Source organism: Anolis carolinensis, chromosome 6 (genome assembly GCF_035594765.1).
Source record: "Anolis carolinensis isolate JA03-04 chromosome 6, rAnoCar3.1.pri, whole genome shotgun sequence".
Classification (NCBI taxonomy): Eukaryota; Metazoa; Chordata; class Lepidosauria; order Squamata; family Dactyloidae; genus Anolis; species Anolis carolinensis.
Window position 1 is genome coordinate 27,384,674 of NC_085846.1, and position 72,089 is coordinate 27,456,762.

The following is a 72,089-nucleotide window of genomic DNA, read 5'->3' on the forward strand; positions in this document are numbered from 1 at the left end:
ATTGTTGGTGGCCAGGAATGAGGAAGGACATAAAGAATCATGTTGTTCAATGTGATGATTGTGCCAGAAATAAATCGAGAGGAGGGAAGCCAATGGGATTGTTACAAACAGTAGTGGAACCTACCAGACCTTGGGAATGTGTAGCTATGGACTTTGTAGGGGAACTGCCGGTCAGCAAAGGACATCGTTATATTTGGACAGTATTAGATTTATTTTCTAAACAGGCCCACTTTATACCACTGACGAAATTACCATCGGCAGAGAAACTAGCTGAGTTATACATAAATCATATTTACAAACTTCATGGATGTCCCACTAGAGTGGTCAGTGACAGAGGAGTTCAATTCACAGCAAGATTTTGGGAAAATTTTTTGGAAATGCTGGGAGCAGAAAGGAGTCTAAGTTCTGCTTTTCACCCCATGACAAACGGAGCAGTGGAACGTACTCAGCAGACACTTGGGCAGTTCCTTCGAATGTATTCTAACATGAGACAAAATGACTGGTCTAAGTGGTTGGCTTTTGCAGAACTAGCTTTTAATTCGACTATACATTCAGCAACAAATAAAACTCCCTTTGAAATAGTTTACGGGTATGAAGTACAACCTCTGCCCCAGTTGCCAAAATGGACAGAGAATGAGGAAACAGGGGCAGGGAAATGGAAAAATCAAATGCTAGAATGCTGGGGTCAAGTGACTGCATCCTTAAAGGAAGCACACAAAAAGTATAAAACATTCGCAGACAGAAAAAGGGTGGAAGGCGATAAATTGGAGAAAGGAGATCTAGTATGGTTAAGTACCCAAAACATCAAATTGGGGCTACCTTCGAAAAAATTGGGCCCTAAATATATTGAACCATTCAGAATACAGGGTGTTATCAACGAGGTGACTTTCCAGTTGGCATTGCCAAAAAGTTTAGGGAAAATTCACCCTGTGTTCCATCGTAGCTTACTGAAAAAGTATAGGGGTACTTTGGACAAAATGGACACATAGAATTATTGTTTGGTTTGTTTCAGATTTGTGATGAAAGAAGTACCGAAGAGGAGGACGAAGAAAAGGAGGGCATCATGTCATGGAACCCAGTTACAGGGCTGAATTACCAAGCCCTGAACTGGGAGTCATAACATAAACAATCCTAGAAGCACCTGGCAGAAGAAGATAGAATATGCCTGGGAACTTGGGGTTGAAAATATAAACAATTATAATTGGTCTAGTGTGTGAAAACGGTAGTAATGTGATATTGGGGGTGGGGATTGATGATGATATTTACGTGTGGTGTTACGTAGCATCAGAGGTGATAAAAATGATTGTATGTAAACATTAGGTCATTCTTGACTTTTCCAAAGTCATGTGTTCTTCAATAAAGATTGGATTTGAGAGCAGCTATCTCTGATCTGCGTTCAGACTGATCCTTTGAAGTGAGCAGGACAGAAATATATAAAAGCAATAAAACAAGTGAAGAATATAGTTCAGAAACAGACCTTTCAAAAGAGGTCAAATATAGTCCAAAAATGTATTGTCCAATAAATGATATTAGAGTTCAAAGTTTTAATCCACTTGACCGAAACACACACTCTTGCCAAACAATAGTGTGGGGAAATGTCAGAGTCTTAGAAGTCCAATGAAGCTTGACAACAAGGCTGGAAATAACTTGATTCTTGACTAGGTCCGTGACTAGAAACAAGGCAAAACGTGAAGCGTGGAACAGGGTCCGTGGTTAAACTGCAAGGCAAGGCAAGGCTCGAAAACTTGATCCGGAAAGCAAGGAACTGGGGTTACGAAGTCCACACACGATCTCTCTCCTGAAGCTGATCAATTGACTCCGCAAAGAATCTCTCGCGCCAAACCCCTATATTGGGTCTCGTTTTCCCGCCAACAATCTCTTTCCCTAGAGAACGAGAAGCGAAACCCACTCTGTCCAGATGCATTACTCCTTAGAATTTCCCAAGGGAAGCAGACCTAATCATCCAGTTGTTTGGCAGCGATTCTTAAGCTTCTCCGATTAGCTTCTCTAACTCCTCTGTCTCTAGAATAAGATTCCTTCCTGGGAAACAGAGGGGAGTACTGCCCAAGGCCTGGTTTACTGAATTCTTGAGGGCAAACATCAACATCCGGCAGGTGAAGGGACTCCGGCTCTTGTTGAACCGGCGAAAACCCCATGTTTTCCTCTTCATCTGCCACGATAGTACCAGGAACAGGACTACAAGGCCCATGAGGCATCACATCAGGTTACAAATGCTTTGTTTAATAAAATAAAATGTTACAAAGTTAGCATAAATTTCCAGTTCTCTTGCATTCAAAGGATACTAAACATAGTATTGCTTTCTCTCAAACTTTATGCTGCTCAGATCAGTTTGAACTAGAGATGGGGAAGCCTGGGGGGGGGATAGTTTTTTCCCCATTTTTTCTGACTTTTTTTCTGGAAAAGCGGGGGGAAAGTATGTAAAAACAAAAAGTCTCAGAAATCTTTCTTTAAGGTCTTCTTGTTATATAGTTTGAATACCGTGTCATAGATATATTATTTATCATTGGAAAAGAACATATTCTACACCCTTTTCAATTTCTCCAGGAAAATTGGCTTTGGAAAAAAAATGGGGATAAAACATGTTTTTCCCACAATTTTTCCTTTTCTTTTCCCCCTCAGGCCCTCCGATCTCTAGATTAAACTATCTGTACTGTTATGTTATTCTGCTGTGAAGATACATGAACCATGTATTTTATTCCCCTCCTTCTTAAAATAGCTCTTGAAAAAGTTTTTTTAAAAACCCCACATATCAGACTTTGCCTTCCAAGAAGCCAGCTGCAGGCCAAATCTATTTTTAATTTTTTAAAATTCTATTTTTAATCTTTAAGCTATGAGAGTGTGAAGGAGCACAAACTCACAACCAAACAAAAGTTGTTCCTATTGTATACCGTCAATTTATTTCCGATTTATGATGATCAAGGAGATTTGCCTTTGCCTCTATACCAAGCATGGGCAAACCTGGGCCCTCCAGGAGTTTTGGACTGCAACTCCCACAATTCCTAACAGCCTACTGGCTGTTAGGAATTGTGGGAGTTGAAGTCTAAAACACCTGGAGGGCCCAAGTTTGCCCATGCCTGTTCTATACTGATGTTAAAATGCAAATCGTATATACAATAGCCAGAGGGTATGGGGAAACTGTAAAACCAGGGGGTGTATGGGCTCTTCTGGAATTTCATTCACACAACCAACTTTACAAAATGAATATCACAAAAAGAACAGGAAAAATGTCTTAATCAAATGGCGTAAACATTTTAAGGGAGAGTTGCTTGTGAGAAGTAATACTTATGAAAGCACTTCCATTTAATCATCTGATACTCTTGCCACATCCTAGATCCAGTTTGTGCATGTGGCATTCATTTGGAACCTGTTGCAACACCTGATCTATTTAATGCAGTAATTTAATACTCCATTTAAAAAAAATGAGGAGAGAGGGCACCAGCTGCCTGAACAGGTGTGTTGGGTAACACAGCGCCCACATAAACATGGGTGTGACATGCTCAACAAAGCTGCTAACCAGGTTACAGTGGCAAAGAAGATGATGCTCTAAAACAAGAGACATCTACAAACCCTGGGGTCATTTAAGAAAGTGCAAGTGACTTCATACTGCCTGCCACACACCCTGTTTTCTCAGTTACTCTCTCCCACCTATTATTTAATTTGTTGCACTAAATTAAAACCCAGATCCCCCAACAAAAGAACCCAGCTCCCTCTCTTGTTCTCTTTCAGTGTCTCCATTCACCAGTCCAATCTCACAAACTGCTTCAAGCAACTGTTACAACTCTAAACCACTCCTTTGCCCTTGGCCATTCATCAAAATATGTGGAGGGTCATCCAGTAATCAACACTAGTCAAATGTATCCAAACAATCCAGTGTCAAATAATTAGACACTTTAATTACTGAAGAAAAATGCCAACCATTCATCCTGCCTGGATATGATACCCTCCCATTGGACATTTCTCTCTCAAGTTCCAGGTGGAGTTGCTAAACTGTATAGAATCCACATTGAACTGGATTATATGACAATGTAGACAATGTATTGTGGATTATCTGCCTTGATATTCAGGTATATATGACTGTGCGGAAGGGCCCTGAGTGGTGAAAATCAGGGAAAGGCATTTTGCTCATGCCCAGACTTGTTGAAGTGATGGTTGCTTAAAGCAATAGTTCTCAACCTATGGGTCCCCTGATGTTTTGGCCTTCAACTCCCAGAAATCCTAACAGCTGGTAAACTGGCTGGGATTTCTGGGAGCTGTAGGCCAAAACACCTGGGGATCCACAGGTTGAAAACCACTGGCTTAAAGGGTTCAATGGAAATATTTGAGTATAGGTTGGGAGGCTCGAATCATCTGAATGCACTAAACCCTGTATAATCTTGGAAGCTAAGCAGAGTTCAGTCTGGTTAGTACTTGAATGAGAAACTACCAAGGAATATCAGGCATTGTAGGCTATATATATGTCACAGAAAAGTAATGGCAACTGACAACTTGCATATCTCACTTTTGGGATTGCTTGTAGAACTTTTGCTGATTCTGCAGTAATCACACTTAATCCAGTACACCTTTGAGCTGCTGCAGCCCTCTTCCCCGCCCCCAACATGGCCATGTTGGTGGATATTGGGTAATGGAGGATAAACAACCTATTACGTTCCCATGGCTGGTTTCCAGCAATGCCACTGTCCTCAGGGGATCTAGGCATTCCCAGAGAGGACCTGTCACTATATACCCAGCTATAGAACACAGCTGAACACTTCTCTGCCACCTCCTGCTGTCCACTGGTTAATAAATAGCCTTGTTAGTAGAGCCGCAATAGCTAAAAGCAGGGGAGGCAGTAGGATGGATGAGAAGGAGATGTCATAATTCCACCTTCCTGAGCTAATAAATTATGGGGCTAAAGTGTGCTCAATTGTTTACCAAAGAGCCCTTGACATTGCTGCACAAAATGATCTTATGATCATAGCGCAAGCTAGAGCCACTCCATACCTGGCTAAATTTAAATGCAATGTGGGCATGAAAACCTACCTCTTTTTTACACATCCACTATATATTAGAAAACTTTTTACCCGGGCTAGATTCGAGCAACTCGACATTAAGTCCCAGCTAGGTAGACATCAGAATATCCCCTATACGAAGAGAACCTGTGGGTGCCGTGAGGTAGATTCAGAAGTGGCGGACTCAGAACACTTTTTCTTAAAATGCCTCTATTACAACAGGATTCGATCTTTCTATTTAGAGCTTCTGCTGGAGAACCACACTCATTTAGAGAATAAGGAGAAATTGCACATCCTTCTACAGGGTTCAGAAAAAAACCTCTATTTTAAAACTGACCCTCTTTACGCAAAAAGCACTGGTCATCTGCGAGAAGATGGAAGCTGAGAGCTGTGACATTAATGCCATTAACAAAATCCAAATTTAAAATTTACTATGGACAAGCTACTAGTTTCACTTACCCTTGCCCGCTCAAACCTTACCTTAAGGGAATATTTAATTTTAATCTTTTTGTCCATTTTTTGCACAACTACCTAGGCCTGTAGGCCGGGATGCTTCGTATCTATACATGGTTTTACTGGGTAAGTGTGTACGTTTTGTATGTTTCACATGTTTTGATATGGTCAAAATTGACTACTCAATAAAGAGTTGTTGTTGTTAATTCCACCTTTGCTGAATTTTATGGTACATCTTGTCCATATCCTTGTTCACCCAGGGAATTTTGAACATATTTTAGTTGTTTTAAGAGGTTATATTTGTTATGTTATTACTGAATTATAATTCAGCTTTGTTTTTCACTGTCCTGAAAGGTGATGATGTGTGTATATGTATGTGTAAGTGCATGCATGTGTGCTATTGGCCATGAACATATATACCAGCAAAGAATGTGATCAAGAATACTATCCTGCCATGCCCCTGAGCCTCCAGTGGCTATTATTCATCATAGAGGACCTCAGACTATAAACTTGATCCTACTTCTGGAGTGAAACTTCATTTAGAAGAGGAAACTGGTCATGTCCAAGATCTAAGGATGATTCATCCACAGGGCTTCCATCCTACCAAGAGTCAGATTCACCTTATTGAGTCTTGTTGAACTTCTCTTGCACAGGCACATCTTGTTCACATGTAACAGAACAATCACATTTGAATGATTATCCTACCAAATGATAACTGTACGCATTATCCAATGATACTACTCCCAATAGCTTTATAGGGACATTGAAGGGGGCAGGAGAGTACATTGTGACAGTCCATAGCTTAACTGCCAGGAGGACCTGTTGTCACCCAGTAGTTCTGAACTTGGTCCTCTGGATAGGAGCAGAACCACCAAAATATTATCTCTCTAGTTGTCAATACTCAAAATTATGGAGGACACAGTGGTCCAACGTAGGCTCTCTACATTTTAATCTAAATTTTATAGGAACTGTCTAAAGTTCTGAACCTAACTTAGCAATAAGGTTCAGCTCCTTGGAAGTTCAGACTAAACTCAGAGTGGGTTTACTATCCAACAGATATAAAATTCATGTACCTATACTACCTCAGTCATTAATACCAAAAACATCATGAGGCTGAAAAAGACTAATAGAACTACACTCCATCTTGCTGTTCCCAAGTCAGGTAATCTGTTGTTGGCCATCAGTGATTGAGTCAGTGCCCCAACCTGATCTCAGTCCAGATTGATCTGGTGTCTAGATAATTTCTTTCCTCCAATCTGCAATTAAATCACAACCAAACTCTCATTGCCCCAAAGGAGATATTTATCACCCATCTGGAATTCTTCAAAGCTGCAAAGTTATAAGCACACCACTACTGCTGCCATGTTTGTTACAGAACTACCGGTGATCTTCAAAATACAGCAACAAGCTCATCTTACAGGGTTGTTCTCAATATGATTAGCAAATGACTTAGATCCTATGATAAACAAACAATGGAAGGAAAGTCTTCTTTCTCCCCCGTCCCCCTTGATCTCATTTGTTTTTGAGAGATGGGATATCTACTAATACATTACACAAAATGGGTGCCTACTAGTACATTACACAAAGGGGGTATCTGATTATAGATTTAGACTTGGATCTTCAGTTAGTTCAATCAAAGAAGTTTGTAGAATGAAAATTTCCCATTCCATCTTCCAATGCATTATTACTATGTGCCCTAGAGTTGTTTCCATCTTATGGCAGTGCTAAGGCCAACCTATCATGTACTTTTCTTAACAAAATTTGTTCAAAGGCAGTTTGCCATTGCCTTTCTCTAAGGTTGAGAAAATGTATTTTGTCCAAGGCCATCATTTGAACCCTGGTCTACCAGATTCCTTGTCTAACACTCAAATCACATCAGCTCTCACTCTTCACTCTATACCTCATGCTATATTGTTCAGAAGATCTGCCAGACCTGCCTTGCCTTTTTGACAGTGATACATATTATTACATATTTCCCATTCTACAAAAGATAAGGTACAGTCTGAAGGGCATTACACAAAAGAAAACAAGGTGGGAAGGAAGAGCAGAAAAGTAAACCTAGGCATTAGATCATCAGTTACAAAGTTCAACAAGTCAGGGAACTGTATGTGAACAGAAGGGAAGGGCTGCTGCTACCTCTAAAGGCAGTAACCGGAAAAGGGCAGGGAGAAGCTTTCTGTTATTTTTTTCTGAGTATTCATAAGGAGAGAAGTATAAACAATGGTATAGTGAATTGATAGGTAAAAGTAAAGGTTTCCCTTGACGTTAAGTCCAGTCGTGTCCGACTCTGGGGAATGGTGCTCATCTCCATTTCTCAGCCAAAGAGCCGGCGTTGTCCATAGACACCTCCCAGATCACGTGGCCGGCATGACTGCATGGAGCACCATTACCTTCCCGCCGGAGCAGTACCTATTGATCTACTCACATTTGCATATTTTCGGACTGCTAGGTTGGCAGGAGCTGGGGCTAACAGCAGGCGCTCATTCCACTCCCAGGATTTGAACCTGGGACCTTTTGGTCCACTAGTTCAGCAGCTTAGCGCTTTAACACACTGTGCCACCAGTGAATGGATAATAGGACCTTTTATAGGCAGATCTGAAGTCAGCATCCGCCATTACATTTGCACCAATATGCAAGGGTTTCCCGATTTGCATTCAGTTAAATACGATCCTCATAATAGCATGGGATGTAGAATACATTGTCCTAACAACTTGTTCTTAAATGAGTAATAAAGCCCCATTACCTTTATAAAAGACCTGCTTTTGGAAGTGGTGAAAATGCCTACACTGATGTGGACCAACTGCTATGGCTAAAACAGCCACCTGGGTCTGACTATGGAGACAGTATATCAATGATCACAAAAACTGGGTGTGAGTCTAATGCCTATATTGGACACCTTATATATATAAATTTGTGTGTGTGTGTGTGTGTGTATATAGCAAATATTTTAGGTTTGGTGTGATCATCTTTCTGAGACCTGGTTCAAATTGAATTTGAAGAAAATCCCTTTTAATCATACTTATGTAGATCATGGCTGAGCAACTGTGGGAGATTAGAGTCACATTAGCTTTCTGGAGACTGTTGGGGCAAGTATATGCGAAGTGAAGCACTGTGCCTCAACAAGACCTTGGAGAACCTTATCTCTACTTCACTTGCTCCCACAAAAAAAAAAAATTGCCCCAGCATTTTTTTTGCTTTTCTTTCTGTCTGTCACTTTATGTCCTCAAATGTCCTTTAACGCACTGCTTCTCAAACTGTGAGTCTCAATGCCTTGGCTCAATGCTGGGGTCCTGAAAAATTTGACAACAATAAAAGTTTTCTGAATGCCACCTAGTGGCTGTTTTAGACATTTACACGAATCTATTCTGTAATGTTTACAGTAGACTCTGCAGAAGATGCTTCAGCCATACTTCATAAAAAGTAAAATTAGCAAGCCTTGCAAATGATGATTTGTTAGCAGTAAATGTTTGATTTTTATACCTATTTTCTATACCCAGAGACACAGAAACATTTTTCAGTCCAAAAGGGGTTGCGAGTTGAAAGGTTTAAGAAGCCCTGGTCTAAGGGATAGAAGGACATGTTTTTGGTTCTTACAGAACCCTCTAAAGGGCATTTTGAGGCAACTTTGTATTTTTAAAATAATTTTCTAAAATTTCATTTTGACATTAGGTGGTTCAGGAGGGCTCTAAACATGTTGCAAATGCCTTCCACACATCCTAGAGATAATTTCAGAGCAAACACCAGCCCTGGGGGGTCACTATATTGGGGTGGGTTATATTTTACCCACCCCAATATAGGTGGAAAAGCAGTGATATTTAAGTCTGAATATTCAGAATGATGTTTGAAAGGCAGATGAGATGCCTTGTCGCTGTTGTGTGTGTTTTTAAGACTTCGGCACAGATCAAATTGCAGCAGTTGTTATAGCATGAAAAATTAATCCCCCTGTAGCTGTCAGGTCAAAAGCCCGTGTGGTATACTGTTCTGAGCATTAGACAATGACTCAAGACCACGGTTTGAATCCCTTCTCAACCAAGTCACCTTCTTAGCCTCAGGGGAAGGCAAAAACAAAAACCCCTGTGAATAAATCTTATCAAAAAAACACATAGTGATGCGGTTGCCTTTGGGTCTCTATAAATCAGAAATGACTTGAATATGCACAACAACAAAGCTGTTTGATCTTTTCAAATCAGATTAACACAAAACACACTTCTAATTAATTGCAGAATCATTTGAGGAGTTCAAGTTGACTTAGTAGCTCATCAAATACCATTCACCTCAATGTTTCTCTTCAAATAAGCCAAAAATAAACTCTAAAAATATCTTATATCCTACTACAACCCCTGACTGTGGCTTGGCATGAGAACGAAATGTACTGCAGGGAAGTATATAGGTTGATGATGAAAGAACTCCCTTGATGAGCCTCGCCTCCTAATTGATTCTGCAGACACCAGCATAGCACTGTTGCCACCCGCCGCAGCTTGGCCCCCCACCTACCCAAGGCAAGGCCTATATAATATATAAGGCTGAGATCTTATATCATTTCAGAAAAGCACAAATATTAACTGCTATTTTTGGACTACAGCAGGGATCCTCATACTTTTTTCACCGAGGCCGGTTCATAGCCCCTTAGACTATTGGGAGCTGGAATTTAGTTTGAAAAAAAATGAACAAATTCCTATGCACACTGCACATATCTTATTTGTAAGTACAAAAAAAAGAACAAACAATACAATAATAAAAATGAAGAACAATTTAAACCAACATAAACTTACCAGTATTTCAATAGGACGTGTGGGCCTGGTTTTGGCTGATGAGACAGTCAAGTTAATTAGGATTGTTGCTTTTGTGTTCTTTCAAATTAGGGTGACCCTACATCAAAAGTTTAGGGTGTAGCCCTGGTAAATTACCTTGGAGGACCACATCCAGCCCTTAGGCCTTAGTTTGCAGATCCCTAGACAACATGGTTCATATACTAATATATACTATTTGGACAGCATAATGTATGAGGATGGGAGGAATACATTAAAAATCAGTGAAGCGTATAGCTTTCACTTCAGTGCAATGCACAATGCACATGATACCAAGGCAGTACACACTGACATGCCACTCTAGGACTGTCATTCTATTACTGACTTGTGCATGTATACATCGCACTACACACAGTGGTCAAATTATTCAACACAACGCAACACACTATTCTGCTGAGTTGTGCATACAGCAACACTACATATTATGGCGGTACATTGTACAGTAGCATCCAATCACTGACATGCATTGTGTAATAGTAACTCTAAATGAGGGTTGTGTAGTGCTGGCAAAGCACATATCTGCATGTGGATATTTACACTAGTCTCAAGCCAATTATGGGCAATTGAATTACTGTACATCTGCCATACTGTGCTGCTGCCACCACCAGCTGGATGCATCCATTATGCACTGTTCAAAAGAAGTAATTCCACATGCATGGTGCAATTTATTCCTGTGTATATCACTAACAAGATTCTGGCCTATAATTCGATTAGCTGACATGGACTACAGGGAAAAGCTGGAGGAGTCTAGGAGTTATAGTAGCAATCCAAAGAAGCACTCTCTCCAAACTCTGCTTTAGGGGGTACAGAACAGGCTCTCAGGCTTCATCTACACTGCCATATAATGCATATTCAAAATGCATTATATGAATCTATACACTGACCATATAATGCAGTTTCAAACTGCATTATATAAGAACATAGATGGGGCCCGAGACACACAGACCTCTGTTTTCCAACAGAAGGGAATGGATAGAGGACTAAGAAGAACTGCCATTGTTACACCCCAGGATCTGTCACTTGAGGCATTTGAGTCACTTCTCTCTCATGGAATGGCTGGCCCTGATCTCAAGAACTGTAGATGTTCTCAAATGAATAGAAAGTGATTACCGGTAATTCTCATTTTGGGAACTGGGGAGAATGGAGAAAATTCTTTGGCACTTGTGAACAAAAGACCAATATCTGTCTACCTACTTACTTATGTACTTACTATACCGTGAGCCATTCAATCTCTTCATACAATGCCTGTCTTTGAATGCACCAATTGACCAAGAACAATTAAGGCTAACTCTTGAACGATCAATGAATCAGGTCACCTTCCCTGTTTGACAGGGCAGCCCACACTGTTTTTGCAAGATGGGAGGAAGCTGTGAAACAGGTTTGTCTGGCAGAAAAGGTAAGAGTTTGGGTGTAATTCACAGATTAGAGAGATTTTCAGGGAGGTTCTGCTTATAAGTATTTAAAATTTAGGTAAAGGTAAAAGTTTTCCCCTGACATTAAGTCTAGTTGTGTCAGACTCTGGGGGTTGGTGCTCATCTCCATTTCTAAACCAAAGAGCTGGCGTTGTCAGTAGATACCTCCGGCATGGCTGCATGGAGTGTTGTTACCTTCCCGTGGAGCAGTACCTATTGATCTACTGGGCTAACAGCAGCTATGGTGTTTAACCCGAAGCAATTCTTCATGCCAGTAATGCTGTATGCTGCTTCTCTTGCCCTCTCCAGATAAGCTTGTCCACAAACATACACACAGATTGAACAAGTTGTTTTTACCTAAAATGAAGATCTGTATTGAAAAGACAGCCTTGTTGATAAGGTATTTAAAAAAGAGCACATCGATATTAATTTTGGATGAAAACATTCAAAATCCCCTGGTTGTAAAGATTATGGTAACTGTAGCCCAAAAGAGTAATTTTCCCAACTTCTGTTCAGAAATGTGTTTCTTCAGAGCACTTTACTTTAAAATGGTCTGTTTGTCCCTGTTGACTGCAGAAAGCAACACGAAAGGTAACTTAATCTGAATTTCTCAATAGGGTTGCAAAATAGCTTTGCAAACCATGCGGTAATTTATTTACTAATCTTACTGATCTTATTGATACAATTGTAGTCAGGTAATCCAGGGTGAGAAGGCTTTCATGCTGTTTTAAGTTTGAATCCCGATGGCCAGCTGCCAAAGCCAACCACAAAACAATGCTTTAGAAACATAGGCAGAGAGTTGACATGCCTCTACTCCTAACATTAACCGTTAACTTTATGGACTACAGTTCGTCGACTCTCCCAGCCAGTATGGTCACTAGTTATGCTGGTTGGAGAATTCATTTTTAAAAGTAATGATACTGGCTGACCAAAACTCACCAAATATATGCATTCAAAGCACTACTGGATTCTTTGCATGGCAAAAATATTAATCAAGTGCTGTATTATATGCAGTATGCCCTAAAATGGAAGAATATTGATCTCTCAACAAAAGCAGAATGGACTTGGATTTTTTTAAAAAAAATTGAACCATTTTATTTACTAGCTTAGGTACCTGGGATTGTCCAAGTTATTTGAAAAAAGTCATTTTTTTACTTGTACAAAATGCACAAGGTTGTGGATTAACTACAACTGGAATCAAGCCAGGTTAACCCTGAGAAACTCCATCAGTATTTAAAGTTTGCTATGTTGGGCAAGTTTGCACTAGATGCATCATGGGGTTCAGTGTACTCTTTGGCTGCAGGATAAACTACAACTCCTACTATGGTGAGTCAGTCCCCTCAAACCCTTCCAGGTCCACCATTGCTGGAGGTCACAGTTTCCCTGGTTGTGGGTGAACTACAACTCCCAGAAAGGAAGGTTAGTTCCACACCAAACTCCTCCAGTAATCAAATTTTAGTATATCAGGTATGTGTGTCAAGTTTGGTCCAGATCCACCGGTGTTTGGGTTCACAGTGCTCTCTGGATGTAGATGAACTACAACTCCGCAACCCCCCCCCCCCCCCCCAAATCAAGGTGAATTTCCCCCAGAGACCTCCAGTATTTTTTCCTGGTCATTAGAGCTTTCTGTGCCAAGTTTGGTCCAATTCCATCTTTAGTGGAGTTCACAGTGCTCTTACATTTCAGGTGAACTATAAATCCCAGTACCTACAACTCCAAAATGTCCAGGCCAATTTCCCTCATAACCCACCAGTAGTCCAATTTGGGCATACATGCCAAATTTGGTCCAGATCCATCATTGTTTGGGTTCATAGTGTGCTCTAGATGTAGGTGAACTACAACTCCTATATATCCCTCCAAAGACCTCCACTATTTTTGTTGGTTGTGCCAAGTTTGGTCCAGGTCTATCATTGGAGCACTCTTGGATTGCAAGTGAACTATATATCCCAGTACCTACAACTCCTATAAATCATAGTGAATTCCCCACAAACCCCTCCAGTATGTTCAGTTGCTGATCAATTCCTCTGTTTGCTGTGTGCCATAGAAAAGAATAACAAAGGGTTATGGGAGAAGCAGTGGGCAGGGTCATGCAAATTCCACACCAATGGAGAGAGAAAGGAACACTGGGATGCCTGTGGTGGAGGAAAACCAGAAAATCTAGGACGAAATTGTCCTCGTATGAAATCCTTCACTTGGGTGGTGAGCAGTATGGTGTTTGGAGGGTTGTTGTATGTCTTTCGGGCTGTGTGGCCATGTTCCAGAAGCATTCTCTCCTGACGTTTCGCCCACATCTATGGCAGGCATCCTCAGAGGTTGTGAGGTATGGAGAAAACTAAGCAAAGAGGTAAATATATATCTGTGGAAAGTCTAGGGTGAGAGAGGTCAGTGTGAATGTGTGTAGTTAATCACTTTAATTAGCATTGAAAAGCTTATCTGCTGTCTTCTTCCTGCCTCTGGGGCATCCTTTGTTTAGAGTCGTTAACTGCCCTAGGTTGATTCATGTCTGGAAGTCCTCTGTTTTCAGAGTATTGCTTTTTATTTACTGTTCTGATTCTTGAGTTTTGTAATACTGGTAGCCAGATTTTGTTCATTTTCATGGTTTCTTCCTTTCTGTTGAAGTTGTCCACATGCTTGTGGATTTCAATGGCTTCTCTGTGTAGTCTGACATGATAGTTGTTAGAATGGTCCAGCATTTTTGTGTTCTCAAATAGTATTCTGTGTCCAGGCTGGTTCATCAAATGCTCTGCTATGGCTGATTTCTCTGGTTGAATTAGTCTGCAGTGCCTTTCATGTTCTTTGACTCTTGTTTGGGCGCTGCGTTTGGTGGTCCCTATGTAGACTTGTCCACAGCTGCATGGTATCCGGTAGACTCCTGCAGAAGAGAGAGGATCCCTCTTGTCCTTCGCTGACCGTAGCATTTGTTGGATTTTCTTCGTGGGTTTGTAGATAGTTTGTAGGTTGTGCTTCTTCATCAGCTTCCCTATGCGGTCAGTAGTTCCCTTGATGTATGGTAAGGACACCTTTCCTCTGGGTGGATCTTTGTCTTGACTCTCATGGCTTGTTCTTGGCCTTGCAGCTCTTCTGATGTCTGTGGTGGAGTATCCATTGGCCTGTAGAGCCCAGTTTAGGTGGTTGAGTTCACCTTGGAGGAGGTGAGGTTCGCAGATTCTTTGTGCACGGTCTGTCAGGGCTTTGATTGTGCTCCTTTTTTGACTTGGGTGATGATTGGAGTTTTTATGAAGGTATCTATCTGTGTGTGTAGGTTTTCTGTAAACTGTGTGGCCCAATTGTTGATTGGGTTTGCGGATGACCAGAACATCTAGAAATGGCAGTTTTCCTTCCTTTTCTTTTTCCATGGTGAATTGGATGTTTGGGTGGATGCTGTTAAGATGGTCCAGGAACTTGCTGAGTTCTTCCTCTCCATGGCTCCAAATTGTGAAGGTGTCATCTACGTATCTGAACCAAACAGTTGGCTTTTTTGGTGCTGTTTCTAGGGCCTGTTTTTCAAAGTATTCCATATAGAAATTTGCTACTACTGGGCTGAGAGGGCTCCCCATGGCCACTCCATCCTTCTGTTCATAGAATCCAGTGTCCCACTGAAAGTAGCTAGTGGTGAGGCAATGGTGAAACAGGGCTGTGATGTCTTCTGGGAAGTTTTGTTTGATTAGTGTGAGGGTGTCAGCTACTGGGACTTTGGTAAAAAGGGACACCACATCAAAGCTGATCAGGATGTCCTTGGTGCTTAGATTGAGGTTGCTGATCTTTTCTATAAAGTGTGTAGAGTCCTTGATATAATGTGCAGTGAGCCCAATGTGGGTTTGTAGCTGTGTAGCCAGAAATTTTGCCAGGTTGTAAGTCGGCGATCCAATGGCACTTACAATGGGTCTGAGTGGGATGGAGTCCTTGTGGATTTTGGGGAGTCCGTAAAGCCTGGGTGGGAGGGCTTCTGATTTGCACAGCTGTTGGCGTATGTCAAAGTTAATGGAGGAGTTCTTGATTAGAGTGTTCGTTTTTCTGGTGATTTTGTTAGTGGGGTCTTGTTTCAGTTTCTTGTAAATTGTGGGATCTAGAAGTTGTCTGATTTTTTCTTTGTATTGTTTTGTTTCCATGATTACTGTGGCATTCCCCTTGTCAGCTGGAAGAATGATGATTTCAGGATCTGAGTTGAGATCTTTGATGGCCTGTCTTTCTTTTCTCGTTATGTTGCTGGGGGGGAGTTTTGCATTTCTCAGGATCCTTGCTGTTTCAATTCTTACCTCCTCTGCTTCTTCCTCAGGGAGCTGGTAAATTGCTGATTCAACATTGGCAATGATGTTTTCTACTGGGATCCTGGTGGTGGTGACTGCAAAATTTCCTCCTTTTTCTAGAATGGATACTTGGTCTTCAGTGAGTTGTCTGTCTGTCAGGTTGATGATGGTCCGTGATTTATCCAGTTCTGGCTTTGGCTGTTGCTTACGGCATTTGTCAAATTTTTGTTTTTGTCTCTTGGTGTGGAGAACCATGTCTTTCTCCATTTTCTTGTAGGTAAGGCTGTCTATTTATTTATTTAGTATGGTGTTTATGGGGGACATTGGAAGGGCTCTTGGACATATTCATGGCGCTCACTATAACCTACAATGTCATTGGAGGGAGGGCCATTGTTGTCTCCTGGGTACTGGTAGTTATTGCTGTTTGTAGAGGCGGGAGCCTGTCTGTGTAAGTGGACACCCCTGCCACATACACACATACAGATTTTCACTTCTATTATGTGTACTAGCTTGGAGACCTGTGGTGCCCGTGTTATTTGAAAAGGGCATTTGTCGGCTGGGTTCAGGGCTTTCTGGATAAGGGTGAACTACAACTGCCATATGCCAAGGTCGATCATCCCCAAACCCTATCTGTATGCACAATTGTCCATATTGGGTCTGTGTGCCAAGTTTGGTGCAGATCCGACATTGGCTGGGTTCTGTGCTCTGTGGATAAGGGTGAACTACAACTTCCAAAATCAAGGTCAATTTTCACAAACCCCTACAGTATGTTCAGTTGGTCTTTGTGCCAACCTGGGTCCTGGTCCATCTTCGGTGGGGTTTGGAGTGCTCTTTGACTGCAGATGAACTATAACTCCCAGTACCTACAACTAATAAATGTCAAGGCTTCCATCATGTGGAGTCAATCCTCCAAAGTCTTCTGGTATGTTTAGCTGCTGTTCAGTTCTGCTCTGTTCATTATGCAAACAAGAGTTAAGAGAGTAGGAAAGGGTTAAGGGAGAGGCAGTGGGTGGGGTCATGGAAAATCCACACCAACAAGAGAGTAAGGAACACTGGGATGCCTGCCTGTGGTGGAGGAAACATGTCCAATCTAGGATGAAATGGTCCCTGAATGAAAGCATTCCTTGGGTGGTGGGCCGTAGTGTTTGGGGAAGACATTGGTAGGGTTTGGGCTACATGTTCATGGCGCTCACTATGACCTGCAGTGTCAGTGGCGGGAGGGCTTCGGTGGCTCCTAGGCACTGAGTTGTAGCTGTTTGTAGAGGTGGGAACCTATCTGTGTAAGTGGACACCTCTGCCACATACACACATACAAATTTTCACTTGTATTATGTGTATAGAAAGATAGAAAATAGAAGATAGATATAGAAGATAGAAGATGTGTATAGACAGATAGATATATACATGAAGATTCAAACCGCTGACCTTTCGGTCCGCAAGTTCAGCAGCTCAGCGCTTTAACACGCAGCGCCCATCGGATCTCTGTTTACTTTGTAGCTGTTGTTAAAAAGTAATAATGATAATATTTCAAAACTAACACAGAAGAAAAGCAATGTTAGGATTATACATTTTTGACACAATTACACTGACAACAGTGTGCCAGCAAGATCCTGGCTATAATGTATAAGCCTATGAAACAGTTATTGTAAGCAATTAGTACAACCCAGCTGTTTCCATTTATTTGATTCAAGATGAGTCTCAGAACTCTGAAATTTTCCAAACCTAATATTTGCAGTCTCGAAGCTATTAGAAATAACGAATGCAACGGGTTGCTGTGAGTTTTCCCGGCTGTATGGCCATGTTCCAGAAGCATTATCTCCTGACATTTCGCCCACATCTATGGCAGGCATCCTCAGAGGTTGTGATGTGTTGTATTCTTTAAAACACTGGATGCAGAGCTGTGTAAAGTTATGGGTTGTTGGGTTATGTTGGAGGGAGGCATAACAGTGTCTAGAATCAATTAGGAATTCTGGGACGTGTGGAACAAAAATGAACTTTCTAGGATTTATAGAAAATAGAGGGGACTGTTTAGGTATGCAAGGCCTGTGCAGGTCAGCCATTGTTTTCCCCATAACTCATCTCTTTGTCAAACAACGATCAGAATTCGGGGAAGAATCCGAGTTAATTAACAGCCCCCTCCTTTCATGCACTAATTAAAATCTTTCCACCAGCCTGCTTATCTTTTCAAGGCTCAAGATCCTCGACATTTTGAACACTTCTCGTGGGCGTTTAGTATTCCCATCCACAGAAGCAATTAGTAGCAAAACATCTGGACCCTCTTCAGATGAAGGAAGCATCATTAACATGTTCATTAGGCGTCCAGACAATGGAGAGGTGCTATTTGTTTCTCTGGAGCAGTTCCAAAGATTCAGTGAGCACAGATGAATTTGGAAGATGGGGTTTTAGCCCAAGATCCAACTGTGAAGACTGGAATGGCAATCTGGGGTTGTGTGTGCAAAGCTAGTCATGCCTGAAGGCATCTATATGGTGGGTTCACATCACCGAGCAAGCCCAAGTCCACACTTTAATTCCGTTGCTTCCTCTTGGTTCCAATTTACTGTGTGAGCATCAACAAGGGTGAAGATGTGTTTGCAGGTACGTGCCTTCAAGTCTACTATCAACATATGGAGACTGCATTATTTTCACAGGAGTTTTAAAGACAATAATACTCAGAAGCGGGTTAGCCAGTTCCTTCCTCTGAAATATAGGTCCCTTCCACACAGCTGTACGAAATCCCCATTGAACTGGATTATATGGCAGTGTGGACTCAGATAACCCAGTTCAAACGGATATTGTGGATTATCTGCCTTGATATTCTGGGCTATATGGCTGTGTGACAGGCCCTATATCCCAGAATCTGATCCCAGGTTTTCTGTTTATCCCAGATTATCTGGCAGTGCTGACTCATATAATCCAGTGTAAAGCAGCAAATCTGGGATCAGATCCTAGGATATAGGGCCTGTCAGGAAGGACCTTAAGGTCCCTTCCACACAGCTGTATAAAATCCACCTTGAATTGGATTATATGGCAGTGTGGACTCAGATAATCCAGTTCAAAGAAGATATTGTGGATTATCAGCCTCGACATTCTGGGTTATATGGCTGTGTGAAAGGGCTCCAAATCTGCATTCTGAAACAGGATTATATGGCAGAGTAGATCCAACCTCCATGAAATAAGAAACAAATCATATCTATATATCTAATCTAATCTATCTAAATCTAATCTAATCTAAATCTAAATCCATAATAAAAGCAAAAAAAAAAACCCCATATGTGTGTATGTGGCACAGATATCTGCTCACACAGACACCCTCCAGCCTCCACAAACAGGTTATAGTTCCCAGAGTTAAGAATCCAGCAAGTCACTCTTTTCCACTGACATTGCGGTGACAGCGAGCGCCATGAACATGCAGCCCAGACCCTGCCAATGTCCTTCCCAAACACTACAACCCACCACCCAAGGAATGCTTTCATTTGGGGATCATTTCATCCTAGATTTTGCTTTTTCTTCCACTACAGGCAGGCATCCCAGGGTTCTCCATTGCTGTGGAATTTGCATGGCCCCGCCCACTTCCCCTTTCCTTTCCAATCTCTCTGCATAACAAACACAGCAGAACTGAGCTGCAACTAAACTTACTGGAGGAGTTTAGGGATTGACTCCACATGGTGGAAGTTGTAGTTCACCCTGAATCAAGTCAGAGCACTGTCACTCCAACTGGGGAATATAGAGGAGTTGTAGTTCACCTACACCCAGAACGCTATGAACCCAAACAATGATGGCTCTCGGCCAAACTTGCCATGCAGACCCGATATGCCCAGATTTGACTACTGGTAGGTTTGGAGGGGAACTGGACTGGAAGTTGAGGAGTAGTAGGTAATGGGATTTATAGTTCACCTGCAATGAATGAGCATCACACTTGCTACACAGAGCCCCCATAACCAATACAACATATTGGACAAGTTTGGGAAAAAGGGAGTTATAGTTCACCTGCACCCAGATAAACACTGACCCCCACCAACAATGCACTAGGACCACACGTCACACAGAGAAGCCTCATGACCTATTGAACATACTGCAGGTATTTGTGGGAAGGGGCCTTGATTTTGGGAGTTGTACTTCACCTCCACCCAAAGACACTGAACCCAGCCAATGACGAATCTAGACCGAACTTGGCACACAGACTGAATATTGCCTGCTGTGGATACTGATAGATATTTCGGGGCAATTGCCCCGGAAATCTGGAAGTTGCAGTAGTTCACCCCCATCCAGACAGTACTGCAGCACACCTGGTACACACGCCCCAAATGGCCAACTTATAATACTGGCAGGGTTTGGGGAGGATTCAGCCACGATACTGGGAATTGTAGTTCACCCACTCCAAACAGAACACATAACATTAAAAGACAAATAATCTCATTCTCAAATGACCTGGGCATCGTCGGGTCCCCAAGCTAGTTTAAAATATAAATCAAAGGTTTTCATGAGACGTGCTACGTCCCCATACATTCTGCGATTACAATTTAAGTATGTGTCGGTCCTCTTATAAACGCTTGGTTTGACCTCCACCGAATTACTGTGCCCCTTCATCACAAAATGATGCACGTCTAAAAAACAGCACCATGGACCTTTAGGTGTCGAAGGCTTTGATGGCCGGAACCACTGGGTTGCTGTGAGTTTTCTGGGCTGTATGGCCATGTCCCAGAAGCATTCTCTCCTGACGTTTCACCCACATCTATGGTAGGCATCTGCAGAGGTTGTGAGGTTTTTTGGAAACTAGGACAGTGAGGTTTCTATATATCTGTGGAAGGTCCAGGGTGGGAGAAGAAACTCTTGATTGTTGGAGGCAAGTGTGAATGTTGCAATTAATCACCTTGATTAGCACTGAAAAGCCTTGCAGCTTCAAAGCCTGGCTGCTTCCTGCCTGGGGGAATCATTTGTTTGGGGATTTTAGCTGGCTTTGATTGTTGCATGTCTGGAACACCCCTTTTTTCTGAGTGTTGTTTTTTATTTACTGTCCTGATTTTACAGTTCTTTAATATTGGTAGCCAGATTTTGTTCATTCTTATGGTTTCTTCCTTTCTATTGAAATCCACATGCCTATGGATTTCAGTGGCTTCTCTGTGTAGTCTGACATGGTGGTTGTTAGAGCGGTCCAGCATTTCTGTTTTCTGAAATAATATGCTGTGTCCAGGTTAGTTCACCAAGTGCTCTGCTATGGCTGACTTCTCTGGTTGAGCTAGTCTGCAGTGCCTTTCATGTTCATTGATTCGTGATTGGGCAATACTGCATTTGGTGGTCCCTATGTATACTTGGAGCCCCCAGTGGCGCAGTAGATTAAACCGCTGAACTGCTGAACTTGCTGACCGAAAGGTGGGCAGTTCGAATCTGAGGAGCGGAGTAAGCTTCCACTGTTAACCCCAGCTTCTGCCAACCTAGCACTTCAAAAACATGCAAAATGTGAGTAGATCAATAGGTAGGTAAGGTAACAGCGCTTCATGCAGGCATGCTGACCACATGACCTAGGAGGTGTCTACAGACAGCACTGTCTCTTTGGCTTAGAAATGGAGATGAGCACCAACCCCCAGAGCCAGACACGACTGGACTTAATGTGAGGGGAAACCTTTACCTTTATCTATGTAGACTCGTCCACAGCGGCATGGTATATGGTAGAGTCCTTCAGAGGTGTGAGGATCCTTGTCCTTGGCTGAACATAGTATTTGTTGGATTTTCTTAGTGGGTCTGTAGATAGTTTGTAGGTTGTGTTTCTTCATCAGCTTGCCTATGCGATCAGTGATTCCCTTGATATATGGTAAGAACACTTTTCCTCTGTGGATCTTTGTCTTTACTCTTGGCCTTGCAGCTCTTCTGATGTCTGTGATGGAATCTCTTTTTTTCAGATCTTTGAATCCAGTACTCTGGTGAGCACCTGATCCTTTTTTCCCAAAGAGAGCTACCGGCCTTGTAAAAAACTACAACTTGTCTAACTACAGCTCCCATGATTCAAGCCTGGAGCCATGGCAGTGAAAGTGGGGTCAAAGTGCATTCATTCCACAGTGAAGATGCGCCTTTTGAATGACCCGATGGCGCACAACAACAAAGACATTAAGGATTATTGTTATTATTTTATGGGGGAAAGAAGGGCGCTGCCTTTCCCTGCGTGGAAAGCATTCTTTCCTAGGCGAGAGCCTGCCTGCCTGCCTGCCTGCCTCTCTCCATTGGAGCCCATGCTGTCGGAGGGGGAGCTTCGCAGCCCACCCAATGCCTTCCCTTTCGGGGCGGAGCAGCTCCAGCCCGGACGGCGCCGCCAGAGAGAGCCGCGATGCAAAAGGCAGAGGCCCGGCCACGTCAGCACGACCACCCCGGGGGCCCCGATCCCAGGCCCGGCGGCGGGGCAGCCATGGACATCCCCGCGGGGCACAGGCTGGTATGGCATCGCGCGTGGGGTGAGTGGGTGGGATGCCAGGCGGGCGGATCACACACACACACGCACAAGCCATCTCGCCATGGGATTCTCAAAAAGTTCCTAGGGTGCATCTACACTGCAGAGTTAACACAGTTTGACACCGCTTGAACTGGCTTGGGTCAAGACTGTGGAATCCTGGGGTTTTGTACTTTGGCGCGGTTTGGCAGAGCAGGCGGAAGGCTTTGCAAAAAGGACAATTATCAGGATTCCATAGCATTGAGCCATTAGAATTTTGCAGTGTATGTAGAGCAAACTTGGGCCTTCCAGGTGTTTTGGACTTCAACTCCCACAATTCCTAACAGCCAGTAGATGCTCCCCCAAACAGGATCTAGCCGAGATGCTCTTAGAACGGATGCACCACTTTGTCAGCCATGGCTCAACTAACTACAGTAACTTTATTGTAATTGTACATCAAACAATTATTTATTTACTTAATGTATTTATATACCACTCTTCTCACCCCAGGGGGGGGGGGACTCAAAGCAACTTACAACATAATAATGGCAAAAATGCAATGCCTAACATACATACAAAACCAAATCATAAAGTAATAATAATAATAAATAAAACTTTATTTATACCCCGCCACCATCTCTCTGCGGGGACTCAGGGCAGCTTACATGGGGCAGAGGCCTAAACAACATAGAACAAACCATAGGCAACATAATACAAATCACACTATAAAAAGATAAAACAGTAATACAATATATCAATTAAAACAAAAAAACAAAAACAAAACAAAAACATAAAAAATCTAACAAGAAACAAGAAATCAATAAAACGATTTAACGTAAGATAAAACAACATTTAAACATGAGGACATAGAATTAAAACCACTTATATAAACATTAAAACCACATGATCCAAAATCGAAATTAAATGTCATACCCAATACACATTGTATACGTATTATGTATCGGAGCCATGGGTTCAAATGACAGGAAAGGAGATTCCACCTGAACATTAAGAAGAATTTTCTGACTGTGAGAGCTGTTCACCAGTGGAACTCTCTGCCTCAGAATGTAGTGGAGACTCCTTCCTTAAAAGCTTTTAAACAGACTCTGGATGGCCATCTGTCAGGGGTGCTTTTTTGTGCTTTTCCTGCATGCAAGGGGGTTGGACTAGATGGCCTATATGGTCTCTTCCACCTCTATGATTCTGTGTAGAATTACAAAAACAAAACATCTACCCTTTTACATTCTAATTGCTATGGCACAATTCCAAAGGCCATATCAGTGTGAAACCATCAAGTTCAATATATAGTCACAGCTCTGGGATAAAAGCTACATATCATTCAGCCTATTTGTCCTTGTTTTGATCATCCTATACCATCTGCTAGAAGATGGTAATAATTTAAAAAAAAATGAATATCCAGGGTGAGTTGAATCCTTAAGAATATTCTGATGAATCCTTAAGAATATTCTAAGCTTTCTTACGGCAGCGGAAATTATAGCATTCTTCCAAAGAGGGGAGAGGATAGCCAATAATTCTCTGGGCAGTAGTAGTCACCCTCTGGAGTGCCTTCCTATCTGCTCCGGTGCAATTAGCTGTAACTCCAATGCTATGAGAGTTGTAGTTTTTATAAGGTTTTCTCTTTCAGACAGTGTTGGACCCTCACCTACCATAGCTGGCTTCCCTGATTCCATAGCAGGGAGAAATGGCAGTGAAATAGGCATTAAACTGCATTACTTCTACAATGCAGATTAGACCTTCACAACCTGTGGCCCTTCCAGTGTTTGGGCCTCCAACTCTGAGGTGTTCCAATGGCCAGGAATTCTGGGAGCTGAAGTCCAAAATACCTGGAGGGCTGCTGGTTGGGCAGTCTTAATGTGGGTGCACCCAAAGTGGTCTCAGCAAGGCCTAATTCTCATGCAGGTGTTAAATCTGTGTTTTGTTTGAAGGGTCAGTGTTCATAAAGCCATTTACACTCTTTACTGTTTTTATTGCAATCCAGTTGGCTTAGCCTTATGGTGACTCTATCAATTATTCTCTTCATGCTTTGCAAATTCAGGTGGCTTCTGTCCATTCAATCATAAGAGTTGGAAAAGACTCTCAGGGCCATCTAGTCTGTCATGCAAGGACACACAATCAAAGCGCTCCCAACCAGCCAATGCTTAAACGCTCCCAGGCAGCATATCCCACTACTGAACAGCTCTTAACACCAGGAGTTTTCCCCCTAATGTTTAGATAGGATATTTTTTTCTTCAGGTAAAATCCATTGCTTCCTGTCCTGGTCTCTAGAGGAGCAGAAAACAACCTTGCCCTGCCCTCGATGTGACATGCCATCAAATATTTAAACATGCCTATCGATCCATCTGTGTCAGGCAGAAGGATGTGGGGAATAAAATGCAGTTTTCTTCAGTTCTAAAAGTTCTAGCATTGCAGTAATTTAAAACTTCAGTGGAACATTTTGAAATACGTAGTAGAAATCCAGAGAAAAGGAGTGGGCAAAGTTACCAAGGCAATACAAACACAATAAATGTAAGAGTCCTAGAGATGAACAATTTTAAGTGTCTTATTCTCTGCAGTGCTAGGAATTTGAGGTCCTTTCACCTGCCATAGCAACACCCCTGCATGTACTCTTCCTTTTTTCCTGCTGCTTTCCACTTTACCGAGCATTACATTACATTATATTTGATTTGATTTCTGAAATGTACGCTCCTCATGTATTGTTGTTAAGAGAATTTTGGAATTTTGTTCTAAAGTTGTCTTGTGCATTGGTAAAATTTTTAGACCTACTGGCATCTCCCTTTTCTTGGTGACATTTAGCTGTATAAGTAAAGACACAACCTGGACATTGCAGTGGGAATGAGAGGTTGTAATGCAGGTGTGGAAGGTACATTCTGATCTCATTTTTCAATCTTTAAAGGAATCCCACAAAATCCTCAGTTGTTCTGCCACCTCCTCCCCATTAAAAAGTTCAAGGCTGGTTGTCAGGTCCTGAACTATACAAACCACCTAACAACGCAGTGAGTTTTCTTATTTTGGAAAGGCATGACCTTTTGGAAAACTAGGAATCTTCATAGCCTTTTGGAAGTGTGACCCTTTTGAAGATTAATTGGCATTCATACTATTTGGAATCATCATAACCTTTTGTAAAGTATGATCTTCCTAAGAAGAGTTAAATACTGGTTTGAGTGAATATTCTCCTTAGTGTTAAATAACCACTAGTATTCATGAAAGGCAAATTAGGCTTCTCAGTTGTTAGACTGATATACGTGGTTATTATCTCTCTGAACTGTTAGGAACAAAGATATGCCAATGCACAAAATATATAGCAGATCTTCAAAAGTGTTATTTCATTTTGCCCCAAAAATCTACTCTCCCATAGAATATATTGGTATTAAATCATGCTCTCAAGAGACCAAAAATAAGCAGTTTTTGTTACAAGTAACATAGTTTACTTACAAACTTCATGTATTCAGCATACAGGTACATTTCTTATTGGTTGATAGTTTAAACAATAAGTTCTGTAAAGCATTCTGTTTTAGTCTCTTCTTTGTTGCATACAGAGTAACACTCTCTTCAGTCTAATACATTACTGAACATTGACTCAATAAAGACTGACTATACACTGCAGTATACTGACATTGACTACTGCATACTGACACTGCTGACTTCATAAACTACTGACTGACTTCCATAAACTATACTGCTTCTTATGTAAATTGGCTTCCAAAATGGAGTCTCAGTCTGAATAGTCCCAGATCTGGTCACATGGTCTGCTGTCCCTCCCACAACCTCAAACAACATAGAGTTAAGGGAAAACTGCATATAAATATATACATACAATATAGTAAGCAATCATAATTATATACCAATACATAACAAATAACTAGTATAGGAGACTTGTAGAAGGTTGCTACTTCTAACAATCAAGCCTCCCCCGCAAACCATTTGAAAACCAGCCAAAAATTGTAAGTGACACAATGTTACTTTTTGTGTATGTGTGTGCCTTCTAGTCACCTGTTGACTTATAGTTATTTGATTAATTTCATCGGCAAGGAATTCTAAGAACTGATTTTGTCAGTTTCTTCCAGTAAAATACAGCCTACGTTACTGGTGCTCATAATATAAATTTGATATTTCATAGGCTTCATTTTTCTTGTAGGTAGAGACTGTTGTTTGTACCTTCTTATTTTGTGCCACAAGTAAAACTAAATTATGTTGTTCCTAGGAACCATCCCTTTACACTGTCAAGGCAATTTTTATCATGGACAGCTTTGGGCAGCAGCTTTTGGCCAAGGTAAGCCACTTCCAGACATTTTGTTTAAAATACAGTCCAGTTCTGATCTAAGGCCAAGACAGTGTTATGTAACACATTTTATAAGTGGGTGATCACCTCTTTTTCTCCTTCCCTTTCTCTTTGGAAGATCCTCATCACCATGAGAATCAGGAACATATCAGAGACGGGATGTTTGATTCATTTTATACTATCTGCCTAGTATGTTGTTGTGACATACCTCAAGATGATTCCAATGTAAGGCAAACCAATTCGTGTTTTCTTGGGAAGATTTATCTGGAGATTTGTCATTGCCTTCCTCAACAATGGAGATAATGTGACTTACATAAAGGGTCCTTCCACACAGCCATATTACCCAGAATATCAAGGCAGAAAATCCCACAATATCTGCTTTGAACTGGGTTATTGGAGTCTACACTGCCATATATTCCAGTTCAAAGCAGAAAATGTGGGATTTTATTCAGCTGTGTGGAAGGGGCCAAAGATACACAGTAGATTTCTATGGCTGAGCAGAGAATTGAACCCCGATATTGCTCAAACCACTACACCATGTTGGATCTCTGATCCAATATTTACAAATGATAAATATCATTTGAAAATCAGCAGTCTACTTGGCTTCCCAAACAATATCATTACAGTAGTGTCTCACTTATCCAAGCCTCGCTTATCCAAGCTTCTGGATTATCCAAGCCATTTTTGTAGTCAATGTTTTCAATATATCATGATATTTTGGTTCTAAATTAATAAATACAGTAATTACAACATAACATTACTGTGTATTGAACTACTTTTTCTGTCAAATTTGTTGTATAACATGATGTTTTGGTGCTTAATTTGTAAAATCATAACTTAATTTGATATTTAATAGTTTAATTTGATGTTTGATGTTCCTTAATCCCTCCTTATTATCCAAGATATTCGCTTATCCAAGCTTCTGCTGGCCCGTTTAGCTTGGATAAGTGAGACTCTACTGTACTTACTTAGGCGATCCCTCGTAGTTCGAGGATGATGGTCCTCCATTTCTTGGAAGACGCCTGTGAATGATTTTTTTTTTTAATGTGTGGAGGTCGGTGCACAGCCAGTCAACACACAGTCTTCACAGATTGAGGTTCCAACAATGGTGTGATTAACACAACGAGAGTGGCTTCTCAGTCTGTTGCAGCCTTCTTCCGCCTTCACAGCCGTTGTAACATGTACCATGTTATCCTCCGCCTGCTCCGCCGTTGAGGTCTTCGGTCTTCGGATTGTTCTTGGTCTGGATCCTCCCCTGTGGCCACTCCTGGGAGTGTGTGATTCCCATGGTTGTGCCCTCAGGTTCACTGGAACATGCAAGCCCCCTCACCACGTCAAGGTGACAATCCATCGAGGGGGAAAACAATATCATATCCATATTCGAACCAGGGTAACACCCGATTAATTTTTATAATATAAGAGCATCAGTAAATACCCTAAGACCATTCTCTGGGTCTATTGAATGTAATGTTTTTAAATATTAATATGTATTAATTTTAATCCAATGTTTTGTATGTGTTTAAGGCATTGAATAATTGCCATATGTAAGTCTCCTTGAGTCCCCTTCAGGGTAGAGAAAGTCAGGGTATAAATAGGGTAAATTAATAAATAAATATTGGGGTGGAACTGGTTATTACATCCCACAAGCACTACCATGTTGGACTATTTAGCTGGACATCAAATGTGAAAACTGTACGTCCCACAAGATGTTGTTGGGCTGCAGCTCAAAGCATTCCTCACTCTTGGCTATGCTGATGAAAACTGCTGGGAATTGCAGTCCAATTTATTTATTTATAACATTTTTACCTCACTTTTCTCACCCGAGGGGACTCAACATTTGGAGGGCCACATATTTCAGTTTTGTTATGCACCAGATGGTTTATAGGAGTCTGTATAGAAGGCAAGATTGATTAGATAATCAGAAAGAAATTCTTGGCTACAATGGGTGTAATGACTCCCATCAGTATGGTTCTTCAGGTCAGCACAGTATATTGTTCTACTGCAAGCTGAGTTACACATATACAAAGATAACCAATCTGACTTTGATATGTTTTGTCAGGCCCTTCCAGACAGGACCTATATTCCAGGATCTGATCCCAGGTTTTCTGCTTTCAACTGGATTATATGAGTCTGCACTGCCAAATAATCTGGGATAAGCAGAAAACCTTGGATCAGATTCTGGGATATAGGGCCTGTCTGCAAGGGCTCTTCAACTCTGCTAATGGGACAGGATTCTTTGCTTCACTTGATGACTGCCTGCAGGCGTATGAAACAGCAATGTTCTTCCCACACTTGCCTTTGACTTTTCCTACTCCTGATAATTTTCTGCTTGAGGCCATTGCTGCATATGCCTAAAGAGAGGCCCAGTTTAGCTGCTACTCCATGTTGCCTCTAAGCTGCGGATTTGTTTCTTCAAAGGCCCCTTCTACACGGCCATGTAAAATCCAGATTATCTGCTTTGAACGAGATAGATAGATAGATAGATAGATTTATATAATCCGGTTCAAAACAGATAATGTGGATTATCTGCTTTGATAATCTGTATTATATGGCAGTGTAGAAGGCACCTAAGATAAACATCCTATAGCTTCCTTTTCCATTTTCGAATTGAATTTTATTTATGTTTACCTGGAGTGAAATCCCACTCTTCTCAATGGGGCTTGCTCTCTAAGGCTGCGATCCTAAACATATTTCCCATAGAGTGAGCCTCACTGAGCACAGTGGGATTTATTTCCATTTAGAGAGGCACAGGGTGTTTTATTACTGTGTTTAGGTACGAATCTGAACCCAGGCAGCTATGTTATAGCAAGTGAGATAATATAGCCTTCTATAATTGTTCAGTGTTTATGGGACTTCCAAAAACCGACTAATGCATTGTGGCCTCCTATGTTGTCTCATCCATCTCTCAAATCTCTTGCTTTAATTATTCACAGTATTATGATGATACATTTCCATCCACGAAAGAACAGAAGAGCTTTGAGAGAAATGTCTTCAACAAAACCCACAAGACTGATAGTGAGTACTTGGCTCCCTCACACAGGGTCTGGCAACCCATCATCCTGCCTTCTGAGCAGCACCCACTTGGCCTCCCATTTCCAGCCTTTCTTCCCAAACAAGACGCCAAGGGTGGGAAATTTTGGCCCGCTGGATATTATGTGCCCTATAGGTCAAGTTATTTCAATGTTCAGGCATTATGGGAGCCACAGTGCAAAAACCTCATTCTAGTTCTGCAACATGGGTAAAGTTGTATATCTTGAAATTTAAAAAACAAACAAACCCTAATCAGAAGTCTATTTAGCAGCAAAAGAAATAACGCATGGAGTTGCAAGACCTTTTCCCCGTCCCTTTAATAACTACCTTGCTTTCTCTCTTTTAAAATTTCTCCTCAGGTGAGATTGCTTTCTTGGAAGGACTGACCATTGTCTATAAGAGCAGCATTGATCTTTTCTTTTATGTGGTGGGGAGTCCACATGAAAATGAGGTAAATGCTTCCTCTGAGAACTGATTTAAGGCAGTGTTGTAATATGCAAAAAAGTGACCAATATATTGTCTAAATTTCCCATCTATTCTGCCTTGATTCATTATTAAATAGAAATAAATATAGGTTTTTTTGGGAGGGGGGCTCATCAGTAGTGTCACAGGTTTGGAGGCACAAACTACAAGGAGGAAACTTCTAATTCAACAGTAGCTGATCTTTGTTGGACAGAACCTGAATGCCTTATACAGAGAAACTGCACGCTATATTAAGCATTGGGTGGAAACAGTGTTGATTCTCTATTTATAGATTTTCCTGAAAAAAAATAATACTACAGCAAAGAAATGTAGAAGGAATCTGGGTCCTGTTTATTCTCTATGTTAACTAGCATGTGGCTAAGGAAAGGTGCAAAAGCTTGGTTGCAGTTAAACATAAAAAACCCTAATATTATGGCATCAATACTGATTGATAACTGGCAAATAGAGGGAGAAAACATGGAAGCAGTGACAGACTTTGTATTTCTAGGCGTGAAGATTACTGGAGACATGGACTGCAACCAAGAAATTAGAAGATGTTTACTTCTTGGGAGGAGAGCAATGACCAATCTCGATAAAATAGTGAAGAGTTGAGACATCACACTGACAACGAAGTCCACATAGTTAAAGCAATGGTAGTCTCCATAGTAACCTATGGATGCAAGAGCTGGACCATAAGGAAGGCTGAGCAAGGAAGATAGATGCTTTTGAATTGTGGTGTTGGAGGAAAATTCTGAGAGTGCCTTGGACCGCAAGAAGATCCAGCCAATCCATACTCCAGGAAATAATGCCTGGCTGAAAACTAGAGGGAAGGATATTAGAGGGCAAAGATGAAGTACTTTGGCCACGAGAAGACAGGAAAGCTTGGAGAAGACAATGATGCTGGGGAAGATGGAAGGAAAAAGGAAGAGGGGCCGACCAAGGGCAAGATGGATGGATGGTATCCTTGAAGTGACTGGCTTGATCTTGAAGGAGCTGGAGGTGGCAATGGCTGGCCGACAAGAAGCTCTGGTGTGGGCTGGTCCATGAGGTCACTAAGAGTTGGAAGCGACTGAACAAATAAACAACAAGGAAAACATATGGAACTAGGGAGAAATTAATCAAGGCAATGTTGATGTGAAAACAATTACAGATAGAAAGAAGAAGCCTCTTGTTAAAGTTGCAGGTGACTTTTGCTAAAGGGACTCTGAAATGTAGAAGCATATTATGCATATAGATATTAATTGCCAGATAATTTAACAGTATATTATGGAATCACTATTTTGATTCAGCATTCAGATGATTTGGGAGAAAGAACAATGCCAGAGAATAAGTATGCGACCCATGCGTGGAAGTCACCTAGCGTATGGTTAGAGAAAAGTATGATTTTAGCACAATAGAGCACTTGATTTAATTTTTGTTAATTTGAGCCTTCTTTCTTGCCTTGCTTGTTTTCTAGCTGATGCTAACATCGGTTCTCAGTTGTCTTTTTGAATCCCTCAACCACATGCTGCGGTGAGTATCATAGCTAATCTTGGTGAAGATCAAAGATCACCTTGCTAGGAGCCACAATGGGTTAAACCTTTGTGCTGGCTGGACTGCTGACCTGAAGGTTGCCAGTTTGAATCCACGAGATGGAGTGAGCTCCCATCTGTCAGCTCTAGCTTGCAGGGACATAAGAGAAGCCTCCCAGCAGGATGGTAACATCCTGGCATCCCCTTGGCAACATCTCTGTAGACAGCCAATTATCTCACACCAGAAGCAACTTGTGGTATGTTCTCAAGTCGCTTCTGACACGATAAAAATAACCTTGCTAGGATCGAAAACTTTAGGATTGAAATATATAACAACATCAAAACAAGCTGGTCTGTCTAACTGCAGTAACCCATTAGTAGAACCATGTCATTTCTAGACCGTGGTTGACTGCAGTTAGAGATCTGTTACATTGCAGAAAAGAATCTCTGTATTTCAGATGGCTCAAAGAGTAAAGGTAAAGGTTTCCCCTGACATTAATTCCAGTCATGTCTGACTCTGGGGGTTGTGCTCATCTCCATTTCTAAGCCAAAGAGCCGGCGTTGTCCATAGACTCCTCCAAGGTCATGTGGCCGGCATGACTGCATGGAGCGCCGTTACCTTCCTGCTGGAGCGGTACCTATTGATCTACTCACATTTGCTAGGTTGGCAGAAGCTGGGGCTAACAGCGGGTGCTCATTCCACTCCCCGGATTTGAACCTGCAACCTTTTGGTCCGCAAGTTCAGCAGCTCAGTGCTTTAGCACACTGTGCCACCCGGGGCCCTGGCTCAAATAAGCAAGCCAAATTATGCCGAGTATGACAAATCCTCCCGGCCCCCACCGGCAGTACTGGAAACACCTGTGCTTTAAAGCAGCTCTCAATTTTAATTCATTTCTGGCAAACCCGCACAAAGAACCTCTCAGTGGTCTGTTCCCATCGCAACAGGCTCTCTAAACATATAGCTAAAAGTCTCTTATAGGCTATACACCATTTTACTTCTTAAAGCATTTCTCTTAATATTTTCAAGCAACACCTCCAGAGTTCCCCACTCAATAGGGCCATGTTAACTGTGGGATTCTGGGAGCTGCAGTCCACCCCAAAAGCAGTGTTTCTAAGTTCTGAGCGTAGAACATATTAAATCTGAAAGCAAATGCTGTTTGTCATTATATTTGTAACTTCTCCATCTAGGGTTTCTTTTTTCCCTCCTTCAAATGTGCTACTTACTCCTCTTGGTCCAGATCTACAATATAAAATTTATATTAGTTTTCTATATCATTATAGTTTTTCCCAGAGGAACCTAGGAGTCATAGTTAGGTGAGATGCTGACTATTTTTCCCTAGTAGTCCCTAGCTCAGCCTTCATAAAACTATACCTTTAAGGCTTAATGGGACTCTGATTTAAATCTATCATATAGATTGGTTTGGACAACTTTTAGTCCGCCAAAAGTTGTTTGTCCATCAGCCCTAACCATCATAGCCAGTGGTAAAGGATGATGGGAGTTTAACAACATCTAAAGGGCCACACATTTTCCATGCCTGGTAACACGATAGTGGTATTGATAGCTATCACATTTTTTCTTGTATTTAGAAAGAATGTGGAGAAGCGAGCCCTGATGGAGAATTTGGATGGAGTATTCCTTGTGGTGGATGAGATCGTTGATGGCGGGTGAGATTCATGTGAAAGGAGAGAAAAGATAAAATATCCCATTTATTGGGAAAGAAAATGATGAAGTCAGACGAATTGCTCAGGATAGATAATTCAAATTTGGTATACATACCAGTATTGTCCCAGAAGCCTTTTATACTGTTGAATGAATTTGGTAAATCCGAACAGATTGCCTCATCATGTAACTTTTAAAGCCAGATTTATAAAATTGTGCCATAGCTCATCAAGCCAATTAAGGCAAACACAATATAGATATTGTCCAGTGACTTCTCCTTTTAATTGTGAATTCAGTTCACCATTACAGTAGAGTCTCACTTATCCAACATTTGCTTATCCAACGTTCTGGATTATCCAAAGCATTTTTGTAGTCAACGTTTTCAATATATCGTGATATTTTGGTGCGAAATTCGTAAATACAGTAATTACTAAGTAGCATTACTGCGTACTGAACTACGTTTTCTGTCAAATTTGTTGTATAACATGATGTTTTGGTGCTTAATTTGTAAAATCGTAACCTAATTTGATATTGAATAGGCTTTTCCTTAATTTGTCCTTGTTATCCAATATATTCGCTTATCCAATGTTCTGCCGGCCCGTTTATGTTGGATAAGTGAGACTCTACTGTATTTTAATCCAAATGTGTTTTTCCTAGATATATTCACAGCATGCTTACTCAGAAGTAAGACCCACTGAATTCAGTGCTCTTCAGTGCAAACTTTCCTTCTGTCTCCACAGAGCTTAGAAATATATATATTATATATAGAGATAGAGAGAGAGATAGATCGACAGACAGACAGATAAAATTACAATTCCAAGAATACACTAATTACACTGGCTTGGTCCTATTGGAATAGTGGTCCAAAAGATAACTTTCTGTATCTTCTCTGGGATGATTTTTCCAGAGCTGTTTTCAACCTTTGGAGACCCTTTCTTGGCACGATTTGTTCAGAAGAGGCTTGCTATTGTCTTCTTATAAGGCTGAGATTGAGTGACTTGACCAAGGTCACCCAGTGGGTTTTGATGGCCAAACAGGGATTCAAACCCTGGTCACCAATGTAGTAGTCCAATGCTCAAATATTTCCACTTTACTGGCTTGTTTTTTATTGCTCTTTGTCCATAGCTTATGTTGAAATCCACTCAATTCTGTTGGGTAATTTCAAAAAGGAAAAAGCATTTATATGTAAATTGGCAACAACAGCAGAAGCAGCAGTTTAGCAGAAGTTTCTTGAGCATAGCAGTAGAGTGAATGAGCCTTAGCAACACAGGAGCAGAGTCAAACGTTAAAAGTTATAAACGTCTTTATTCAAGAATAAATAATAAAGAACTACTATATACAAAACGTAGAGCTTATCCCTCTCTTTCTCTCTGAAGCAGACATCTTGTCTCCCTCCATGCTCACAGGAGAAGAATACAATGGAGGACTCAGGGGCTAGCTACATGAGAAAAAAGGTTGTCCCTGAGAAATATCAGTCAGGAGAGAAAAAGAGAAGAGAGGCAGACAAAGAGGGCAATGGAGAAGGGCTTTTTGTGCCAACTAGCTTAGCTACCTATCCCCTTGTTGAGGACTATAAAATTGTGCAGAATGTGGTTGAGTTCCAATAAATATCATCTTAACTAACAACATCTCAGACAGAATGTAGGCCTGTGACTCGTGACATCATCATAGTATTTTCTTCCATAAGATTTTTAACATTTTTGCCTAATAAAGACGTTTGCACAGTGTGCAATATTTTATGTTTTTATGTTGGTCCCCCAAAAGATATCTACTTATGGATTTTGTATTTTGATGCATGACCAACACAGCTACCTCTCAATATTTTTTCAATATCGGGGAGATAGTTTTTTGATGACTATCTCATAGAGTCTCCACCAATTCAACATAGTTTGTGGCAGCCACAAAAACAAAGTTTGTGGAGTATATCAACTACTTTCAAAGTAAGCACCACACTATTAAACAAGTAACAACACCTTCAAACCAAGAACAGAAAAAAAATCAAATTTTGTTACTGAGGAGAAAAATTCTCAGGGTGTGGTTGCATTTCAGGCATTGACAAACTACGTATGTGCTTACCTCTTGTTTTTGAATAACTTTGCTAACTATGGTCACGCTTTTACTGTCGCATGAAGTAAAATGAGAAAAGATTTTTTTAATGCAAGTAAAATAAATACCACAAGACTACATGAGAGGTTTTTACTGCCATTGATCCCTTTTGAAGGCATAGTCACTGGACAATAGGAGCTGGTACCATTTTTACAGTACTGACCTAACTAGTTGACACTTCTTTTTTTAAGGCACACATAAACTTCTGATCATTAGGGGAAATCCAGTTTCTCTGCCACATAATCATTTTCATAAGGGAAGACATCTGGATACTTTGAAACAGCTGAATAAACAATTTCATAGTTCTTGAGCAAAAAAAAAAAAGTAAATCTGTCCATTAGCAAAAATATAGATTCTCTTCTTAATATGCTTAAATTATTTTTCTTTTCGCGTTCTAGTGTGATTTTAGAAAGTGATCCTCAGCAAGTCATCCAGAAGTTAAATTTCAGAGTGAGTTATTCTCTCCTATTCTTGGTTTTATTTCTAATTAGCCTGCACATTTTACATTTAATCTATCCCCTCAATCTTCCTCCTGAATTTCTTTCCGCCCCAGACAGTCCCCGAGCCTGCGCCTTATGGCTTTGTTCTCCTTGATTACATCGTGGGCAATACAGAGCACAGTGAAATTTTGCCTGAGATGTTCCAAAAATAGATAAATGTTCTCACAAACAGGAAGCAGGAGTAAGAGATCACTTCCTTCTACGCATGTGGTTCTTGTGTGGCATGGCTGCTGGCTGGGCCAAAATTGTCCTGCTTATTTGTATCCTCTGTTCTGGAATTATCCCCAGTTTCTCCATGACTTTCATGCGACATCTAGGAAAAGTTACTTTTGAGATTGCAACCTCCAGAATTCCTATGACCATGCTGGCTGGAGAATTCTGGGAGCTGTATTCACAAATTAACACCAACAAAGTATAAAACAATAACATTGGGAATGTTAAAAATGGAAGGTTGTTCCTATCCTTAAGTGGAATTGGGCAGTTAATCTGTTTTAGCAAAAATTGTGTATGCTTTGCAAAAAAAAAATCCCTGCTATTATTAAGAATTTAAAATATGTTTATTTGGGTAACCATCTGCGGTCCACTTATGTTATTTAAAAAATGAAATTGGGCAGAAACCTGGACCCTAAATCTTCTGCCTGAGCCTCCAAAAGCTGTGGGATCCAGCAATACACAGTATAATCCCTGTACTGGTGGGACTGGTATCCGCAGTTTTATTTATCTATGTCTGACAAAATACATAATCTCTAGTAATTTTTAGGTCTTCTTCACAATTCTACAGTATTCTTGATTCAGAAGTCCTTCATTTCAACATAATTCACTGTTATCATTCACAGTTTTGCATATCTGGAAACATATCACTGTGAATATGGGCGTCATATTGGACTTCTAATCCATTCTCATTCAATCATGCAGTAGTTAAACTATATATTTCAGTTATCAGTTTAAGCACCTAAAAATATACTGTACTTGATAAGTACATTGAAGATAAGTTTATCAGTGGTTACTAGTAATAACTATATGCAGACACTAAAATAAGAAGCAGTAAGCTCCTGAATTTCTGCTTGATGGTGTACAAGATCATGTGTGGGTTACTGTCCTCATGTCCTTTCTGTTTGCCAAAAACTTCCTGGAAAACACTAGAGAGAACTGGATGTTGGAATGGACAGATTTCCAGTTTGATACAGTGAAACCTTACATTTGAAAGTCCACAAATTTAATTGTTTCTGTGGTCATGGAGTTATGGCAGTAAGTTCAGCCTCAGTGAAAGACCTGGCAGGTTACTTGCACAGCATGCACCATATGGTCAGTAAGGTTCTGGGAATTGTAGTCCAATCAAGTGGCATTTCTTAACTCTGGCTGGGACACATCTCCCACTGGCTGTTGGAAGAACTTTGCATGAAGAACACCCCAGGTTTGGTGTCATGAGGAACCTTTTTTAACGTGTCAGAAGCGACTTGAGAACATACTGCAAGTTGCTTCTGGTGTGAGATAATTGGCTGTCTGCAGAGACGTTGCCCAAGGGATGCCCGGATGTGTTATCATCCTGCTATGAGGCTTCTCTCATATCCTGCCAAGCTACTGCTGAAAGACAGGAGCTCACCCCATCTCACAGATTCGAACTGGCAACCTTCAGGTCAGCAACCCAACCTTCAGGTCAGCAGTCTGGCTGGCACAAGGGTTTAACCCATTGTGCCACCGTGGCTCCCTATGAAGAACTGATAAAGGCTATTTTCTGAAATCTTGGGGAATAGATTAGATTATAGGCACCAAAATGAAGCACTGGTCTGACTCAATATAAGGCCACTGTTGCCAACCAACTCTCCCTTCCAATAATTGAGCTTTCTTCAGTTAAATAAACACCAAAGTTCAAGGGAAAATGCAGCATTGTCAGAGGCCAATCTATTTGGGAGATCACACTGAATCAAAGAAAAGGGAGTTGAATATTACCCCATTTTACAAAGTCCTTCAGAAAGGGGTTGTTTTTGTTGCTCACTCTGCACCTTGAGAATGGGATACACCAGTCATTTGAAATTTAAAAAATAAAAATGTGTGTGTGGGGGGGGGGGGGAGAGCCACCCAATGCATAGCATATATAATCCACATTTGGCATTACAAAATATACAGAAGCATGTTTGTACGTTGAATGGTATGGCATGGCATGAATATGTTTCATCTGCAGTGCAGTTTTAAACCTGGAAGAACCAGTTTCAACATTACACACTGGATGCAAACTTTAGTCATCCTTGGCACACAGCCACTGAAGTGAATCTTCAACTTTCTCAGGGAAGAAATTCCTGCTGGGATACTCATGCCTTCTGAAGAACAATGGATTGAACTCACTTAGGTCATATTTAGAGTTGATTCATTGAAATTAGTGGGACTTGTCATGATGAATGAATGCCCTACTGAGTTCAGCTGGTGTGTTGCAAGCAGGAATCCACCCTGTGTTTATATTTCATCTGGAAATACAAAGAATCTCTACTAACTATAATGCCTTTGAAATATTCTGACTTTTTCTATCTTCATTTTAGGTGGATGACCCATCTTTATCAGAGCACAGTGTCACTCAGGTAAGTTTACTGAAATCCACTGCAGTTGTCTAGTGCAGATAGTTTGCTTTCTCTCAGTCCGTGGATAGTCTAGAATATTTAAACAAGTGAGGCTTGCAGCAAAATGTTGCAGTAATGAGTGACCTGGTTCATGTTTCAGCTAGCAAATCAAGTATTTTTCAATACAGGCAGTCCCTGAGTTACAAATATCTGACTTACAGATGACTTATAGTTACAAATGGTTTTTTTCATGTCAGAAATGACTTGAGAAACTGCAGGTTGCTTCTGGTGTGCGAGAATTGGCCGTCTGCAAGGACATTGTCCAGGGGATGCCCGGATATTTTACCATCTTGTGGGAGGCTTCTCTCATGTTCCCGCATGAGAAGCTGGAGCTGACAGACGGGAGCTCACCCTGCTTCCTAGATTTGAACTGCCAACCTTTTGGTCAGCAGTCCTGCCAGCACAAGGGTTTAACCTATTGTGCCACCAAGGGGTCCAAAAACGTGCATGAGACAACAGGAAGTGAGAGAAATTTATCCCTTGGAAGGGAAATTCACATCTGAAAGAGTTATGGGGAAAAGGTATCTCGTAGCCACTGTCAGTCTTCAGTGGGATTTTTAAGGTCTCCCCATTAGGGATTTTTCTGTGACAATGCACTTTTGCAAATCTTGGGATTCCCAAACTCAACTGATATTTCCTCTTCTGTATGAATGGTGCCATTTTGGATACATAAGCACCCACGTTCAGAAAAAGGGTTTAATCAGCTTCAGAAACCCCTGTGATATATTCGCCTTAGGATCACAATAAGTCAGAACAAAATTGAAGGCAGAGAGCAACAACAAATGACATTGTGGCAACTGGTGCCGTCTGTGAAAACAGGATAGTTTTAAAAGAGCTATCCAAGATACTGAATCTCTCATCCAACAAAGGTTCCGCACCTTGGACAGCTTCTTTGAAATATGGATTAAAATCCAGGGCAGTTACTCCTTCACTGATATGGGAACTCTCAGCCACCACAACTATTACTCTCAGAAGAATGCTGGAAGCAATCTTGGGCCTCTTCCACACAGCTGAATAAAGTCCCACATTTTCTGCTTTGAACTGGAATATATGGTAGTGTGGACTCAGATAACCCAGTTCAAAGCAGATATTGTGGGATTTTCTGCCCTGATATTCTGGGTTATACGGTTGTGTTGAAGGGCCCTTGGGCACTGTTAGTACTATGCAACTTCTCCCCACTTTGAACAGACATACGTACTCCATTCACCAAGTATACATTTGCCTTGTATACAGGCATTTGAAACCTTGCAGGGAATAAGTGTGGAGACATGGCGGCAAGCTCTCTACACTAATATTTCAGCAAAGCAGCTTTTTTTTTAAACTTAGCATAAGGACTCTCATACATGTATTTGCAATAGACATCAATGTCATCAGCATGCAGCAGTGAGGTAAGTGAGTTCATGCATGCATCCAGACAACAGAAACTGAATACGAAAGCAAATGACTGCAGTAGATTCTCTGGAGAGAAACCTGAGATAAGTGCCTGTAATTAGATACTGTGCAGACCAACAAGAATTTAGGCAGTAGCACATTTCCCCTGTCTTTATCCTCCACTTTTAAAGTTTTCTCCTTATAAACGATAGTCAGTCTTCCACATTCACAGAGGTTAAGGATGCAGGATACCCACAAAAGTAGAACCACCATGAATAAAAAGTCTGAGAGGACTCCTCACTAGGAATCTCTAGGTAACACTGAAGGACCTAGAGAATCCTAAAGACCATATTAATCAAATCCACAAAAGTTAAACCTGCAAATCTGGAGGGCCAACTTCCAGCCATTTCCAGGAGTTGTGGCCACTTTTAGATTCTGTGTCCCTGGGCAGAAAATCGATTCCTAGACCCTTCCCAATCTAAAGAAAATACTTGCTTAAGAGCTATATATAATTCTGTTAATAAACCTGCTTGGTTACCAACAGCTGTACAAAGCCTGAATTGCATCACCTCAGCTTAACAGAAAACATACAGGACGACTCAGAGGACTAAGATTGGCATCTTCTTATACATAGGTCTCCACAGATGCCTACAATTGGCAAATATTCTTATTTTGCATTCAGTGGTTTTCTTCATTCTCCGTTTTAGTCATCTATAGACAAACCTGCCACCTAGTGTTCATTTTGATTCAAAAGCAAGTTCATCAGTCTGACTTGGGGTATTATCTACACTGTAGAATTAATTCAGTTTAATATCACTTTAATGCTATGGCTCAATGTTGTGAAATAATGGGATTTATCATTTAGTGAAGAACCAACAGTTTTGGCAATAAAGGCTAAAGACCTTGGAAAATGACAATTCCCATGGTTCGCATTGAGAGATAACAGTTATAGTGATATGCAGGCTGTATTAATTCTACACTACTTAAATTACCTTGGATGACATAACCAAATTCATTCCTCTCCTTCAAGTATTTAGTTTGAGTCAAGATTCACTAAGACCTCTTCTATACTGCCATACAATCCAGATTATCAAAGCAGATAATTCACATTATCTTCTTGGAACTTGATTATATGAGTCTACACTGCCATATAATCCAGTTCAAAGCAGAAAATCTGGATTTTATATGGCAGTGTAGAAGGGGCCTACGTCTAAATCCTTTAGTTCTTGCTCTCTCTATAGTTGGAGACTATGAGCACATTGGTTTGGAATCAGTCATAGATTTGAGTACACGTATTAAAATAAATTGGACAGGTAAATATAACAAACATTGATCTGAATGTGTTGACTCCAAACATTATTAAGTCTGGAATTAAATAATTTCAAGTATTTTTATACCATGTTTATGCCAACAGGCATTCAGGGAAGTGTACAAAACAAAATTTAGAAAACAATTCAGCACAACATCTAAAAACAATTTCACAAAGCTATTTGAGAAACGGTGGGGTGAATGCAGAGTCTTGAAAGGTTTTTATTTTGACTACAACCCCCAAGGATTCTAAGAGTTGAAATTCACAAAGTAACTTTTCTTGGCTCTAGGATGTGCCTTGTCCTTGAACAAAACACTAGAGATGGAAAGAATGGAAACTTGTTCTTATTGCCGTCTCCTTTTCTTTCTGTTCACAGGTCCTTCAGTCTGCCAAAGAGCAAATTAAGTGGTCCTTATTAAAATAAAATACTCCAAACAAAAGGCACAGCACTGGAGAATTTTGATTTGCAGTTTCTAACATGGTTCTTGAAACATTGTTTTTTCCTGATTGCCCTCAAAGGATGAGACCCTTCCAATGAAGCCTGATTATTCTGATTTAAGAGGAAACCAACCTGCTGAAGCTTATCTGAGTAACTTTTCAAAGTAAGCAGCAAAGTCTGGTATTAATTAATACATAGACAGCTGCCCTTGACTGTCGTTTTCAAGAGGTTCCTTCCAGACAGATATAACCTGCCATTGCCAGTTAAAAGACACCAGGGAGCTATTTCACCTTGCTCTTTTTAATGGATGTTTGGTATTTTATTCTGGTAAGAAGGCATAAGAAACACAGAAGAATTACAATTTTCATCTACATCCACCCATATTATCCACAATGTTTTTTCCCCAAGTGCTTCTATAGCAGGCATGGGCAAACTTCAGCCATCCAGGTGTTTTGAACTTCAACTCCCAGAATTCCTAACAGGTAGACAGTTAGGAATGTGGGAATTGAAGTCCAAAACACCCGGAGGACCGAAGTTTGCCCATGCCTGCTCTATAGTATCCTTTCTCCAGCTCCACAAAGATGGCAGAAAATAAAAGATATATTTGCACAAATATACTGGTGATCTGTGTTGTTGAAGGCTTTCACTGGGTTGTTGTGCATTTTCTGGGCAGAGGAATTACAGACACAAGTCAATCAGGGCAGCTAACACCTCCGAACAAAGGATTCCCCCAGACAGGAATGAAGCTTGCAAGGCCATTAATGCTAATCAAGGTGATTAATTACAACGTCACACCGGCCTCCAACAGACAAGAGTCCTTTCTCCCACCCTGGACCTTCCACAGATATATAAACCTCTCTTGCTTAGTTTTCCAATATGCCTCACAACCTCTGAGGATGCCTGCCATAGATGTGGGCGAAACGTCAGGAGACAATGCTTCTGGAACATGGCTATACAGCCCAGAAAATGCACAACAACCCATCTCCGTGGTCCTTTCAAGGACTAGCAGAAGGGATTAAGGTTTGCAAAGTTACTTTTTGTACTATAGCCCCTAGAATCTTCCAATGACCAGGCCAGCTAAGTGGTTCTGGAAGTTATAGTCCAAAAAAACCCAAAATAAATCCTTGAATGTGTTTTTTTTCCTGAAAATGGTCTGCTTAGACTAAATGTGGGAAATATATGGAACATCAAAGTATGCCTATCAATCCGTATAATGACATTTCATGCATGGAGTTCTATACTTCCTTTCATTTGTTTTTGCTCTGATTGCTTTGTAGCTGCCACACATGGCTAGTTATAAACTTTCTTAGCCTGACATCTCCTGGAGTACGAATGACACTGCAGCGGCAATACAATCTTATCTATTGCTTCCCATTTATTGATATGGCAGTGAAATATTTTCTTTTTTGATCTATGTGTTTCTCAAATGTTCTAATCTACAAATGGATTGTTCTAAGGTATATAGGTGGCCACTTAGCAAAAAGACCATCTGAGTAGCATCACTCACCCATCCAGCCCAGCTGAAATCCCTAAATCTGAGCAGACATGAGTAATCTGGTACTCTCCAGATGTTTTGGACTACAGCTCTTTATAACCCCTGATTGACATGGATCATGGAAACTGCTCCAAACAATATGGAAGGTGTCAAACATTTTTGAGGCTGGTCTCAGATTGAGTTGGTCCACCAACTCAACTACAGTAAAGGTTTCCCCTTGACATTAAGTCTAGTAAATCCGACTCTGTGGGGTGCTGCTCATCTCCATTTCTAATCCAAAGAGCTGGTGTTGTCCGTAGACACCTCCTATGTTACGTGGCCAGCATGACTGCACTGATACCTTCCCGCCAAAGTGGTACCTATTGATGTACTCACATTTGCATGTTTTCGAACTGCTAGGTTGGCAGAAGCTGGGACTAACAACTGGAGCTCACCTCATCTGAGGATGCAAACCGCTGTCCTTCCAATCAGCAAGTTTTGCAGCTTAGCGGTTTAACCCACTGCGCTACCGCGGCCTACAACCATCCCTTCACATATGCGGTTTTGACTTTTGCGGATCAGTCATGCTGGAGGACCTCACGATTTCTAGAAAGAACAGAAAGGTTTTCCCAGTTGCAGACTTGAGAGGACTTACAAGACTTCTCAAGTTTAAAATGCATGAAATACGAAAAAAATTTGTGTCAGGAGCGACTTGAGAAACTGCGAGTCGCTTCTGGTGTGAGATAATTGGCCATCTGCAACGACATTGCCCAGGGATGCCCGGATGTTTTGATGTTTTACCATCCTTGTGGGAGGCTTCTCTCATGTCCCCACATGGAGAGCTTATTAAACTATATAACAAAATTAAAGCCAGGTATACACATCTTTTTAAAAAAATAAGCAAAACAAAGGGAAAATCCAGCACATGGTTTAGTGGGAATGGGCCTTGCACAATTGATTCTGTTAAATCTTTTTATTTTAAAAAGGTTAGCATTAGTTAAAGTGAAATTGACACCAATTGGCAACAGTAAGTGTGATTGTGAAACAGTTTGCATTGAACCTGAACTGTAAAGGGGTAAAGAGACATGTTACATGACATCTTGAAATAATGAGATTAAATAACTGTTGGGAAGCAATCTCTCACACACCCATCTTATGTTTGACTTTTAAAATTAAAATTTCGCGTCTCAGAAACACCAGTTTTGACATTGGCAAAAATCAAGAAAACTGGGTTACAAATGAGCATAAACTTTGAAAAGTTTACTTTTGAAACTATAATACAATCTGCCTTGCTAGCTGGGGAATTCTGGACTTGCCATACAAAATATAACTTTTTTTTCAAATTCTGGTAAACCCTGACCTCTGGAATATACTGTTGATTAGGGATGGAGCACAAATGCATAACACTATTATTTGGTAGAATCCTACTCCCACTGTTCAACATTAAAGATGTCCAATGTCAAAAATAGAAATAAAATCAATAAGAATATAAAACTGAAATAGAAGGATCAAAGCCAGTTGACAACCCTAAGTTGGTACTTGTGGTCTTTGGTCTTGTTTTCCAGACACTGGGGAGGCATTGTTTAAAACTGCAATACCCAGACTCTCATCTGAACTGGTTTTTTTTAAAAGTAACATAATAATAATAATAATAATAATAATAATAATAATAATAATAATAATAATAATATTTTGTGATACAAAATCCAGGATATATATCTCATTTGCTGTGTCATACTAGGTCTTTGTGTCAATAACAACAACAACAACAACTATAATGGTAACAATTTTGTGTTGTCAAAGGCTTTCATGGCCGGAATCACTGGGTTGCTGTGTTTTCCGGGCTTTATGGCCATGTTCCAGAAGCATTCTCTCCTGATGTTTTGCCCTTGAGCTACAAGGCCATTAAATGCTAATCAAGGTGATTAATTATAACATTCACACTTGTTTCCAACAGACAAGAGTTCTTTCTCCCACAGATATATAAACCTGCCATAGATGTGGGTGAAATGTCAGGAGAGAATGCTTCTGGAACATGGCCATACAGCCCGGAAAACTCAGAGCAACCCAATAATAATTTTATTTATATTCCATCCTATCTCCACAAGGAGACTCAGGGCTGATGATCCGTACATTTCAAAGATCAGTATATACAGTAGGACTGGGTTGTGTGCAGCTGAACAGAATAGAAGTATTCATCTTGTTCACACCACAGGAAATTGTAAGTGAAATCATCATTTATACCCCCACCCTATTCTAGGGCCTGATTTTGAAAAGTTTATATGTCACCCTGCAATGATTCCCCAGTGATAAGCCACGCAAAGCATTTTATTGTACTTAAATATTTTTCTTTTCAGGGCTGCCTTGCACACAGCATGCAACATAGAGATTGTATTTGTTGTCTTTACAGTAAACTGTGGACTTGCTCCTTTTTAACATGGATGGTTATTGCAGGCAGGAGGCAGAGAGCCTCACATTTGTTTTACATTAGGACCAAAGAGAGAGATCCCAGGGCCCAACAGATGTGGACATTTCCATATGACTGACTCCACGGCCAAGATTATGTCAGTGCATCAGAGGGGGGTCAACAGATGTCAGAGATCTCTTTTGATTTGAGAATTGCAGGGAACTAAGATGGAGCCACCATCAAAGGGCACAGAGGGGGAAATGGAATTGCAGATGTAGGAATTGCAGATGCTTTTTGTAACAGCTGGGGAAGGAGGGTTATTTATAACATAATCAGGTGCTAAAGATGTAAATATTTCTGGAAGAAATTCTTTCCCACTGAGACATGCAAAAACCCAAAACTAGGGAAATGAATGGACTACATCCCTCATAACTCGCCTCCATCAAGAGGACTTGTAGTTCTAGAAAGAAACCATTGGGAGGGAAGTGTTCTCCATCCAACTCTGTGGCTTTGAAAGCATTTAGGACATATGGATAGAGATGGACAAGTTTACAGTGACATTCTTTTTCCCAGTAGGACAGTTCTATAATTAAGCCAAAAGAGACTCCCTTTCTCTTGTTCCCCTTGACTTCTATAAACTACTGGGTGGGCTCCAGATGGGCCAATGCACTTTGTGAGGATGTGGAAGAGAGCTTTCTCATCAGTGGGCCTCCAATTCTGGAATGTCCTTCCCATGGAGACCTCATAATGCTGATTTCATTTACCTACCACATCTGGATAGCCCTTGTGGTCTCTTCCAATCCTACAGTTTTAGGAAATCGATCAATAACAAGTTAGCTACCGTCCTCTGTGTCACTAAATTGTGCTTAACTCAGGTACAATGAGGAAAGTTGTTCCATGCTAGTGTGTCAAAAGTCAAGATTGAATTGTGTATATGGAACAATTGTAGTAATGAAGTCATCCCGCCTTTTGTCTCAGACAGCACAATACTCTAGGTTGGCATTGTGTTTTCTGATGTGAAGCCCTACCACTGGAATCATGCACTGCCTGAAAAATTTGGATGGAGAAAACTAGACATATTAAAGTCTCATACCCACTGCAGCACTCTGTAGAATAGTGACAACTCCTCTGATGCTTACTTCTTCTAAGAAAATAGTGCACTTTTCTGAGACTGTTGTTACACAGCTGTATAAAATCCAGATTATCTGCTTTGAACTGGATTATCCGGCAGTGTAGACCCTGATAATCCTGTTAAAAGTAGATAATGTGGGTTATCTGTCTTGATATTCTGTATTATATGGCAGTGTAGAAGGGTCCTGAGAGGGTTGAGCTGCCTCTTTCTTTCCTTCATCCCCACCCCCAGGGATGCCTTTCCTCTGCCTTGCTTGTTTCATTTTCCCAGGGCAGATTGTCATTAAAATGAAACGATATGTGATCCTGCATTGCCACCTATTGCCCAAGATTGGTAGTAAACACCAAACCTGCAGGAACTTCCCCTGAGCTAGAGACAGCTATGTCTTTCAAGCTGTTGTTTGAGAATCCTCACTGTCCCTCCAGGATGTAGATACAGCATTTAGTGTAGCTCAGATTTGTTTTTAGTGCCTCATTGCTGGAATATGTAAACATGTTAGGTATGAGTATGTGCAAAATGTCTTTCTTGCATTTCTTACTATCATTAGCTGCTACATATTGGGGTTCAAGGCATGCTGACATTCATGTCAGGGATTATAGTTTATAGGCAAAGTGCTATTTATCTAATAGAGAAAGGTAGTGCTCAGGAAGGAAAACAGCATGGCAAAATTGTTTCTAAATAAAATAGTATTCTACACACACAGACAGAATAAATAAATGGGTCTCTTACCAAATCCGAAGTTCATACCTTGCTTTTTTCTTCTTTCAGTATGACTTTCTTAGCACAAAGCTTTCCAAACTGTGTGTTGCAACATATTAGTGTGTCAGCTGCAGTGTGTAGGTGTGTCGTAACGAGCATAATGAGAAATGATAAAAATCTTTGAAATGTATGTCATTATCTTACAAATCATATATTTTGAAAAATATAAATGAAAGGTTTTCATGAGATATGTTGCATCCCCGGACACAACATATGTTTGTGTCTGTATCTCTTATAAGGAGTTGGTTTAACCTCCGATTTGCTAGTAAAACTGAATTATTGTGTCATGACATGATGTGTGTCTAAAATGCGTATCACCAACATGAAGTGTTTGGAAAGAGTCTAGCAGTTGGAAATCTGGTAATTAATATAAACATAGTTGAGCATCCCGGTTCTAAACACTTCTACAAATACTCCAGGCACCTTATGTGCAGTCAAATCATCAGAGGGCAAGTGATAGGAAGTTTGGAGAACAGCAGTTTCCTGAAATCACAGATATGTAGGCTTCACCCCACCCCATCAATATTCATGATCCTTGAATGGGAGGAATAGATACCTGCTCAGTCTCAGGCAGCAAAATACCTTAGGTAAGTCCCACAGAACAGGGCCAGTAGAACAGATTTCAGAGCAGGAGTAAGAGACCATGTGGCCCTCCAGAAATTGCAGGGCCTATGATGATGAACTGTCATGGGAGCTGCAGATCCACAGTGTCCATACATTCCTCCACATCTCCATCAATCATCATTGCGGGCCCTTGCACGCAGCCATATAACCCAGAATATCAAGGCAGATAATCCGCAATATTTGGTTTGAACTGGGTTATCTGAGTCCACATTGCCATATAATCCAGTTCAATGTGGATTTTATACAGCTGTGTGGAAAGGGCCCAAGATACTCTGTTGCACAAATTTCATAGCAATGTAGAGAAGCTATTTGTACCATTTATTATAGTTTGGTTTGAATATGGAAACTTCTGAATGGAGTAAGAAGAGGCAATGCTTCATAGTGGAGGAAAGTAGTGAGAGCTGGTAGATCCTGTGTCAGTGTGATGGTGAATCTACTCTTGAGTTTTGGTTCAAACTTTAGAGGAGTTATTCAAGGGGCTAAACCTAGTTTGGGAATGAATTCCCCTGTAGACCAATCAAACCCCCCCCCCCCCACACACACTCAATTCATCTATATTGAATGACTGTGCCCCACGGGAGGATTTTGAAAAAGTATTGGCTGGTGGTAATTTCTCTCATTTCTACCCTTCGGCCAATTTTCTGTGCCTCTGTCCTGTTCTAGAATGGGTGCCCCAAATCCATTTCAAGTGCTTGTTTCATCTTGCCTCTGATATATGCCGCAACAACACTCTCTTACTTTCCACACACATACACGAGATCAGCTTTCATAGTAGTGCAGAAGCTACAGCTGAAACAAGCATTTAGCAAAGCAATGGTAAATGTATGAATGCATCATTTACTCCCTGCAGGACTTCAGGCATTTTGTCCTGTCCAACTTTAGGGTAAAGTGTGTTCATCAATTCCTCATCAAACTAACATTAACGACAGAGATCTAATATGAAATAGTGATTAGACTATTGAGCTCAGACAGTGGCTAAGCTGGTGGGTGCTCTGGGAGTTTAGTCTTAAAAGCTAACTTTTCCAAGTTACTCAGGTAGCGCATCCTAAAAGATAAGGCATGGATATTCAATCCTACACTGGGCAAGCTTGTTGAAGTAAGATTTAAGCATCACTATTGTTTATGGTAGTGATGGCAATCATATGAACTTCCAAACGTTGCTGAACTGCAGGTCCCAGCATTCCTCACCATTGCTAATGGGCTGATGGGAATTATAGTTCAACCCTGTTTAGATGCACATATGTTTTCTACTCCTGGTTTATAGAATGGGAAATGTATTTTTGTCCTCTGTTTGCCTTGAGTCTGCCTTGCTTTGAGGTGACACTCAAGGCAAGCCCAAGGAAGCAGAATGTCTTGGGCTAGCTTTGAGTGGTAAGTTACAACGCTTTGGGACTTCAAATACAACAATCCAATTTATTCTTGTTTTAGTCTTGTTTTTTGTTTCCTTTCTCACATGGCTTCCTGTCGAGGGAGCAGGAGGGGAAGAAAAAAGGCTTAACTTACATTTATATGGTCCATTCTACTAATACAGTCTGAGCCCTTCCACATGCACAACGGAGGACCTTCTCACAGCGACACCAGAGGCACTCCAAGTGGCCAGCTTCTGGTCAAAGGAAATCTAGTATAATGTCAAATTTTACACTTTGTACATGTTTAAATACATTATAACTGTATCCTCCATTCGCTTCTGACACAATAAATAAAAAAATCTACTTTCTTTTATCAAGATATGACATTTCAGCTCAGGGCAAGCCAAAGCCATAACAATACATTTCTTTTAGCCATGCAATTCATGCACTTGCCTCCCTCTTCTCTCTTGAAATCACAGACTATCACTCGTGGCCAAGTATGGTTGTCTTCCAAGGGTTGAGTCTTGGTAGTGGGTCCGTAAGTGACTGTAGAGACCTATTCTGGATCTGCATTATCTTTTGCAATGAGGACATACATTTCCAGATGGAAAGCAGCCTCAACAAGGATTTGTTTGACACGCCTTCCCCTTGGCATGTACCTCCCCTTTTGCCCAGCACTGAAGTGATTTTTTTTTTGTGTCAGGAGCAACTTGAGAGACTGCAAGTCACTTCTGGTGTGAGAGAAATGGCCGTCTGCAAGGACATTGCCCGAGAGACACCCGGATATTTTGATGTTTTCACCATCCTTGTGGGAGGTTTCTCTCATGTCCTCGCATGAAGCTGGAGCTGATAGATGCTCTTCCTGGGTTGGATTCAAATCATCAACCTTCAGGTCAGCTACCCAACCTTCAAGTTATCAGTCCTGCCCGCACAAGGGTTTAACCCACTGCACTACTGCACCATTGCGCTCCTGAAGTAATGATCCTCTGCCATCAACTTTGCTGGACCAGTTGCGTTGACCAAATGCCCTATCACCATCTCCCAAAGCAGTTATTTTATTCTTGGCTAAGAATGGAAAACAGAATGTTGATGGACAGCAAAAGAAATTTTAAAATGGTCTTAAAGCTACCTTAAAAATTGTGGCATAGACAACGAGAATTAGAAAGCCCTGGCACTTGAGCATTCTAACTGGAGGTCAGCTGTTACCAACAGTGCTGTGGGATTTGAAGAGGCACAAATAGAGAACTGAAAGTTTACTTTTGGGGGGAGGGTGTTCCAGAATAGTGCTTGAGGGATTCTAGGAACTGTAGTCTCAAAAGGCAACTTTTCAAAGATTTAACACACACAAACACCCAGATTCCAATCCAGACACATCTGGAAATAGGTTAACTCTTTTTATATTCAATATCCTAAGGCACCAGAACCCATCTGATATTGGAAGCTAAGAATGTTCAGTTTTAACTAGTACTTGAATGAGGAACTGCCAACAGATACTATTCAGTGGAAGGAATTTTGAAGTATTTCCTGCATAAGTCCCATGAAATTAATGCAGTTTCCATAAATTGGCAGGAGACTTAAAGGTACAAAAACACAGAGAGGATATCTCTTCTATTATGCTGTTCATCCTAATCTCCCAAATCATTTATTTTTATACATTTGGTGCTAGGAAAGGGACTGTGCAGAGAAAGACCCCCCTCCTAATTTTCTGGCAGTTCTCTTGGCTTGAAAATAGATACATTATGTTTGAAAAACAACTTGCAGAATCCCTTCGCCAGCATGATCTAAAGGATTCTATGAGCTGTAGTCCCAAAAAGGTCATTTTCCCAAGCTCTAATAAAATAATAAATAATAGTTCTCTCCTAACCCAGCCGTTTTCTTAGTTCATGAGAACTGCAAGATAGCTCTAATGATGTCCAAGCCAATTCCATCCTCAAAAACCTCAATTTAACAAGTGAAACAGCGACCCACAATGGCTGATTGTGCCAATTACAAGCACCCAGTATTTTCAGTTTGTATTAGCGCTTTTTAGATCTATAACCTAAGCTGTCTTCTGATGCTGGTTTTCACTATAACAATTTTAACTTGTTTTAAATCATGTTTTATTATATTATTGCATTTTTACTTATATTTTACTACTGGATCATATAGCAATGTAATCAAAGCAGTACATCTTTCAGTGCAAACTTGTATTAGCCATGAATATCTGAAATGTGAGATTGATAGTATTTTCAGAATTTGCAAGGGAGGGGGATTACTGCTGAATGTTGACAATTACTAGAATAGGGATTTGTAACTCTCAGGGAGAAGGCTGTGCTGGCAACTTTCAGTTTCTGACCTTTTACACCATGCAGTATTTGCCTCTATTTGAACTACTGGTTTTTTTTAAAAAAAAAAAAGAATCGGTGTAATAAATTGAGATCTCACTCATATATCTAATGTCTGATTAGTGTTTCCCCTTCTTGAATATTGGGGTACCAACTAGGACTTTACAAAACAGTTTCCAAACATTATATTTTTACTTTCTGGAGTAAGTGTCAATTAATACAAGGGAACATGCATTTGAAGTGCAGAAAAGCTTTTTTCTCCCTCAGTCTCTGCTGAATGCAGTCTCTGATAATGTCAAAGTGCAAATTAAGATCCAAATAAGCCCAAACACCCACCCAAACTGAAATCCTTTAAAATGCATTCTCAGAATGAATGTCATTCATCGATTCAGATATTTCATTAAATTGCTTAATTTTATCCATAACATCAAACAATGGATTTAAACATATTTTACCTCTTTAAAAAAATCTTGCATTTTAATGGTACTCAGTTTTCAGAAAATCTTCCAGATTTATTTTCTGTGGTACCAAATGCCTTTAATTAAACTTTTAAAAAGACATTAGAAAAAAAAGTAATTAGAAGGCCAGAGTTCAGAGCAGACCAACATAGATTCTCCTTTCTCAAATTACTGCAAGCTTATTTGGCAAAGAAGAGCGGCTTTTCTGTAAGAATACCCCCCTCATTAAAATTTGCCTTTTTAATTTTGGTATTTGAACTGTAAAAAGTACTAAATGTAATTCTTCTGGTAGTAAATCCTGTATACATCTACTTCAATGTCAGGCCATATAAGAGTTTTCTCCAAGGCTTTAGCCTAAGTCTATATTGAAAATTTGAGAATGTAAGCTTTATTTGTACTTATGTTTCCTTTTGTTCTCAAGATTTATATACTGCCTTTTGTTCTCGCAATTTAGATTTTTCAAAACTGAATCTGTCACCCTAGCACAAAATAAATAACACCTAGACCCACATTTGACTAAAATCCGACATTCTGAGTTTGAAATGTCCTGATTGCCATATGTCTACAATCATGGCTATATGTCTTTTAAGAATATGACCATAAACTTGATTCCTTTTCCATCTAATGTGGTTTAGCAGTTCCAGGACCAGAAAGATCAAAGAATGGGGACTTAATTCCTACCAGCTCTTTGTTTTTATAGTTTCTGTCTTGAACTCAAGGCTGTGCTATTGGCTAGCAGTTGACAAGGGTGCCCTCCCTGGATTGGTTCCTGACTCAGACAGTGATGGATGGCTGCCTTTAGGATTGGCTAGCATCACAGCTGGGCTGCTCCAATTGAAGGGAGCCCTGATGATGAATTGAGTGGTTCACGGCTCCCAGAGGAAAGCCAGCAGTATCCCCCTTCCTCCCCCTCCCTGGTTCCTGATGCATCTTCACAAGGCAAGGCAAAAGAAATGATATTAAATTAATGGATGGAGTTCCCCGAAGAAGGAGAAAGGGGAACATGACCTCTTGCCCCTTCCTCTCTCCACCATCTATGTAAAGCAAATTAGGTTTCATTGGTTTTTGTCCATTGTGGTTTCTTGTTCTACATCTCCACTGCCACCATCATGCCAAAGCTCTTTTGTTTCCCAATGATGATTGCAGAGTACACGGGCTGCCAGTATAAACCAGAAGAAAGCTCTACAGCAAGATCTGCTGCTTTTAGTGTGCACAAAACAGCTTCATGGACAATGTAAAGGGTGGGAATTGGTATTCAACAACACGCACACACGCACACAGCTTGGGGAAATTATTTCCCAGTTCCACAAATGAGTATAGACCGAAAAAGTGACTTTTTCAAGTTCTGCGCATGAGTGATACTGTGCTAGGCAGACACACGCACACAGACAATTTCTGCATGGAATCTGAGCAAAGGAAAAGTATAACCTTTTGCAGATCTGTTAACATAAAAAACAGATAGCTCTTTTGTATCAGCAGCTGGAATTATGTGGCCCTCCAGATGTTGTTTGGTTGCAATTTCTAGAATTATTCTCTATTGGCTGTGTCAGTAAGGGCTGCTGAGACCTTCATTCCAATAATATCCAGAGAGCTGCATGGGTCCCACCCCTGCCTTAAAAATTCTGTAGCAACACATGTTCAACTTATACATCTGTTCCATTCCAGCCACAGTGTCCCAAACAGAGCATTTTCATCCTTGGTATCAGCTTGGTATCATACAACCATATGCTTCTGTTATGAATAATAATACATTATTTATAAAGTAACAGCGATTTAAGAGGGTTGCATTGCTTGGGTCAAATAATACTACAGTAAGTGAAGAGGCAGTGAGTAATTTCATATGCCAAGCCTATACTTTGAGTTCTGAGTAAGAGTGAAGGTGATTTAGATTTATTTTGTGGAAGGATTGGGAAAAACAGACAGGGATAGGAACCCAAAGATTTAAAGGAGCCTTTCAATCTGTTCTCAGATATGTAGATACTTGCTGCCTTACTTGTGCTAGCAGGCAATGATTAGAGTTGTAGGTTAGCACTTCCAGAAGACATCAGGTTGGAGAAGACAAGATTATGTGAAATACTTTGAATATTTACAATCCTATATCAAAGAAGAGGAGGATTAACTAAACCAACGGGAACCATTGTTTTCTAAAGAGAACTGAAAGATATTTAAATAAGGGACCACTGTTTGGGATATGTTTGCTTATTCTATTTCTAAGAGCATAGCAATATAAACACTTAGTTGGGGGATTCTCAAAGTTGTTGTCCAAAAGTAAATTTTCTAGGCTCTGAGAAAGAGATCTGCTGAATCAAGTCAAGGACTGATCTAATCCAGCATCATGTTTCTCAGAGTTGTATTAGGAAAATCTACTCCTGCTGTTTTACTTCGAGGAAATAGTATTTAGAAGGGCATACACCATCTGATCCTGGATATAGTCTATATAGTGATAACTATTAACACCACCTTTTTTGTTTATGAAGGTGTCTAACCTGTTACTGGTAGACAGGTTTATACTTTTAAACCTACAAAACTCTATGACTAACTAATCCCAACCAAAGGGTAGAATGAGGCAATAGAAATATTTGTACCTTATGGTGAAAAATACAGTCTGAGAGCCCTTCCAGACAGGCTCTATAGCCCAGGATCTGATCCCAGGTTTTCTGCTTTAAACTAGATTATATGAGTTCGCACTGCCAGACAATCTGGGATAAACAGAAAACCTGGTATCAGATCCTGGGATATAGGGCCTGTTTGGAAAGGTCCTGACTTACTCCCTATAATAAAAAAAATAGAGTTGGATACAGTTTGAATCATGCTTAGAGAAAATCCTTTAAAATCAATGGAACAAGTCAGGCATGAGCAACATAAGTCTCTTGATTTAAGTAAGTTTTACTTTAAATATGATTGAGCCTGAGTATGATCATTATTTTTTCCATTCAGTTGTCATGGCAATCAAACTGATCTGACAAGTTTTTGAAACAACACTATCCCTTGTAATGAACATGCAAAAGCAAATTCAGTCTATACACGGACCACAAGCTGCCCTCCCTCTTTAATGCAATTTTCGTTCTTTGCAAAGAGCTATGGTCCATTTCTAGCCATATGGTTTATCAGATTTCACATGCTTCCCACCTGCCCACTGTGCTTCCAAGTCTTTATCAGTAGTCTGTTATGCAGAAATTAACCACTCAATGCATTGTGGATAAGGTGGCTATAAAAGCCGAGCTGCTTAATATTAGCAGGTGGATCAGGTGTTTAGTTTCATTTAGTGGCAGTTATTTACATATATTTAAAAGTCTTATTTTGTGCCTTCTATTTCAGTGGAGTGGTGATTTATGTTTGGGCTTTAACATGCACTGTATGGGAGCTATCACAGGCAGTGAAATACTTTATGAGTAGAATTCAGCATATCGAATAAATACTCCTTTACAGTTCAGACATCAACTGGAATTGGGTTCATCAGCCTACTGACAAAGAAGTCATGAGTCATCATATTAAATTCAAGACTTGTACTTTGTGTGTATGTGTGGGAAGTTGGGGACAAATGGGTGCGCCTATTATCTAAATATTGGAAGAGAAACATCCCTTATTTTGATAAATATTGCCAGGTGCCTTTCTAGGCAAGTGACATTTTCTGCCAGGAGAGGGCAGTAGAAGACAGTGACAGCCTCATTATGTTCCTGCCCTCTCCAAAATACACAATTAAAGGGGGAAATGTGGAAATCTGACAAGAGCCGATTATGCTTCATCAGCATCAACAAGAAGTGTGGAGACGAGACTTGCATTAAATACTTTCCCTCTCCCTCTTTACCTCTTCCCCCTCTCTCTATAAAGTATAAATGTATAGGTGCAAATTTAGACATGACTTCAACAGATTGGTGGGACTTGAGAGAAGCCTCCCACAAGGAAGGTCAAAACATCAAAACATCCAGGCGTCCCCTGGGCAACATCCTTACAGATGGCCAATTCTCTCACACCAGAAGCAACTTGAAGTCTCTCAAGTTGCTCCTGACACACACACATACACACACACAAACCAGACTGGTTCCAGATTTAGTCATTCTTGTTGGGCTTATTGAAATCAATGGGACAAGTTAGTCATTTTGACATGACTGAATAAATCTGGCTTTGTCCATATACGGTAACTGTTTTTAAAAATCATGTCAGAAGCTATTTTAGAACATACTGCAAGTCACTTCTGATGTGAGAGAATTGGCTGCCTAATAATAATAATAGTCCCGGTGGTGATCGGCACATTGGGTGCCATGCCAAGAGATCTCAGCTGGCATTTGGAAACAATAAACATTGGCAAAATTACGATCTGCCAACTGCAAAAGGCCACCCTACTGGGATCTGCGTGCATCATCCGAAAATACATCACACAGTCCAAAATACTTGGGAAGTGTTCAACTTGTGGTTTTATGTCACAAAATCCAGTATATCTATCTTGTTTGCTGTGTCATACTATGTTGTTGTGTCAATAATACAGTAATAATAATAATAATAATAATAATAATAATAATAATAATACTTTATTTTTCTATCCCACCTCCATCTCCCCGAGGGGACTCAGGGTGGCTAACATGGGGCCAAGCTCAGAGAACAAAACATGAACAAAATTAAAAGCATGTATAAACAAACATCTACAGAGATGTTTCCTAGGGGACGCCCAGATGTGTTACTGAGAGGCTTCTCTCATGTTCCTGCAAGCTAGAGCTGACAGATGGAAGCTCACCCCATCTCTCGGATTAGAACCGGCAACCTTCAGATCAGCAGTTCACAAGGTTTTAGTGCATTGCGCCACTGCGGTTCCTCATACAACTGATAAAGAAATACAGCGCATCTCACCATAGTGAGGGAAAATGATGGAGCAAATCTATTCAGGTTGCTATTAAGATTATAACTAATATTAGGCAACTTGAGGCTTCTGATCTCTCCCATCTTAGAGTTTTTTTTTTATCCTTGAACTGGATTCAGAAGCCTTTCAAACAAGAATGGTTCCCAGTAGAGGACAGGCTTCCCTTAAATAGAGGAAAACATGACTATCCTAGTTTTCCTAACAAGTGGGAAAAATTAAAAGTCATACAGTGTTAGAGAACTATTAATTATAGTATGTAATATTGCAAACACATCTTTTTATGAGTCTTCTGGTATCTTAATGATTACAAGTTTTATGATTTATGATTTAAGATTTGTGGCCTGATGTCCACATTGTCAAATGCATGGAGCTGTCTAGGAACACAGTGAGGTTAAACTTTTTTTCATCACAAATTTCTGTGACCAAAAATTTATGGGTAGTCCATATGTTCAGGTAGAGCTTTTTTGACCACTGCTCCCAGAATCTCCATGTTATTTGAGGGAGTCTGGGAGTTGTAGTCCAAAAAACCTAATGTTCAAAAGCTCTGCTATACTATATACAAAAGTCAATCCTGTAAATGTGGAGGGCCAACTGTAAATTGTAGCATTTACTTTCAACGCTGTACTTATTTCTAATTAAATGCCATACATTACATTCATTTATTAAAGTTTAATCTGTTTCACAAGCTGAACCTGTGCATAAGAGTGTATTGGTATTTACCTCTAAATGATTATGTGTGAGATTAGAGTCATCCTGGTTCATTTGCATTAGGTATTATAGTATGTGCTGGTTCTCATTGGTGTGGGTGTCAATGAGCTCTTGAATTTCAATATTTAAAACAACACATTTGTTTGTCTCATGGTAAGGTTGAAAGTGAGTTGATATTGAGTTATCAGAGATCCCTGGGAAAAATGGGATGGCTGTGAGCCAGGATTAACAGATACACCTTGTAATGGACCTGATGTTTATTGACTATGATTGCTAGCATTTGGCCAGCTTCGCAATGCTGGCTTCCATTGGGGAAAGCCCATAACATATTGTTGCCTGGGGCAAAGTAGGACATGTTGTTACTTTTACTCAAATTCACCCAACTCAAGGTACATAGCATCCAAAGCCAGTTAAGCAATTTTGGCACAGGAGGGAGAAAATATCACAAACACCTTTCCCCATTCTTGGCAGAACAGACCATAACAACAAAATCAAACAAGGTACAGGGTTGTTGTATGTCTTTCGGGCAACAAAGAACAATTTGGTGCCTTTTCATGACATCTAAAAGCTGCAGTTTGAGACATCTGCCTCATTCTTCCTAATGGTAGAACTGGTCTTGCCTACATTTTAAAAGTGCCCTTTGCAGGAGCCAGAAATGCTTACAAGCTATGGGTTTTAATGAATATGCTTTTTCATGACATTATTGTTTAAAGAAATTTTAGGTTTTATAAAGTGGATTAGACAGATGCAGTTTGGCCACATGATGCAGCTTGGACAGTAGAATTTCCAAACTGGGAGTTTCTAGCACCAATAAGCAATATGTGGAAGAAATTAAAAATACAAGCGTGGTAAACAATAAATAGTACAGGACAGACTGGTTAGACCAATTTGCATTGGTCAGTTTGTAGCACAAACTGACACAAACCAAGTTTCCTGTAGTATCTGACTAACCCTGTTTCTCTAGATTAGAAATTACATCATAAGAATGACCTGAGTAACAAGAATATGAGAAGCAGCGTCTACTCTTCTATCTGGAAGAAATTCTTATCTGGGTAACACAAAAGCCTTTTCTATCCAGGGATTTCAATGAAGCATCTGTCAGCAAGGCTTAAAAGACTCCCCATATAAAAAGCGCATGAAGAATAAAGGCAGAAGAAGAGCAGAGGGCAGAAACCTCAGGGCGATCTCTATGTATTGCCAAATCTTTTTGCTGCTAGCACTGTAACCCAATGCGTGGGGGATGCCTGCGTGTATCTTGCACCCCATGCCGCCAAGGCCTAAGAGCAATTCCTCCACCCATTTCTTGACCTCTGCTTGACAAGCTGACAAAGACAGAGCTACAGTCAATGGACTTGAGAAAGAGCTGCACAAAAGGCCCATCAGGTTCACGTGAGACCAAAGGGAGCTTTGGCACATCATTCCCTTCTGTCAGAGATGGGCACCTCACATTCACAAGCCTCTCAGCCCATCAAGATGGCAGCTTCCCATGCTCCTAGTTTCATTCTGTAACATGCCTTGAAGTATGGAAAATGCCCCCTGGAAGAAAAAAATATGGGTATCTTAGTTCATGGGAATAAGAATAAGGACTCAATCAACCTCTTGTCATATTCAGGTTGATTGTCCAGCAGCAGACAATAGCCATCAGCAGAAAAAAGGGCTTTACTGTTGAGCAAGCTCAAGTCCTGACCTTCTCAAAATCAGAATTTGGAAAATTATTACAGCTGGTATGCTGTTAGGAATTGTGGGAGTTGAAGTCTAAAACAATTGGAGGGCAGAAGATTGCCCATGCCTGCTCTAGAACTATAGTAACTAAACTGCTATAGCTACATTACAGAAGCTGCAAAACAATCGCTTAACTTGTTACAATTGTAACATGGTTCCAGGCTGTGGCGCAGGCGGGAGAGCAAGCCAGTTGCAATTAACTGCAATGAATCACTCTGACCAGGAGGTCATGAGTTCGGGCCCCGCTCGGAGCCTATGTTTGTTTGTCTTTGTTCTATGTTAAAAGGCATTGAATGTTTGCCTATATGTGTAATGTGATCCGCCCTGAGTCCTTCGGGGTGAGAAGGGCGGAATATAAATGCTGTAAATAAATAAATAAATAATAATAATGGTACATTTGTAGTACTTTAGTTAATTGAACAGCTTGGTTCAATTAGTTTTTGTATTAAACTCCAGACTCCCCCAACTATTGGGATCACTGGCTGAGGAATTCTGGGAATTGTGGTGGAAAAAATAACTTACCTGTGCAAGAGAATATTTAAAAATGAAAGATTGGGATAATCTTATTTAGAGTTTGGAAGGGATACATTAATCAAGGGGCAACATGACTGTTTTACAAAAAGAAACTTACACTGGAAGTGCCAAACATGGTTCAGTTTATGATTGATCTTAACTCACAAATTATATTTGCAATGGTCTATAGAGAGAAGATAAAAATAGATACAGTAGAGTCTCACTTATCCAACGTTCTGGATTATCCAATGCAGTCTGCCTCCCACTTGGATCCACAGTTCTTTCTCTAGGCAACAAGGACTGAACTTTTTACGGATTTAACTTTTGACAGTGTTGTTATGTAAGTTCATTTTATGCAATTCTATCTTTATTTGTAGTTAATTTGTTAGTAGTCATTGTTTTTGTAGTCAATGTTTTCAATACATTGCGATGTTTTAGTATTAAATTCATAAATACAGTAATTGCTACATAACGTCACTATGTACTGAACTGCTTTTTCTGTCGATATGTTGTAAAACATGTTTTGTTGCTTAATTTGTAAAATCATAAGGTAATTTGACGTTTAATAGGCTTTTCCTTAATCCCTCCTTATTATCCAACATTTTCACTCATCCAACGTTCTGCCGGCCCGTTTATGTTGGATAAGTGAGACTCTACTGTACAAGAAATGAAGAGTTCTAGTCAAGATGTCTCCTTGACACATCAGTTTTATGTGGCACATTACATTAGTGCAGATTTCTTTTTTCCCTACAGTTCTGTTTTTACATAATAATATCCACAGGTGGTCTTACTAGAATGTGAGATGTGATGGCCAGCTTATGTGGCAGGTTTTGGATACCAGTAAAGTTACCAATCTATGAGACAAGCTGGTTTAGCCCGTAAGGCAAATTTGTTAACTTGTCCAACTATCCTAAACAGTAAATGTGCCAGAGCATGGTAGTGCACAGTTTCAAGTTATCTCAATGGGGCTTGCAGAAACATTCCCCATGGGTTGTCTTTATGTTCATTAATGAGAAATGTATTATTCCATTTGGAGGTTCTTCTTCAAGTTTTGCAGTGTCTTGAATGGAAATGACAATGACCCATGATCAATTAATTATATTACCATAATTGCCATGCAATAGTTGCAATGGTTACAAGTATTTTTCTGCTACTGGAGCACTGTATCCCTCCATCCCCATGGCCACTGCTGCGGTCTTAGCAGAAGAGAAGAATAGACAGACACAGCTCCATCTTGCCGTGGATGAAAACACTTTGAAAGACTGGTTGAACAAATGTTGAGCAGCCCTAAAATATGATCTGCCTATTTTCAAAAACTAATGCTTCAATGTGAGTTAAAGCTTGGTTTGCAGTGAACTTATGATATCAGGCAATTGAAAGTGTTTTCATTCATGACCAATATGTTTTATAAGCCTCATGCAATAACATTTAAGATTTAAAAAAGCGTTTATTCCAAAAATTATCTGCATTAACTTCTTTTGCATCCAGAAACTAATTTATTCTTCACAGTACATAGATTAAGATGACACTTGCTTAGCCTCTATAAAAAAAATGAATCAAAAGTTCTCAAGCTGTGATCCAGAGTCAGAGGGAAGTCTTGATTGTGAAACGGTTTGAAGCATAACCTTGCATTTGATGCTTTTCTGTCATGAAAAGGTTTGGTTACCAATTAAGTCCTGGTTCTGAGACCATGATTTTCAGAATTGATTTTCATAATATAATGTTGATTTTGACATGATGTCAACGCTGAAGAAAAACATGCCAATAAACGATTGTTAGAGCATATGCTTTGATTTGTAGACCATGGCCTACTTAAGCGGGGGGAAAAAACAAGTTTGAGAACAGTTCTCTTATTCATTTTTGAATGGCAGACAGTAACCCATGTCAATTCTTACAGTATGGTTAAATCAACAAAGAATCACATGTCACTTGTAAGACTAATGGATTTATTACAATATGATCTTTCATAGATTACAGCCTACCTAATGAGATGAACTGAAAAGTCTTGGCAGTTCAGGAATATACATGTGATGTATTATCCTGCTATACTATTGGTGACACAACCATTTTTGTTTAGAGGTTTATGCTTTGGATTTTAGGATTGTTGTTTTTTCAAGAGGAAAAAGAATGAGAAAGATTTTTGTTCTTTTTAATTATTTACTGTTTATAATTTTTATTATTTAGTAATGCCTTATTGTTTGGTGGCTCTGGCAGAAAGGCAGTGCAAAAATAATTCTTAAAAGCAGATAAACAAAAACAGAAATGGGAGGGAGAAGAGCTACCAGATATTATAGAATACAACACTATCTATTATTATGTGTGAGAGGAAATATTTCTTACTCCAGTATGAGTAAGCTCCATCAGATAATGATAAACTGAATCTCCAGAATTCTTTTGCCAGCTGTTAATGTTAAAATGAGATTAGAATATATCCCTTTTAACCACTCTGGGAATGCATTGGCATTGGTAAAGCATTGATTTGGCAGCAAGTGGAGTTCTTCTGAGGACTAAGTATAACAAGGTGTTTAGATAGAATCCCTTCTGATGCTCTAGACTGCATTTGGATCCCCTTCAGCTCTGTGATTCTGTGAATTGCCAGTATTGTTTTTGTTTTAAGGATGGCCAACTAAACTGAAGCTCTATGGAAATACCAGATATTTGGGAAACACAAGTGGCCATCACTTTGACTATGAACAACAATCTTCTGGCCAGAGCACAATCAGGACTATATCTTGGGGCCCTTCCAGATAGGCCCAATATCCCAGGATCTGATCCCAGGTTTTCTCTTTTAAACTGGATTATATGAGTCCGCACTTCCAGATAATTAGGGATAAACAGAAAACCTGGGATCAGGTCCTGGGATATAGGGCCTGTCTGGAAGGACCCTTGGTTTAACCCACCAAGGCCAAACCCTATGTATGTACTTCAGTATTCATTACTTTTACCCAATTGGGCCAATACTGGATAAAAGCCGAATGATGTAATGACAGCATCTAACAGTAAGGAAAGTAATCTCTCAGGCCCCTTTACACTGACCTATAACCCAGGATCTGATCCCAGATTATCTGCTTTGAACTGGATTATATAAATCTACACTGCCAGATAATTTAGGATAATCAGATAATCTGGAATCAGATCTTGGGATATAGGGCAGTGCAGAGGGGGCCTCTGTTAAGAAACTATAAAAAATGAAGAAATAATACTTTAATTTATTTAAAAGCTCAGTAATAAAGTAAAACAGTAAAACTGTGTTATGTTTATTAGGTTTAGCTTGTCTTTATTTGCCTTAATTGATTTTAATTATTGCATTTCAATATATTTTTTAATTGTGTCAGAAGCTAATTGAGGCAAGTCGCTTGTGGTGTGAGAGAATTGACCATCTTCAAAGACATTGCCCAGGGGATGCCCAGAAGTGTTACCATCCTGTAGAGGGCTTCTCTCATGTCTGTGCATGGGAAGCTAGGGTTGACAGATGGGAGCTCACCCCGTCTCGTGAATTCAGCATAAGGGTTTAACCCATTGTGCCATTGCGGTTCATTATTCAATATTATTTCAATATTAATATCAAGTCACTACAGAGTTTATGTTATGCTATAGTATAAGGTATACTGATAGTTAAGCCTACTTTAAGAGTCACACTGAAGAAATTAGAAACTAAACCTATCCAGAATCTACAGTCCCCATGAGTGCCATTTAACTGAGGCCCCTTTCACACAGCTGTATAACATCCACACTGAAGTGGATTATGTGGCAGTGTGGATGCAGATATTGTGGATTATCTGCCTTGATATTATGGGTTATATGGCTGTGTGGAAGGGCCCTGAAGCCCCATCTACACTGCCAGATAAAATCCAGATTACCTGCTGTGAACTGAATTATGTGGCAGTGTAGACTAATATAATCCAGGTCAAAGCAGGTAACCTGGATTTTATCTGGCAGTGTAGATGGGGCCCGAGTGTCTACTGCACTTCTTTATTCATTACTTTTTCCCATTTGGTCAACAGCAGATGGAAGAAGAACTATATAAGGGGATCTTAAATACATTGACGATGGCTGAGTATGCTCTCTGGAAAGATCACAGGTTGACCACTACTTTGACTATGAACAGCTGTCTTTTGTTCAAAGTACAGCCAGGACTGGATCTTGATCTAACCCACCAAGACAAAACCCTATATACTTTGGTATTCATTATTTTTTCCTAGTTGCGTAAAAACTGGATGAAACGAGAACTACTAAACTGAAGCTCTATGGAAAGAACAGATATTTGGGGCAGAAGCTGACCACCACTTTGAGTATGAACAACTATCTTCTGGTCAGAGCAGAATCAGGACTAGATCTTGGTCTAACCAGGCATGGGCAAACTTGGGCCCTCCAGGTGTTTTGGACTTCAACTTGCACAATTCCTAGCCCATCATGGCAAAACACAATGTCCTCCTATATCAGTGGTTCCCAGCCTTTTTTTGATCAGGGGACCACTTGACCAGGGACCATTTTGACCAAGGGCCACTCTCCAACATTAATAGCAAAAAGGTTACGAATCAGTTTTTGGTCCACTTTAGATTTGGTTTGGTTATTTGGGGTGCTGATTCAGAATATTGCATTGGATAGACCACATCAGCTCTAGTTTCTGATACAGAACATATGCCATCCAGTAGTTGCCATCTGCTCACCCACAGAAAACCATATTTAATAATCTAGAGCTGATGTGGTGTAGCCAATGAAATTTTCTGAATCAGCACACAAATAACTCTAGGAATAGGCCTAAAAGCAAAGGCATCAAGAAAAAAATGATTTGTTATTACAGTAGTCTCGCTTATCCAACATAAACGGGCCGGCAGAATGCTGGATAAGCGCATATGTTGGATAATGAGAGATTAAGGAAAAGCCTATTAAACATCAAATTAGGTTATGATTTTACAAATTAAGCACCAAAACATCATGTTATACAACAAATTTGACAGAAAAAGTAGTTCAATACACAGTAATGCTATGTAGTAATTACTGTATTTACGAACTTAGCACCAAAATATCAGGATGTATTGAAAACATTAACTACAAAAATGCATTGGATAATCCAGAATGGTGGATAAGCGAGTGTTGGATAAGTGAGACTCTACTGTATCTGTAGTAATAGCGGTATATTAATATTTTAGTTCCTGCGGACCACTGGTAGTCCATGGTCCACGGTCCACAGGTTGGGAACCACTGTTCTATATTCATTACTTTTTCCCAGTGGGGTCAACATTGGATGAAGGAAGTGTGATGGGAGGGACGCAGAAGTACATGGCCATGCCTTTTTATAATCTGCACGTGGACATGCTTTCCTTGGCCCAACACCATTTCTCTTCCATTGCAAATTCGAGAGAGGAGGCCTCCGCAACGAACGCTTGCTCGGCATTCTGTTCATGGAGGGCATCAAGAGAGCCGGGGATGTTTGAGCGCAGCTCTCCAGAGGGGACGAACAGGAGGGATTTGATGATAGCCCGGGCCGTATGGCGAGGGCTGCTGAGATGGAGATAATCACTGAGCCAGCGAGACGAGGCACCAGGCTGACAGCAGGCGGCCTCTGTGGTCGCCATGGCAACCGCGGCCTACTGGGCCACTCCAGCCTGGGCCTGGCTCCATTCCTGCAACCCAACATCTGCTTTCTCAAGGGCTGCTGGAAGCTGGCACGAAGGAGGAAATGGGCCAGCATTTCATTTTTTTTTTTTTTTTGGAAAAGGATTTTTGCGGGAAGGGGGGTGGGAACAAATTAGGACAAGCATCCAATAAAAGGGAGGGAAATGTATTTATTAACACTAGGGAGAGGTTGTTCCACCAGCTGCTTTGATTGATGGGCCGGACTCCATCTTGTCAGATTGTGTCCCCTCCCCCCTTTTAATAGAGGGTGAGGGGAAAAGAGAGGAAGAGGGGAGTCGCAAAGCATTGGGGCTGTTTATGCAAGCAGAACGCTTCTTCCCACCCCAGCCGTCCACGTTTCCTCAAGCTGCCACACTTGATTGATAGTTGAGACAACAATTGGATGGCGCAAGGGAATGGTTGCTTTATCCAGAGCATCTTCAGCCGGCCCTCTATGTATTCAGAGAGAGAGAAAAGGAAATTATTATAGAGCATGGTGGCTGAAGAGGGAGGAGAAGCAATTAAAGAGCCATTATTGTGCAATGGCGCTGTCTCTACCTGCTCCTTGCCCGAGAAGCTTGGAGCAGAAGAGTAGCAATTTAGGAGAAAGCACACTTACTTTGTGTTGTCAAAGGCTTTCAGTTTTCTGGGCTGAGTGGCCATGTTCCAGAAGCATTCTCTCCTGACGTTTCACCCACATCTATGGCAAGCATCCTCAGAGGTTGTGAGGTCTGTTGGAAACTAGGCAAGTGGGGTTTATATATCTGTGGAAGTTCCGGGGTGGGATTAAAAACTCTTGTCTGATTTAGGCAGGTGTGAATGTTGCAATTGGCCACCTTGAATACAATAGAATGGCTAATCAAACCACAACTCTCACGATTCCATAGCATTGAACCATGGCAGTTGAAGTGGTGTCAAACTGGCACAATTCTACAGTGCAGATCAGGCATGGGCAAACTTGGCCCCTCCAAATGTTTTGGATTTCAACTCCCACCATTCCTAATAGCCTCAGGCCCTTTCCTTTTCCCCCTCAGCCGCTTTTGAAATCCAAAAACCTGGAGGGCCAAAGTTTGCCCATGCCTGGTGTAGATGTACCCAGAGAAGAGAAAATGAATCCCTTGTACTTGGTTTCCAACTCCTTGGTTTCTAACGGTCTGTAGCCTGGTAGTTCTTTGGACTTCATTGTTGGGGCTTAATAAAAATTTAATCTGTGAATTTGCATTGAGAATCACAGCTCAGCTTTAGAAGACAGAAAAAACTGAGATGCCAAAGATTAGTAATGACAGATGCTTTTCTCCTTGTTACTAAATAATCATCCTTTATCATGGATTGTTTCAATTACAGTCCAAACGTATTGCTCCTTCCTTTTCTCACTAGAAGGGTAATAAAGGAAGCCCTGCCCACAATCTGATTTTTACATTTGCTTCAAATTAATTAATATATTTCCCTGTTCATTCCTGCCATTTTCCCCATCTACATAATGGCATTGAGGATGCCTGCAATTCTCTATAAAGCAATTTCTAGTCATAGTCTAGTCTGTTTTGCTTCTTTTTGACCAAGACTGAATTTATATGCAGATATTCAGGAATGCCCCTTTCATCATGATATATCCTTTCTTGCTCTTTTTTTTAATGTACAAAGCATATTCTGCACCTTTTCTTTCGAGAAGGGTTCATTTCCTTAAATTAAATACCACTCTCGTAAGTAAACAGCCCAGAAGTAAACGTTTTTCCCTTTCTGTAACAGAGAAGTTTGAGCTCCTGCTATTTTCTAACTTCTCTTCCATGATGACAAGAACATGATAGCTAAACACTTAGATGTTTTGTTCAATTTAACTATCTGAGAAAGCATACATTTATTTTAATTTTTGATTGGCATGAATTGCCCCTTCCACCTACTCAATTATTTTGGAGGTGGGGCCTGAATGTGGATTACAAGAAACCTTCCCAAATGATGTTGACTTCATTTGTTTTTACAGCAATGAGTGAGTCTAGTGATACATTTGTCCCAAGGTGCACCGAGGCATCTGTCATGCAGCTAAGCATTGTTTAACAATGAGATTTAGAGATCTTGAAGCAGCTGCACTGTATATACTTAAGAAAGCTTAGGCAGAGCAAATGTTACCAGGGCTAGGATGAGAAGCAATGGTAATAGTAAAGGAGATATGAGAAAGAAGAAAAATTCACACACAGTAAAAAAGGTGATGCTATAGGAAATAAGTTATCCTTCATAGTCTTGGCAAATGGATATAAACAACCCTTTTATTTCCAGACTGGAAAATAGATATGGAAAATGAACACGCAGAACAATGAAAATACGTGCATGAAATCTATCTGTTCTGAAAGTTTTAATAGTAAAGCTAATTACCATATTATCTTTAAATGACACACTATTAATTCCTAGAAAGAAAATACAGTAATGTCTTTACAAACATGCTCTTTTTCCTGGTATTGGGAGATTATCTATTTATGCAAACTCTTAATATTATCAAAACCTAGAAAATACTCTGTGTGCCTCTCTCTCTCTGTGCAGTCAGTTAATCCCTTCATCCTCTTCAGTACTATTAAAAGGCTCACCAATAACCCAAGCAGAGGTTATGTAATAAGATGTTTACTTCTTATGTTTTGTGTAAGGCCTGAATTGCCTTAGAGATGTTGGCTGGTATACTATTGGTCAGTCTTAGCTACAGTAGACCCTGTCAATCAGTCCTTGAATTGTAAGCCAATACATGGTTAGTTCGAGTAGATTCAATGAATCTAGTCAGCACTAAAATAGGGTTTTGGACATCGTTGGATTGCAACTCCCATGAATAGTATAGTATAGCCAATAGTAAGGGATGATGTGAGTTGACATCCAACAGCATCTGGAAGACCATAATTATCCTGTGATATTAGTATACTTCCCTAAAGATGGAAATTTTAGTATCTCACATTGGATAGATTTCTACACATGGATCTGCAACTCCACAAGAAATATGTTCCCCAAGTATTTTAAATGTAGTTATGTGCAAAGTTTTCTGTTAAGATGATGTTTCTATAGCTTAGGACAGTGTTTCTCGAACCATGTTCCTCCAGGTGTTTTGACCTTTAGCTCCCAGAAATCCCAGCTAGTTTACCAGATATTATGAATTGTGGGAGCTGAAGTTCAAAACATCTGGAGGAGCAGAGTTGGAGAAACACTGGCTTAGAACATTAGTTAAGGAATACACAGAAATTAGTGCAGCCCAGTTTTTGGTGGAAAAATATTCCAGCAGAGCAGAGTAGCACTTTACTGTTGTTATTTGCTATCAGGCTGGTTTTGATGTATGACCACTTTATGAATAAGAGACGTCCAAGAGCTCTGGGCATCAGGTCTTACAAACTAAAGGCTGTGGCTTCTTTCATTGAATCAAGGCAGCTGCAAGGAGATTGTTTTGTTTCTGTGGCCTTATACTTTACCAACAGTCCTCTAGACAAAAAATACATATTAATTCATACAGTTTTAGTGAGAGGAGCCAAGTAGGAAATACAACCAGGAGAACATTGAACTGAACACCCAGATGGCCAGATTGAAGAGGAACCCCAAGCCCATTGTGCTGTGCTCTGTTTAGGTATCTAATTATGTGACATTGTTGTCAAGAATCCAATTAAAGGGTAGTACATGTTCCTTGGCAAACCTCAACTAAATGAAAGGCCCTTAATTGGTAATTTAATTTCTTCTTACCAGGTGACATTTTATTCTCCTTTGGGACTGGCATTGTGTATAGCAGCAACCCATTTTTCTGAATACAGCAGATCAGAGCAAAACAGACCCCATTCTTGACAGTGCAAAAAGAAAATAAAAATATCTTACTCTATCAATGATAAAACGTCTCTGCCAACTCCTTAGATCTGTCCAAAGTGAATAAGGTCATAAAATTTTATATAACAATGGAGTTTGGTAAGTTTATACTGCTTTGTAAACAAACATGCTCTAAAAAGGAACTTTTGTCGGAATCATTTTCACAGTTGTTCACCTGAATGAGAAAAAAAGCTGGAAATAATGTCTATTGATTAGTACTTGTGATATCAATGTAATACATATCTCCAAATCCCTAGCACTATGTTGTTTAGTCCTTGTGATTTTGACAGATTTAAAAAAAAAATCTAATTAATGCATATATACCTGCTGCTTTTCTTTTCTTTTTTTAAAAAAAAGCTTTTGAAACATGCGTAGTCAGATTAACCAAATTAACCAAAGGGTTCACTAACTGCCTTACCAGGTAAGCTAGATCCCCATGTTTCAAATTATAAAGAACAAATCTGTAATTTAATTCTTGTAGAACCTAAAGACATGAAACGAATGTTCAGAAAATGAATCCCGTGGTCTCTTTTCAGTGTGTGAAAGTAAATGAAGTCAGAATAATGATTTACAGTGTCTGAGTGTTAGCTATGGAGATGTATGCAGAGTCATCACTGCCTTCAAAAGAAGCTTCCAGCTTCATTCTGAATTCATTTTGGTCTATCTTAATGGAGAAATTATTATTCTTTACAGAAAACAACTGAGAAATCCAGGACGGTCATATAGATGTGAAATATGAGACACAGAATATGCAATAGCATATCCAGACCCCACATTTATAAAGTTCACAATAAAAACAAGACCTTCCATAATACCTATATTTTAAATAGCTCCCCTCTACTAATCTGTGCATTGTTGTTACGTTGACATAACTGTCAAGGAGAAAAAGTACTGCATGATACTTTTGCAGAGTTGATCACATACAGCACACCCTTCAATGTTCATATTCAGCAGGAACAGTCCTAATTTTCTGTCATCCCACTTTTTCAGATGTGTTTAGAACATCCCAGTTTCTGTCTCTTTCACTTTCACCCTTGATTGACTTCACTTGGTGCAAATGGAATCCAAAATGCAAAAGTAGTTTGCACTCAAATTGGTGGAGTGAAAGAAGAGGTGGGAGTAGCGTCTTGCCCTTCACAATTGGCAGCAAGTACATAGGTTTCTCTGTTCTCAAGATGCCGACTGAAGTCACAGGGAACTCCTATATTTTTCTGGTTTTCACACAAGGAGACAAATCTCACAGTGAGGAACATGAGATGGGGAGGAAACTTGATTCTGGTATATAATGCCGCCAATGGTCATTCAATTCCACTCATTCTCAGTTGCTGCCAGGGCTCTTGGCTCAGTGTAAAAATATTTGCTGTCTTCCCAACCTCTATACAGTGCATCATTATTGTGTAGCCACTCTTTATATAGGATAAGATTATTATCAGCAAACATCCCAAACAAAACAGTGGTAGGTAGAAATTGCTCAATCTGTACCCACCCCAACTGTCATCCCGCTTTTCAGTTTTTAAATATCCTCGTTTCTCTCTCCTCTTCCCTCTTTTCAATTTTAATTTCCGTTTACTTAGTCTGTTGTAAACTGTATTCAGAGTACAAAAGTTGCTTGTACTCTATAACTCATTGAGGTAGAGGACAGGAGCAAAAGGAATCTTGCCCTTCCTAGTATGCATTGGCAAAAAACAAAATATTGCAGGCTGTTTATTCTTCCTTATCAATAACTCCTGCCATACTGAACATACAGGCAGTCCCCATGTTACAAACAAAATAGGTTCTGTAAGTTTGTTCTTAAGTTCAATTTGTATATAAGTCGGACCAGGTACATTTTAAGTGTAGCTCTAGCAAAAAAAAAAAAAGGCTTGTTGTGGAAACAAGGATTAGTAAGAAAGCTTTAGTAGAGACACTTTTCACCAAAACTCTTTCAGGAGTGAATTTCTCTTCCTAAGGTAGATTTCTCTCACCTCTATTGTCTCACCCCCCCTTCTTAACAATGAGTCGTTTATAAGTTGGATGCTTCTAACTCAGGGGCTGCCTATGCTCTGATGTTGTTTGGGGCAGCTCTACACAGACCCTTTATCCTGAGGCTGATCCAAAGTAGAGAATGACAGATCGGCCATGGGAGGTTTTGACCATCAGCCCTAGGTCACCGCAGACTGGGAAGGAGTCCTGACTGTCTAGTGGCACCAAATCAAACTCAGCACTGCCAGATGGTCACCCTTACCACCCCCTCCCATTCTTGGATAGTGAGTGCCATCCTGTGTTCTCAGGTCATCATCTCAGAACTAGCCCAGCTGCTTACGAAGGCTCAAAGTTGCAGTTTGCTCCACATTTCTATGGAGAATTCAGAGCAACCCATGACTTTTGTTAATGTGGTTTGAGGCTGTATTAATGTGAACCAGTTCCATGTGTCATTTAGCCACCATGTATCTGATTTGCTGCCCTTTCAAAGTAATTGGTCGGTGTAGCTGTCCCCTTTGCCACACATATCATAGAATAGTACAGTTGGAAGAGACCGCATGGGCCATCCAGTCCAACCCCCTGCCAAGAAGCAGGAAATCGCATTCATAGCACCCCCAACAGATGGCCATCCAGCCTCTGCTTAAAAGCCTCCAAAGAAGGAGCCTCCACCACAGTCCGGGGGAGAGAGTTCCACTGCCGAACAGCCCTCACTGCGAG

The 72,089-nt window shown here is 40.4% G+C and overlaps 2 protein-coding genes across 6 annotated transcripts; one reads left to right on the plus strand and one right to left on the minus strand.

The window, feature by feature from the left end:
* Positions 1-512: 512 nt before the first annotated feature.
* On the minus strand, positions 513-16,237 carry LOC134292365 (uncharacterized). The gene is made up of 2 exons (XM_062957018.1): positions 10,235-16,237; positions 513-2,234 (listed from the first exon to the last, which is right to left on the minus strand). Exon 1 carries the CDS (start codon positions 16,194-16,196, stop codon positions 14,112-14,114), a length of 2,085 nt encoding a protein of 694 aa, XP_062813088.1. The 5' UTR covers positions 16,197-16,237; the 3' UTR covers positions 513-2,234; positions 10,235-14,111.
* A 5,630-nt stretch (positions 16,238-21,867) lies between these two features.
* On the plus strand, positions 21,868-42,260 carry copz2 (COPI coat complex subunit zeta 2). 5 transcript variants are annotated; one of them, XR_001730460.2, is made up of 10 exons: positions 21,907-22,372; positions 26,570-26,638; positions 29,581-29,662; positions 30,037-30,128; positions 31,596-31,651; positions 33,238-33,315; positions 35,815-35,866; positions 35,970-36,097; positions 38,451-38,489; positions 41,585-42,260. XR_001730460.2 is itself a non-coding variant. In XM_016994613.2 (9 exons), the coding sequence occupies exons 1-9, from the start codon at positions 21,989-21,991 to the stop codon at positions 41,630-41,632; spliced, it is 900 nt and encodes a 299-aa protein (XP_016850102.1). In that variant the 5' UTR covers positions 21,970-21,988; the 3' UTR covers positions 41,633-42,260. The 5 variants fall into 5 exon arrangements, 3 of the variants coding, with proteins under 3 accessions (XP_016850103.2, XP_062813090.1, XP_016850102.1); XR_009999609.1 differs by having other exon boundaries at positions 21,980-22,353; XM_016994613.2 differs by lacking the exon at positions 35,970-36,097 and having other exon boundaries at positions 21,970-22,372.
* The last annotated feature ends 29,829 nt before the right edge of the window (positions 42,261-72,089 follow it).

What these genes read in the sequence shown, in the direction of transcription:
- LOC134292365 (XM_062957018.1), bottom strand. Translation starts at nt 16,196, where the DNA reads ATGGAGAAAGACATGGTTCTCCACACCAAGAGACAAAAACAAAAATTT.
- copz2 (XM_016994613.2), top strand. Translation starts at nt 21,989, where the DNA reads ATGCGCCTTTTGAATGACCCGATGGCGCACAACAACAAAGACATTAAG. An exon ending in GGAGTCCACATGAAAATGAG is followed by an intron (nt 30,129 to 31,595) that starts GTAAATGCTTCC and finishes CTTGTTTTCTAG; the next exon opens with CTGATGCTAACATCGGTTCT. An exon ending in GATGAGATCGTTGATGGCGG is followed by an intron (nt 33,316 to 35,814) that starts GTGAGATTCATG and finishes TTCGCGTTCTAG; the next exon opens with TGTGATTTTAGAAAGTGATC.